Here is a 72,089-nt window from a genome sequence, read left to right as displayed (position 1 = left end):
CCTGGTAAGAGTCTGTGTTGTCCCAGTTCTCTACAGGCGTCTGTGTATCGAAGTCAAAAGTCCTCCTGGTTAGAGTCTCTGTTATCCGAGTTCTTCCATCTTGACTGCATCTTTCGGGAATGTAAACAAAGACGCGCCGGCTGTGTACTGTTGTTGCTGACTTCGTTCGAAAAATACGTCCGTTTCGCACCGACAACTTTCTTCTTTGCTTGCTCAGCTTCTTTCTCCATAATGCAATGAACATAATTGCAACAGATTCACGAACACAGATGTCCAGAATACTGTGGAATTATGAAATGAAAACAGAGCTTTTTTGTATTGTATTCAATGGGGAAGGCATACCTCTGTTCCCCGGGCTACGTCACGCGCATACGTCATCCTCAGAGGCGTTTCGAACCGGAAGTTTAGCGGCAAATTTAAAATGTCACTTTATAAGTTAACCCGGCCGTATTGGCATGTGTTATAATGTTAAGATTTCATCATTGATATATAAACTATCAGACTGCGTGGTCGGTAGTAGTGGGTTTCAGTAGGCCTTTAAGGTTTATTGGCGCTCTGTACTTCTCCCTACGTCCGTGTACACAGCGGCGTTTTAAAAAGTCATACATTTTACTTTTTGAAACCAATACCGATAATTTCCGATATTACATGTTTTAAAGCATTTATCGGCCGATAATATCGGACATCTCTAGTAACTAGTATATCACGCAAAAGCGCAGATTCCAACCATTGAAATACTTTGTATAGTTCCAGAGTTACGGTCACCTGAAAACATCACTGCACATCATAATGGCAGCTACAGTTTCCATCTTAAAGATCTAAATTAATTATTTGGGAATGTCCGGCGGGCCAGATTGAAAAGGTCAACGGGCCGCATGTGGCCTTAATTTGCCCACCTCTGCTGAAAGGGCTTAAAATTGCTAAGAGTTGTTTTTGACATTTCCCAATAACATGCTAAACTAATCTGAGTAGATCAGTAACAAATAAGAAGCAGTGCTGCTTTCGGGGTGGTTTCTCGTGAAATTGTGATTGTATAAAGTGCTGCATGCCATTGTAAAAATGTGTGGAGCATTGATACTAAATTGATTTTTTAAAAAAAGAGTTGTTTAAAGAAGACAAGACACTGACTTGGTTGGTGATTTTCTGATGCAGGCTCCTCCAGTACATTTCAGGTATTCCGCAGCTATTCAAGGCTTTGGCGTACAAGGCAACAAACGTGTTGAACTCTTCATCTTCGTCTCCGGTGGACAACACGCTCGCGTTTGTTGCCATCATGCACCCGGAAGTCTTGATTCCACTTTGCAATGTTGTCGTTTAAAATAGATTAGATAGCTACCTTAGCCGCGGCCAAACTCAATCTGCCGACACCTGGTGAGTAACCTTCGCCATGTGGTATCGGAGTGTAAAATATGGACGAACGCGTGTTCTAACAGTTAAAAAAAAAGAGCCTTCCAACAGTGTTGTACTTTATATGATATCAATAAAGCGGAGACGGTTGCTTGTAGTTGTTCGTCTTTAATTTGGTAACTTCCGCCCTGCCCCACATACCGCGCATGCGCGCAGCAATCGCTCACTGCCCATATTATTTTCAAAACATATAAACAGTGGTATGCATTAGGTAAACTTGTTTTAACCCAAAAACTCTCTCTGACTGAACCAATCAACATATATCATCATTCACATCATCACAGGTCACATATTCTCTACTTTTCTTCTTTTTCTTGCAGTTGTTCGTCTTTGATTTGGCAACTTCCGCCCTGCCCCACGTCCCGCGCATGCGCGCAGGAATCGCTCACTGCCCGTATATTACAAAACATATAAACAGTGGTATGCATTAAGTAAACTTGTTTTAACCCCAAAATTCTCTCTGACTGAATCAATTAACATATATCATCATTCACATGTCATATATTCCTTACTTTTCTTATTTGTATTTTTATTGTAGTTGTTCGTCTTTTAATTTGGAAACTTCCGCCCTGCCCCACATGCCGCGCATGCGCGCAGGCATCGCTCACTGCCCATACATTACAAACATATAAACAGTGGTATGCATCAGGTAAACTTGTTTTAACCCCAAAACTCTGTCTGACTGAATCAATTAACATATATCATCATTCACATGTCACATATACATTTCTTCTTTTTCTTTTTTTTCTTGTAGTTGTTCGTCTATAATTTGGAAACTTCCGCCCTGCCCCACATGCCGCGCATGCGCGCAGGAATCGCTCACTGCCCATATATTACAAAACATTTAAACAGTGGTATGCATTAGGTAAACTTGCTTTAACCCCAAAACTCTCTCTGACGGAATCAATTAACATATATCATCATTCACATGTCATACATTCTTTACTTTTCTTATTTGTATTTATTTATTTATATTAAAGTTATTCGTCTTTAATTTGGTTGATTGATTGATTGAAACTTTTATTAGTAGATTGCACAGTACAGTACATATTCTGTACAATTGACCACTAAATGGTAACACCCGAATAAGTTTTGGGACAGGGCGGAAGTTACCATAAATTGATTAACGTGGACCCCGACTTAAACAAGTTGAAACACTTATTCGGGTGTTACCATTTAGTGGTCAGTTGTACGGAATATGTACTGTACTGTACATTCTACTAATACAAGTCTCAATCAATCAATCCATCAATCACTTGTTTAAGTCGTGGTCCACGTTAATCAATTCATGGTAACTTCCGCCCTGTCCCACATGCCGCGCATGCGCGCAGGCATCGCTCACGGCCCATACATTACAAATAGGTCTTGTGTGATATATATTTTGACTTTGACAACCAAACAATTACACAAGGCGACTCGGTAAAGAATCTAGGTATTATCTTCGACCCAACTCTCTCGTTTGAGTCACACATTAAGAGTGTTACTAAAACGGCCTTCTTTCATCTCCGTAATATCGCTAAAATTCGTTCCATCTTGTCCACTAGCGACGCTGAGATCATTATTCATGCGTTCGTTACGTCTCGTCTCGATTACTGTAACGTATTATTTTCGGGTCTCCCTATGTCTAGCATTAAAAGATTACAGTTGGTACAAAATGCGGCTGCAAGGCTTTTGACAAAAACAAGAAAGTTTGATCATATTACGCCTATACTGGCTCACCTGCACTGGCTTCCTGTGCACTTAAGATGCGACTTTAAGGTTTTACTACTTACGTATAAAATACTACACGGTTTAGCTCCAGCCTATCTCGCCGATTGTATTGTACCATATGTCCCAGCAAGAAATCTGCGTTCAAAGAACTCCGGCTTATTAGTGATTCCCAGAGCCAAAAAAAAGTCTGCGGGCTATAGAGCGTTTTCGATTCGGGCTCCAGTACTCTGGAATGCCCTCCCGGTAACAGTTAGAGATACTACCTCAGTAGAAGCATTTAAGTCCCATCTTAAAACTCATTTGTATAATCTAGCCTTTAAATAGACCCCCCTTTTTTTTAGACCAGTTGATCTGCCGTTTCTTTTCTTCTCTCCTCTTCTCCCCTGTCCCTTGCGAGGGGGAGTTGCATATGTCCGGTGGCCATGGATGAAGTGCTGGCTGTCCAGAGTCGAGACCCCGGGTGGACCACTAGCCTGTGCATCGGTTGGGGACATCTCTGCGCTGCTGACCCGTCTCCGCTCGGGATGGTTTCCTGTTGGCCCCGCTGTGGACTGGACTCCCGCTGATGTGTTGGATCCACTGTGGACTGGACTTTCACAATGTTATGTCAGACCCACTCGACATCCATTGCTTTCGGTCTCCCCTAGAGGGGGGGGGGGGGTTACCCACATATGCGGTCCTCTCCAAGGTTTCTCATAGTCATTCACCGACGTCCCACTGGGGTGAGTTTTTCCTTGCCCGTATGTGGGCTCTGTACCGAGGATGTCGTTGTGGCTTGTACAGCCCTTTGAGACACTTGTGATTTAGGGCTATATAAATAAACATTGATTGATTGATTGATTGAGTGTGTATCACGTGTTAGTCGTTTAAAAAGAGAGGTACGGCTTCTTCTTCTGTTCTGTTTTATTTATCTTTTTGTGTGTGTTGTCTGATACGCTTTTATTTTTATGTGTTATTTTATTAAATACTTGATTAGTGGATGTGTTGAGTGACTGTATTGTACTGTTATTAAAAATAATTGTTTTGAAAAAAAAAATCATCTTCTTCGTCTTCTTTTTCTTCTTCGTTTTGACTTCCGGTGGACTGGACGCATCTTAGGCGTGTTGCTGCCCTCTACTGGTCTATTCGAGTTCCTTCATCACCTGAGAGCCTTTTGTATGGTCCGCTCTTTTGCATTGACTCAGTTGAATGATTTGTGAGAAATCCAAAGGGTTTTGGCCATCATTGAGATGTTCTAAGAGTTGTTTTGCGATCCATTTTTTAAGTACCTTTGAGAATACTGGCAGTACACCAATTGGCCTGTATTTATTTGTATCACCTGACTTATACACTGGGGTCCATCCATCCATCCATCCATCCATCTTCTTCCGCTTATTCGAGGTCGGGTCGCGGGGGCAGCAGCCTAAGCAGGGAAGCCCAGACTTCCCTCTCCCCAGCCACTTCGTCCAGCTCTTCCCGGGGGATCCAGAGGCGTTCCCAGGCCAGCCAGGAGACATAGTCTTCCCAACGTGTCCTGGGTCTTCCCTGTGGCCTCCTACCGGTCGGACGTGCCCTAAACACCTCCATAGGGAGGCGTTCGGGTGGCATCCTGACCAGATGCCCGAACCACCTCATCTGGCTCCTCTCCATGTGGAGGAGCAGCGGCTTTACTTTGAGCTCCCCCCGGATGGCAGAGCTTCTCACCCTATCTCTAAGGGAGAGCCCCGCCACCCGGCGGAGGAAACTCATTTCGGCCGCCTGTACCCGTAATCGTGTCCTTTCGGTCATAACCCAAAGCTCATGACCATAGGTGAGGATGGGAACGTAGATCGACCGGTAAATTGAGAGCTTTGCCTTCCGGCTCAGCTCATTCTTCACCACAACGGATCGATACAGCGTCCGCATTACTGAAGACGCCGCACCGATCCGCCTGTCGATCTCACGATCCACTCTTCCCTCACTCGTGAACAAGACTCAGAGGTACTTGAACTCCTCCACTTGGGGCAGAGTCTTCTCCGCAACCCAGAGATGGCACTCCACCTTTTTCCGGGCGAGAACCACGGACTCGGACTTGGAGGTGCTGATTCTCATCCCAGTCGCTTCACACTCAGCTGCGAACCGATCCAGTGAGAGCTGAAGATCCTGGCCAGATGAAGCCATCAGGACCACATCATCTGCAAAAAGCAGAGACCTAATCCTGCAGCCACCAAACCGGATCCCCTCAACGCCTTGACTGCGCCTAGAAATTCTGTCCATAAAAGTTATGAACAGAATCGGTGACAAAGGGCAGCCTTGGCGGAGTCCAACCCTCACTGGAAACGGGTCCGACTTACTGCCGGCAATGCTCTGACACTGATCACACAGGGAGCGGACCGCCACAATCAGACAGTCCGATACCTACACTGGGGTCACTATAGCCTTTGTCTAGTTGTCTGGGACGGTGCCGTTTTTCATTGACAAGTTGATGTATTTAGTCATTGGGCATACCAATGCTTCCTTATACTTTTTTAAGAAATCCGGCATCGATATTGTAGTGGTCCTTAGCTTTGGAATTCTTCAAGGTGTTTGTTAAGATTGTAAAAATATCAGTTTTATGGGTGAGAGTCTGTTGGGTATTACCGTAGTTATTGAATTATGAGTGAATGGATGGGATTTAAAACCAGCTGATTGTTAACTTTTAGTTCTGAGTTTTTTGTGTCTTGTTTCTTTGGCCGTATGGCGAGTTTAGAAATATTCGGCCAAATTAGTTTTCCATTCCCTTTTTTATCTTCCATAATTGTGATATAAGAATTTGCTCTGGCTTTTGGCATTTCTAGTGTTACTTTATTTCTCATACGTGTATACCTTTGCCGATCTGTCGTCAGACGTGATTGAAACATTTTTTAAGCAATTGTTCCCTTGATCTCATGACCTCGAAACAGCCTGAATTGAGCCATGGTAATTGTGATGTATGTTTCCTGTTGTTCACCGTCACAGAGAATGACTTTTTCAAGACATAATTTTGAACATATGTCAATGTCTTCACATTTTCCCAATGTTTTGATTGATTGATTGAAACTTTTATTAGTAGATTGCACAGTACAGTGCATATTCCCTACAATTGACCACTAAACGGTAACACCCGAATAAGTTTTTCAACTTGTTTAAGTCGGGGTCCACGTAAATCAATTCATGGTACAAATATTTACTATCAGCATAATACAGTCATCACACAAGTTAATCATCAGAGTATATACATTGAATTATTTACAATCCGGGGGGTAGAATGTGGAGGGGGTTGGGGCGGGTGGGTTAGGTTTGGTTGATATCAGCACTTCAGACAGTTGATCTGAAGTACCAGTCAACACCGTATTTTTCGGAATATAAGGCGCATTTAAATTCCTTTCATTTTCTCAAAAATCAACAGTGCGTCTTATAACCCGGTGCGCCTAATGTACGGAATAATTCTGGTTGTGCTTACCGACCTCGAAGCAATTTTATTTGGTACATGGTGTAATGATAAGTGTGACCAGTAGATGGCAGTCACACATAAGAGATACGTGTAGACTGCAATATGACGCCAGTAAATGTTCCATTGAAAATAAAGAACATTATACACTGCACTCAAAAATCTGTCAAAGTGTTTTAGTATGACTTCGAAGCCGCACCGCTTGATGGATTGTCGGCCCATTACAGCTACTGTAGTCAGAGATACAAGTATTACTATGGTGTGTGTATAAGGACCGCAAAATGGCACCCATTAGCAGACATAATATCTGGCATTTTGTTTCATAATATTATGCAAAACCAACTTTTCTTACCTTCTTTTAAGAAGGTATTTTATATGGCCCACAAACGCCTGAAAATAATATGCGTCAATAAACAACCTTATATCTTTTTTTCACATTTTGACGGAACAAATTGTATGTATTGCATGAAATTGCATACATTTTAAACTTTAACAGTATCCAATATTGCAACACATTTTTTGTCAAAATAAAAGTGACTTCTGTTGTTCAAGTTATCCATCGAGTTGTGCACTGTAAAAATACACTTCAAATACATTTTACGGTGAAATTAACAGTGGTCTTCACAGCATATTACTGGAAATTGAAAAGAAAAACATATATATTAGCGGTAGTACCGCTAATGGAAAAAAGTTACGGTAAAAATCTGGCTAATCAGATGGCAGAATTATGAAAGTCTTATTGTTTTTCCATTTACCGTAATACGTTGTTAAAAAAAACAACTGTATATTTCATAGTAAAATCCTGGTGAATGAGTTGCCATTTTTTCTTGTAAAATCTACAGATGTTTTTTTTTTTTTACTGTGTTTATAAACAAATATTTTCAATAATCAAATGGATAGTCTGTAATATTTGCTGTTTCAAGCTGTCATGATCCTTGGTCCGGATCATGTTTTTGTTATGTTCTGTTAGTTTTGAACTTCAATAGTTCCTTTTTTTTTGTGCACTCTTGTTTGTTTTGGTTGCTATGGTTGCGTATTAGTTTCTCCTGCCTCTCGTGTTCGGGACGCTCACCTGGCTCTAATCATGAGAATATATTTAAGCCTGCCTTTGCGAGTCAGTCGGCCTGGCATCATTGTTTGTGTCATGCAATGCCATAGTTTATGCTAAGTGCTTACCTCATGCCTTGCCAAGTAAGTCGTGTTTGTTTCATGCCACAGTTTCGTGTTTGTTCCACGCCATAGTTTATGCTGTTTGTTTCATGCCACAGTTTCGTGTTTGTTCCACGCCATAGTTTATGCTGTTTGTTTCATGCCACAGTTTCGTGTTTGTTCCACGGCATAGTTTATGCTGTTTGTTTACCTCATGCCCTGCCAAGATTTCTTGAGAAGATTAAAATATGTTCCTACCTGCAAGTCCTGTCCGGAGTGATCCGTTTGCATCCATGGGAAACAAACCTCGCAGCAAGCTGCGACCCCCCCGTCTTGACACAAGCGGCCCTTATGGCCTTCAATGAAAACCAGTTTGACATATTTAATCCTCTTGGCCCCCTTGGGAGCTTAGGGCGTCTACCATGGATCTCCACCTCACTCTCTTCTGTGCGATGGTCTTCGCTTCTTGCCAGGAGATCCCCATCTTGGTCAGTTCATCAAGAGTGGACCGCCTCCAGTTGAGTTTTGGTCTCCCTGGCTTCATCGGCATGCGACTGTGAATTGTTTTTGTTTGCGGATGACTCTGCCCTGCTGGTATCCGGCAAGGACAAGTCACGGGTGGAGAAAATCCTCAGTGCTGAGCTCTGTAGAACTTGCACCTGGCTCGCTGACAACAAGCTATCCATACACTTGGGTAAAACAGAATCCATCCTGTTTGGGTCCCACATCAACCTTAAGAAAGTCAATGACTTCACCATAAAAGTGGGTGACATTGTTGTCACCAGGAAAGATGAGGTCACCTACCTAGGTTCCATTCTAGAGGCTAACCTTTCCTGTGATAAAATGGCAACCAAGGTAATCAGAAAGGTTAACCAACGAGCAAGATTTCTCTACAGAATCTCCTCTCTGGTCAACAAAAGCACCTTGAGGATTCTGGTGGGAACTCTCGTTCAACCCTTTTTCGATTACGCATGCACCTCCTGGTACCCTAGCACCTCCAAAACCCTCAAATCTAAACTCCAAACATCTCAGAACAAGCTAGTCAGGTTACTTCTAGACCTCCACCCCAGATCCCACCTCACTCCTACCCACTTCTCTAAAGTGGGCTGGCTCAAGGTGGAGGACAGAGTTAAACAACTTGCACTGAGCCTAGTCTATAAAATCCACTACACCTCCCTGATACCAAAGTACATGTCAAACTACTTCCTTAACGTAAATGACCGCCATAACCACAACACCAGGGGGAGCTCCACTAACCACGTTAAACCCAGATTCCGAACTAACAAAGGTCTTAACTCATTCTCTTTCTATGCCACATCAATGTGGAATGCGCTCCCAACAGGTATAAAAGAAAGGGCATCTCTATCCTCCTTCAAAACCGCAATAAAAGTTCACTTCCAGGCAGCTACAACCCAAAACTAACACCTTCCCCGGATTGCTAACAATCAAATGTAAACAATCAAATGCAGATACTTTTTCTTATGCCTTCTGATCTCTCTCTCTCTCTCTCTCTCTCTCTCTCTCTCTCTCTCTCTCTCTCTCTCTCTCTCTCTCTCTCTCTCTCTCTCTATGTCCACTACTTGCTGTCCATATCCTACCCACCCCCCCACCCCCTCCACACCCCTGATTGTAAATAATGTAAATAATTCAATGTGATTATCTTGTGTGATGACTGTATTATGATGATAGTATATATGATAGTATATATCTGTATCATGAATCAATTTAAGTGGACCCCGACTTAAACAAGTTGAAAAACTTATTCGGGTGTTACCATTTAGTGGTCAATTGTACGGAATATGTACTTCACTGTGCAACCTACTAATAAAAGTCTCAATCAATCAATTTCTCTAAATGACGTTTTTCCTTAAAGCATTAGAGTCTTAAGCAGGTCTTTACACTACCCCGTCCTTTCTCTAAATGAATTTTCGCGCCCAGAGAAGTAGGCGGTAGAGATGCGCGGATAGGCAATTATTTCATCCGCAACAGCATCACGAAAGTCGTCATCCAACCGCCATCGACCCGAACCAACACTTTGTCAAAACCACAACCGCCCGCCACCCGGGCGGTATTTATCATTATTATAATATTGTAATAATCTCAGGAATGTAGGCTCAGAGACTTCTTCAGTTATCTTGCGTTTATTGTACAAGATGCATTTAAGGCACACAACAGCTCCAACATGCGTCTATATCCTTTCCCGGCAAAACTCGAACCAACACTTCCTGTCAACAACGTCACTTCCCTAACTTCCCCGGAAGTCCCTCCCCCCAGCCAAAGCCATTGGCTAACACCCCGTAGCCAGCCGCTACATCACCCCCCTTACAAAAAGTCCTCGCCCTCGAGGACTGACCTGTAAGGCAACATTTGGCAACACCATAGCAGCATGTAAAACAGAGCAACCCATTAGTGCAAACAAAACAGTGTAAACAACATAACCCTCACATCACACAAAAGCGGGTTCACAAACCCCCACCCCCCCCCCCCCCCCCCCACCCCACCCCCCTTCCCTTATTGTACTTCAGTCTAAGGACACCACAAAGTCTTGCAAGCGGTCCGGAGGGCTCTTCATCCGCCTCGGCCGCTCTCTTCCATTTCCCAGCAGTGGGACAGCTGGGTCGGGTGTGCCAGTCCTCGGGAGGGAGCTGTAGGGGGCGGGGGATGAGGGGAGTGGGGAAATTGGTTCCCCCTGGGGTGTAAGCGGGGTATTGGTAAAGGGCTGGGCGGGCAAGGGAGAGGTCACCTGTGTGTCCGAGGCAGGGGAAGGGGGACCACCCCGGTAGGGGGCGAGTCTGTCTCTGTGGAGGACCACCTTCCTTCCCCGGGGGGGCAGCTGGACACGATACACAACCTCTCCCAGCTTCTGGAGTATCTTACAGGGTCCTGTCCATTTGCTGTCCAGCTTGGGACTGCGGCCCTTCTTCCGAATCGGGTCGTAGACCCAGACCAACTCGCCTGGTGCGAAGTCCCTTCCTCGGGTCGTCACATCATAGTAGCGCTTTTGTTTGACGCCAGCTTCCTGCAGCTGCTCCCGAGCGAAACTGTGGGCTGAGTCCAGCCGGTCCTGTAATTTCCTGGCGTACTCTGGCCCTGCAGCGAAGGCCGGGGCATCCGGTGGGCGGCCAAAGGCCAGCTCTGCTGGTGTGCGCATCTCTCTCCCTAGCATGAGAAGCGCCGGTGTGCACCCCGTGGATTCTTGGACAGCAGAGCGACACGCCATCAGCACCAGTGGTAGGTGTTGGTCCCAGTCACGCTGGTGGCGGGAGGTGACAATGGCGAGCTGGTCTCCCAGGTTGCGATGTAACCGCTCCACTAACCCATCACTCTGAGGGTGCAATGGGGTAGTGCGGGTCTTGTGAATGCCCAGGCGCTCGCACAAGGCCGCGAACACCCGGGACTCAAAGTTTGTGCCTCGGTCACTGTGCAGAGACGCCATGACGCCAAACCGACCTATCATGCCCTCCACCAGGGCATCAGCAATGGTCTCTGCCTCCTGGTTGGGAATGGCGTATGCCTCTGGCCACTTGGTGAAATAGTCTATGGCGGAAAGGACAGCGGTTCCCCTTGTCAGACCGTGGGTACGGCCCTGTAATGTCAATCCCCACCCTGTCCATGGGGCACCCCACTGGGAACTGTTGGAGCGGTGCCTGTGAGCGCCCAGTGGGGCCTTTGCGGGCAATGCAAGGGTCACAGCGGCGGCAGAAGTCCTCCACATCTCTCTTCGGCCGACCCCAATAGAACCCCTGTCGCAGCCGCTTGAGTGTTTTGGCGACCCCGAAATGTCCAGACCCACCTCTCTCATGCACTGCCTTAAGCACTTCCCCTTGCAGTCCCTTTGGCACCACCACCTGCCACTGTTCTTCCCCCGTGGCCGCGGCCTTAAATGCCCGCTGCAACACGCCTTGGGACACCCGCAATGAGTCAAACATGGCCCACAGGCCCTTAGTAGCCTTAGAGAATGGTGCCACCGCCTCCCAAGGCGGGTGCTGCCGAGCCTTTACCCACTGCAAAACAGGATGAAGGTCTGTGTCCTCCTCCTGCGTGCTCCTCCAGTCAGCATTCGTCGCAGTCTGTAGTTCTCGGCAGACAACGTTATCAGCCTGACTGACGGCCGCACACTCAGCGCCCTCTGCCCGCCGCTCTTGTTCCCTGCGCTCGCAGTACCGAAATCCGTCTGCTGCACACGGCCGGCGCGAGAGCGCGTCCGCGTTGGAGTGGCGAGCACCTGGCCGATGTTCTATTTTAAAGTTGTATCCTTGCAGCTCTTCCACCCACCTGGCAACCTGCCCCTCCGTCTCCCGGAAATTCATTAGCCACTGGAGGGCAGAGTGGTCAGTCCTAATCACAAAGGGGAGGCCACACAGGTAATATTGAAGGTGTCTGATAGAGAGCACCACTGCCAGGAGTTCTCGGCGGGTGACACAATAGTTCCGTTCCGACTTGTTGAGTTTCTGGCTGAAGTATGCCACCACCCTTTCCCCTTCCTGCCACGGCTGTGCAAGTACACCCCCCACCCCCACTCTGCTGGCATCAGTGTCCAGTAAAAAGGGCAGGGCGAGGTCAGGTGGGGCGAGTACCGGGGCCTCACACAAGGCCCGTTTAAGCCCCCAGAATGCCTCCTGGCACCCTTCGGACCACACAAAGTCTGCCTTTTTTTAGCAATCGATATAGGGGCGCGGCGATTGTAGCAAAACCCCGCACGTGCCTCCGATAGTACGAGGCAAGCCCAATGAAGCTCTTCAGCTGTCCTTGGTTCCGAGGGGCGGGCCGATCTCTCACAGCCCGCACCTTCTCCCCCATGGCGCCAATGCCATCTGCCCCCAGCTCATGTCCCAAGAAAGTTACTTCCCGCCGCATGAAACTGCTTTTCTCGGGGTGCAGTTTAAGGCCCGCTGCTCGAATCCTCTCCAGGACTCTCCTCAGGGACCCCAGGGCTGTTTCGAAAGAACCAAGGTTCAAGGTTCAAGGTTCAACTTTATTGTCCCCGCGGGGAAATTTGTCTTGGGCACAGAGCATCATTGCTTTCTTAACATACACAAAAACAAAAACACAAGCACAGACACAACCACAACCAGACAACTAACATTTAAACATCAGAACATGAGGCTTGATAGACATAGGTGGCACTTTGATGTAGGCATAAAATCTACAGTATGGAGATAAAGATAAAGTACCAGTGTGCATTGCCCTAGAGCTCATGGATAAAGTGCTATGTGCTAAAGTGCTTAGTTCTAAAGTGCTACGTGCTAAAGTGCTATGTGCTAAAAAAGTGCTAACCTATGTATTAACATTCTATTGCACATTGTTGGTCAGCTTAATGGAGGCTGGGACAAATGATAATTTAAGGCGGTTAGATTTGCATAGTGGGACCCGGAGTCTTCTCCCTGATGGCAGGGTTCTATATTCAGGGAAGAGTGGGTGTTGTGAGTTGGAAATAATTTTCTTAGCTTTTTTCCTAACTGCCTGCTCATAGATGCTCTGTATAGGCTCATATTCTTTCCTCCCTACGATTTTCATTGCCGTTTTATGCATGCCGGCCAGTTTGCTTTTTAGCTTAACGGTTAGGTTGCCAAACCATGAGGTGATCCCGTATCTAATGATGCTCTCTACAATGGCACAGTAGAAAATCATCATAATGTGGCTGCTTACGCCGTACAATCTTAATCTTCGCAAAAAAAACGCCCATGTACCAAGATGTCGTCCAGGTACACCAGGCACTCCTGACGGGAAATACCAGCCAGCACTTTGTCCATAAGCCGGGCAAAAGTGGCGGGGGCATTACAGAGCCCAAAACTGAGGACTTTGAATTGCCACAAGCCCCGGCCAGTACAGAAGGCGGATTTAGGGCGAGATTCAGGAGAAAGGGGTACCTGATAATACCCGTTTTTTAAGGTCCAGAGTGGTGAACCACGAGGAGCCGGAAACTAGGTCCAGGGACTCATCAATACGGGGGCGGGTGTAAGAGTCTTTTGTGGTCACTTCGTTCAGCCATCTGTAATCCACACAGAAACGCCAATCCCCAGCCTTCTTCTTCGCGACCATGACCACAGGTGCCGCCCAGGGGCTCTCAGACGGCTCAATAAAGTCGGCCCGCAGCAGGTCATCTACGGCCTTGTCGCATACCTGCTGTCGAGCGAGGGGGATGCGGCGTGTGTGTCACTTGATGGGCCGCGCCAAGCCAGTGTCTATGACATGCTCTGCCAAGTGGGTTCTTCCCACTTCACTCTCGTTCATTGCAAAGCTGCCCTGGAATTCCACCAGCAGCTGTTTCAGCTGCTCCTGTTGCTGTTTCTCCAAGTCCCTGTACTCCTCTCTCCACACCCCTCCCCCTATGACCGGGGGTGCTGGCTGCGGGTGGGGGCCCGTGGGTAGGGATGCCCAGGGCTGGCATCCCCGGGTAATACACAGCTCTGTCTCCCCCCTCATTGGCTGAAGGGAGACAGGGCGAGGGCAGGGGTAGTAACTAGGTGAGGTGTGAGGCAACAAGAATGTAGAGGCATGCGGTGAAACGGGCAGGGGCCCGGGAACTAGAGTACCCATGGCAACTGTAGGGCCCCCCGGGAAGTTAAGAAGTTAAGTGTACCCCTCCCCATGTCTAGCAGGCACCCAGTGACTTGGAGAAAGTCCAGCCCTAAGATGCAGCAGTCTTGCACGTCTGCCACCCAAACTAGATGGCGAACTCGCTTTCCCCCACGCACAACCACAGGAACCCCTTCCCCACCATAGGAGCTAGCTGGCCCGTGACTGTGCGTAGCTGTACTGCTGTGGGCTCAAGTGGTGTACTGCTGGGCAGAACGTCTGGTCTTACCAGCATTACCGATGACCCTGTGTCCACCAGACCCACGGTAGGCACCCCCTGGACAGAGACAGCAACATGGCAGAAGCCCCCACCTTTGGGCCCCCCCCCCCCCCGTGTCCAGCCCACCGCCATAGGTGGCACACTGCTGTCATCTACTTCTGGGGGGGGGTGGAGCCCCTCCCCCCTGGCTGTGCCGTTGGGCTCCTCCGGGTGCCCGAAAGCGAGAAGAAGGAGTAGAAGGCGAGTCGTCGTCTGCTTCTGGGTTAGATGGAGCCCCTCCCCCCTGGCTGTGCTGCTGGGCTCCTCCGGGTGCCCAATAGCGAGAAGAAGATGTAGAAAGTGAGTCGTCGTCTGCTTCTGGGGGGGATGGAGCCCCTCCCCCCTGGCTGTGCTGATGTGCTCCTTCCCCTGCTTGACGAGCCTGGGCTGGCGAGTCAGGGTCCGCGGTGGACGTAGGGGCCCGCATACCCCTGACTATGCGGGCCCGGCGCCGTTTCCCGGCTCACGACGAGTGGCAGGGCACTCCCTGCGAAAGTGTCCAGGTTGGCCACATCCCCAGCAGACCTGCATGGGGCGCGGGCCACGTTGACTTTGCAGAGTCACCGACCTCAGCAGTTCGGTAATTTCTGTCGCCCAAGCCGGAGCCACGTCGCTAGACGGGTGTGACGATGCCGCCCTCACTGGATGGGGTATCATTTCCAGTTCCCCGGCTGCAGCTGCACTCCCCAGCATCTCCCTCTCCATGGCAGCTTCCAGTGCCTCCTGCAGGGACCTCGGGTGCTGAAGCTGCACTTGCACGCGCAGGTCAGGAGGAGTAATGGCTCCAACAAACAGGTCAGTTGCAAGCTCATTCCGTGCATCAGCAGGCAGGTGACCATATGCCCCCGGAGTGGCTCGCCAGGCTTCCTGCACCTCCCTCTCAGTTCAGTTTTTAAAAGCTCTGGCTGAGACCATCTCCCAAACCTCCTCTTGAGCGCCCCCACCAGGACTTCGTAGCACCGCTGCTGTTCAGGATCCAGCAGCAGGAGGCACGAAAGAGCCTCTCCCTCCAGACACAAAGCCAATTGCAATGCTTTGTCTCTTTCTTCCCACCTTCTAGCGTCCGCCAACAGTTCAAATTGAGCGTGGAACGCTTCCCAATCTGATCCACCGGCAAATTTTGGCGTCTTCACTGAGGCCGCAGACGGTGGGGGGGGCACGCGCCGTGCGGGGAAGGCGGCGGCGGCGGCGGCGGCGGCGACATCTTTACGTCCTCACGGGCCGACGAGCCGCTCGTGTGCGAGCAGGAGCGCGGCTGTTCGACGGTCACCCGCTCCAAAACAACGTCATCCCGCTCAACTTTAAACTTATGCTCACCGGAGCTAAACATGCTAAACGGCTTGCGGTCCTAGCTAACTCACAGACTGAAGCTAACTGGCTAATGCGCGGTACGCAGCGTGTCCTTACCGCGACAAAGTCTCTTCCGAAAACCGTCGGTTTCACTTCTGACACCAGTGTAATAATCTCAGGAATGTAGGCTCAGAGACTTCTTCAGTTATCTTGCATTTATTGTACAAGATGCATTTAAGGCACACAACAGCTCCAACATGCGTCTATCTCCTTTCCCGGCAAAACTCGAACCAACACTTCCTGTCAACAACGTCACTTCCCTAACTTCCCCGGAAGTCCCGCTCCCCAGCCAAAGCCATTGGCTAACACCCCGTAGCCAGCCGCTACATCATTATTGTCATTTCCATTAAGAAAGTGTTGACTATTGTTGCCCATGCCCTCAGATTAGGAGTGCGTTCCTCACACTTTGTGTGCGCAGTTGCAGCAAGCAGAACGATGCTTTTAAGAAGTTAAAAAAATGTTTTACAAAGACTAGGCCTATATTTTCGTTAGGTAAAAAAAAATGTTCTGAATTTATTTCAATGAATATTAACTTGTTAACATTAAAGTGCTCAAATAGGGACGAGGGCGGGGTGCACAGTGAAACAGTGAACAATTTCGCGACAAAGATGAACCTTTATGGATTGATCTGCAGCCATGACAAAATATCAGACAATCTCCATTGTCAACGACAGGCAGGAAAATAAAGATGAACACATAGCCTATGTTGTAGGCATAGGCTCATACGTTTTTAAGTTGAAATTAAACAAAAGAAAAAAAAGTGCCTATAAACCTTAGGCTGTCAATCACGCGCACAAACTTAAATTATACAACAACATATGTATGTCATCCCTATTTAAACAAAAATAAATTAAATAAATAATAATAATTGAATTATAATGAAAATAGACGGTCGCGACAAACAAAGCAGGCTAAATAGCCTTGTAGACAATCGGAGATGCGCTTCACTTGAAAGCGAGGCCAAATAATTAACACACAGTAGTATATCTCCAATAGAAAAAAAACACAATAAACAACGAAATTGCCTTAATTCCTTTGCATTGTAGTGCGCCCAAACAACACGTAACCATCACAATTATTCAGCTGACCGAACTCAATATAGGTTAGACATGGTCTTATTTGGTATAGCCTAGGTGTGACGGACTCAAGCCGCCTTGTGGGTTCCCTGGACCATCAAATAGAGACATATTCGCTTCGAGCAGGGATATGACTTTGTTTATTTTTCAATATCAAGTCTTTTGTGCTTTTCAGCACTTGCATCCCTCTGCTGCTTGTTCCGCCGTCTCTTCAGCTTTTCAGCCGGCCGCGTCTTCTGCGTCTTTTGCTCAGTCTCTTTCGCTCCTCCAGCACTCCGGGCTCTCCACCTCCTTCTCCCCCGTCGCTCTCGGCCGCTGTCTCTTTAAACCAGGGGTGTCAAACTCATTTTAGATCGGGGGCCACATGGAGAAAAATCTACACCCAAATGGGCCGGACTAGTAAAATCACGGCACGATAACTTAAAAATAAAGACAACTTCAGATTGTTTTCTTTGTTAGAAAATAGAACAAGCACATTCTGAAATTAGAGATGTCCGATAATATCGGCCGATAAATGCTTTAAAATGTAATATCGGAAATTATCGGTATCGGTTTCAAAAAGTTAAATTTATGACTTTTTAAAACGCCGGAGTGGTACACGGGCGTAGGGAGAAGTACAGAGCGCCAATAAGCCTTAAAGGCACTGCCTTGCGTGCCGGCCCAATCTCATAATATCTACGGCTTTCACACACACAAGTGAATGCAATACATACTTGGTCAACAGCCATACAGGTCACACTGAGGGTGGCGTATAAACAACTTTAACACTGTTACAAATATGCGCCACACTGTGAACCCACACCAAGCAAGAATGACAAATACATTTCGGGAGAACATCCGCACCGTAACACAACATAAACACAACAGAACAAATACCCAGAACCCCTTGCAGCACTAACTCTTCCGGGACGCTACAATATACACCCCCCCCGCCCCCCCACCTCAACCCCGCCCACCTCAACCTCCTCATGCTCTCTCAGGGAGAGCATGTCCCAAATTCCAAGCTGCTGTTTTGTGGCATAATAAAAAAAATAATGCACTTTGTGACTTCAATAATAAATATGGCAGTGCCATGTTGGCATTTTTTTCCATAACTTGAGATGATTTATTTTGGAAAACCTTGTTACATTGTTTAATGCATCCAGCGGGGCATCACAACAAAATTAGGCATAATAATGTGTTAATTCCACGACTATATATATCGGTATCGGTTGATATCGGAATCGATAATTAAGAGTTGGACAATATTGGAATATCGGATATCGGCAAAAAAGCCATTATCGGACATCTCTATCTGAAAATGTACAAATCATAATGTTGTTGGGGTTTTTTTACACTTACATGTTGCGGTTAATAGTATTCTATCTATTTGTCGTTATTTATATTTTCTGAATAAATTATGTGATAATGTTCATCAGTCAACTCATTGGTGTTAATTTTCAATCTATCAAGATAAAAAAATTATATCAAAATCAAATTACAGGATGTTATTTATGTAGTTTGCTCATTTTTCTCGACTGACATGTACTAACTGTACTAACATGTGGTTTATTTTGTACATATGAAGCATCATCTACAAAGATACAAAGAATTGCTATTGCGACAGCTGTTTCATTAAAAAATTTCAGGTTAATTTTATACTTAGCAAACTCATCCCGCGGGCCGGATAAAACCTGTTTGTGGGCCTGATCCGGCCCTCGGGCCGTACGTTTGACACCCCTGCTTTAAACACTGCGAGGGGATTAGGTAACTGTGACCAGGTGCGCGATCCCCGCACCTGGTTGCCGCGTCTCTCTCGCCGCTTGCTCGCCGTCCCCGCCTCTTCGCCGCCATCCCGGAGCGGGCCCCGGCGCAGCACGCCCCGCCGTTGGTCCTCCGGCTCCACCTCGCCACACTAGGTAACATAGACTAATCCGTTTAACATATCCAACCGTATGTCTACTTACTTTTTTTTTTTTTAGCACTTTGCAGGAATAAAATGGCATCTACAGTGCCAGGATTCATGCAGGCGAGAGCGCCTGGCCTCTAAAATGCGCGCTCTCTAAAATGCCCCTCATGCTGCGCTGAAGGAGCGCTCACTTGCGGCACTTGTTGCTGGGACACATAGGAAGGATTCTCTTTATACATTTAACTATGTACACTACCGTTCAAAAGTTTGGGGTCACCCAAACAATTTTGTGGAATAGCCTTCATTTCTAAGAACAAGAATAGACTGTCACGTTTCAGATGAAAGTTCTCTTTGTCTGGCCATTTTGAGCGTTTAATTGACCCCACAAATGTGATGCTCCAGAAACTCAATCTGCTCAAAGGAAGGTCAGTTTTGTAGCTTCTGTAACGAGCTAAACTGTTTTCAGATGTGTGAACATGATTGCACAAGGGTTTTCTAATCATCAATTAGCCTTCTGAGCCAATGAGCAAACACATTGTACCATTAGAACACTGGAGTGATAGTTGCTGGAAATGGGCCTCTATACACCTATGTAGATATTGCACCAAAAACCAGACATTTGCAGCTAGAATAGTCATTTACCACATTAGCAATGTATAGAGTGTATTTCTTTAAAGTTAAGACTAGTTTAAAGTTATCTTCATTGAAAAGTACAGTGCTTTTCCTTCAAAAATAAGGACATTTCAATCTGACCCCAAACTTTTGAATGGTAGTGTATATATATTTCCGAATTGGTTCAACCGCCATCCGCCCGAATCTATTTAAAATCTATTTTTTTCATCATTCACCCGCCCGACCCGTGGGTTAACCGCGGACACCGCGGCTGTGCCCGCAATCTGCGCATCTCTAGTAGGCGGGGTCTGATTTCGGAGGTGGGGGTTTGTTTCCGGGGGCGGATGTGAGAGTGTGTGAGTAAAGCAACAGCGCCACATGCGGTTCAAGTCGTTCCTATTTTAGACCCACACTTTATTGTTATATTCCTAATGCTAACTAACAATGAAGACGACAACTTTGTTTAGAAATATTTATTCATACCGATGTGGTGCAAGGACACATGGTGAAGCAAAATTAAAATTAAATTAAGTGGAAATTGATAGAGTATATGAAACTAAATTCTCGGGAATAATAATTGATTATAAATATATAAAGGGAAAAATATCTAAATGTATTGCTATTCTTTATAAAGTAAAACACATGCTGAATAAGAAATGTCTGCATATGTTATATTATTGTTTTATTTTTTTATATTTAACATATTGTGTCGAAGTTTGGGGAAATGTTTATAAAACAAACATAGACCCGATAATTAACTTTAAAAAATGGTCATTAGAATAATATATAAAGTGTGCTACTATGAACATATGAATCCATTATTTAATGTCTAGGGAGGCCCAACATGTCCAGAAAAATAATAAAAATCTAAAAATCCAAAAAAAATCCGGGGGCCGGATTTTCGACGCCGGTGTGCCGCGTTTGGCCTTGGGCCGTAGTTTGGAGACCAATTGTAAACATTTGCCATTGACGGCTAGTTTTTTCTGTGGAGTAAATAGAGAGTAGATCCAGCGGAAAATATGCATTATAAACAACGAAAAGGAGTTTGGAGGGGCAAGAACACCCTCTTTGGACTTTCGCAGCAGCACACATTAACGTAGCGGGCAGAAGGCATGCACAGCAAAAGTCATGAAAATGTTCAAAAATTACACGCGTAATAAACAGCACATTTACGGTATGAATAAATATTTTTAAACAAAGTTACCATCTTTATTGTTAGTTTTCACACACACACACACACACACACACACACACACACACACACACACACACACACACACACACACACACACACACACACACACACACACACACACACACACACACACACACACACACACACACACACACGCACACACACTTGTCCCTGGAAGAGGAGTGGGTGTTAATTTGGGGCATACTTGACAACCCTCCCGTTTTTAGCGGGAGAATCCCGGTATTCAGCGCCTCTCCCGACAACCTCCCGGCAGAGATTTTCTCCCGACAAACTCCAGGTATTCAGCCGGAGCTGGAGGCCACGCCCCCTCCAGCTCAATGCGGACCTGAGTGGGGACAGCCGTTCTCACGTCCGCTTTCCCAGCAGCTTGCCTGCCCAATGACGTCATAACATCTACGGCTTTTAGAGAGTAGAGTGCACAACAAGGAGAGAGAGTTCTTGGTTTCTTATGTGGGTTAGGCAGTTTCATTAACGTCCTCCCAGCGCGGTAACAACACACAACAACAGCAGTCACGTTTAGTCTACCGTAAAGCAGTTCGTCTGCCATAAACAGCAATGTTGTGACACTCTTAAACAGGACAATACTGCCACCTACTGGATAGCCTGCAGAACACTGAAATTCAAGTATGGCTTTTATTTATTTGTATAATAAAATTTAAAAAAATATATATAGCTAGAATTCACTGAAAGTCAAGTATTTCATATATATATATATATATATATATATATATATATATATATATATATATATATATATATATATATATATATATATGTATATATATTTATATATATATATTTATATATATTATATTTATATATGAAATACTTGATTTGGTGAATTGTAGCTGTAAATATACTCTCCTCTTAACCACGCCCTTAGCCACGCCCTGACCACGCCCCCCCCCCCCCCCACACACACACACACACACACACACACACACACACCTCCCGATATTGGAGGTCTCAAGGTTGGCAAGTATGATTTGGGGGGACCTAAGACTGAGAGAGTCATATTACACCCACACGCACTTTCACACAGGTTTTACAAATGGTTGGTATGCGATTTATTTGTTGTTGTTTAAACCTTTATACGTTTATGAGCGTCTAGAAGAGATAGACAGAGACAGGTTTAAGGTGGGAGTTTGATTTTGTTGACAAAAACCAGATGTTATTTTCTTTAGACACTAAAAGGTCTAAACAACCTCTTAAACTGGATTATATCAGTACATTTTTTAACTTTTTAATAATTTAAGGAAATGTTTATAAAACAAACGTATAATTAAACTTTTTTTAAAAAGGGTCATTAGAATAAAACACAAACTGTGCTACTATGAACATACCATTCCATTATTTATAAGTTCTAATGTGTTAAAATGTTCAGATATTTTGTTTTTAAAAACAATGAAAATGATGTTTGGAGTACAGAACAACAGCCTTCCAGCTTGTATTCTTAGGTTATTTTAATTAAGAGGAGAAAACTATAATTTACGGGGGATGTTGATTTTTGAAATAGGTAAAGTAAGAACGAATATAAAATACCAATGTATTTTAGTTTTAGGAGTTAAATGGTGGAACAAGCTCAGTGATGAGCTGAAGACATGTAGTTCTTTTTTAAGGTTTAAGAAAACATTGAAAGGTAAAAATGACGGAAAAGTGCTGGTAAAAAAAAAAACTAGTAATCAATGTTTTGAGGACTGTCACACCGTGGTGAGGGAAGTCCTGTTTTGGGGTTGTCTGGCACACTTCCTGTTTTATTTTGAAAATTCTAATCCTCCTCTCGTTTCAGGCCACTTGCCTTTCCTCCTGTGTCACTGGTCTGATGTCTCTCCTGATTGCCTGATTGTGCCCACCTGTGTCACCCTCCCTCATGTGTATTCTGTCATGTCTGTTCATGTTTTTGTTTTGGCCATGTGTTTGTTTTTTGGACTCTTTTTAGTTCCTGGTTGCACTTCCTTGTTTGGTTTGGTTTCCATGGTCACCCATTAGTTTTCACCTGTCTTGTCACGCACCTGTTTCACGTTTCGAGTCACGCACCTGTTTTCACTGATCATGTAACTATATAAGCTATTCTGTTTCTGTTGTTCGTCCTGGCGACATCACATTCATCTTCTCCACACATTTATGCTCTGCACCTGTTTACCATAGTTCTTGTTTCATCTCATGCCAAGTAAGTTTTTGTTTATTGTTCATAGTTTTGAGCCCACGTGCATGTCTTTTGTTTCATAGTCTAGTTTTGTACTTCCGCCTTTATGCGCGCCTTTTGTTTTGTCATAGTCAAGTTTTTACCTCCGCTGTGAGCGCTTTTTGTTTGTACCTTTTTTTTTTAGTTAAAATATTAAACATGTCCTCACCTGCACGCCACGTATGGTCGAATTCATTTGCACCACGGGAGAGCAAACCACGCCACAGACCAAGTCATGACAGATGTCGCCAGGCGCAGCTCCACGACGCCAAGACCCCTCAGTCCAAGACCAAGACCAAGACCAAGACCCCCCACGCCAAGAGCAAGACCAAGTCCAAGACCAAGTCCAAGACACACCACGCCAAGACCAAGACCAAGTCCAAGACACACCACGCCAAGACCAAGTCCAAGACCAATTCCAAGACACACCACACCAAGACCAAGTCCAAGACCAACCATGCCAAGACCAAGTCCAAGACCAACCATGCCAAGTCCATGTCCAAGACCAACCATGCCAAGACCATGTCCAAGTCCAAGACCACCCTCGCCAAGACCAGGACCCTCACCAAGACCAAGACCCAGACCCTCGCCATGACCCTCCAAGCAGCCAAGACCCTCCAAGCGGCCAAGACCAAGCTTCGCCGCCCGAAGTGCCACGCCAAGCTTCGCCGCCTGCTTAGTCTGCTGCACCCGCACCTGCGTCATCTGCGGCTTCAACGCCTGCAATGACGATGACGCACCTGCCTCCTCGCCTGCCACGGTTGTGGCCACTACCTGGTCGTCGCCAGGCCAAGTGGCCCCGAATCCACCGAGGCATAGTCATGTGGCGGCGGCGAGTGGAACGCCGCCACCACAGGCGAGGTGGGCGACCCGGGAAGGGCCACATGCGTGGCCGACGAAGAGGTGGGCGCACTTGGCGTGGCGGACGACCAGGTAGTTGTTATGTATCAGAGAAGGGAAGGAGGCGACAACCAGTGCAGGACTGCGGTTTACAAGGTTTATTTGAAACCTTTGATGAATACGTGGCGTGTGTATGCTACTCAAAGTGAGTGAGTGTTGACTATGTGTAAAATTAATAAAGTAAATGTTACCAAGGGTTGTTGTCTGTAAATGTTGGTTGTATCTTTCGTCGCTATCCAAGGGGGAAAGGCGAAGAGGCAGTTCGTGGGCAGGCAAGTGGTCGTGGGCAAGAGCAGGGCAGCGTGGTCTGGGTCCGAGCAGGGAGGTCGTAGATCGAGGAGGGCAGTCAGGAAACCGGATGGGTGTCGAGTGACAAGGCACAATCACGGAAGACAGGGGAGTCACTGTGGAAATACAAAAGGGCATGAACCAGGGGGAAACACGGAGAGAGAGCAAAACAAGGACGAGGAAATCACTGGGAAAGGAATGCCAGACGTGATGCTTACTGGAAGGTTAGCGACGTTCTGGCAAAGGTTCCTCGGGTCCGCTGGTCTTTATGTCGCTCCCCCTCGTCAAGTCCAGGTGCGCTGATCAGTGATTGCTTGCAGGCTTGTTGCTGTGTGGGCGTGTTGTGCTCAGTGCGAGCAGAGGCGTGTCTGAGTGTGCTGCCAGCAGAGGGGTTAGCAGAGTTGCCTGCAGCTCCAGGTGCAGAGGAAACGCGGGTTCGACTCCGCGTCATGACAGTACCCCCCCCCCCCCCCCCCCCTTATGCGAGGCCTCCGACGAGCGCCGGGGAGCATCAGGATTGGCACGGTAGAAATCCTCTAGAAGTGAGGGATCGGCAAGGTAGGAGGCTGGCACCCAAGATCTGTCTTCAGGTCCATATCCCTCCCAGTCGACCAGATAAATGAGCCCCCTACCTTGTCGACGGACCCTGAGGATCTCCTTAACCGTCCAAACCTGATCTCCATTGGACAAGAACCTAGAGGGTGGGGGGGCAGGGACAGGAGGGGACATAGCGCTCTCCGCTACCGGTTTAATCTGAGACACATGGACAACTGTATGTCGCTTGACCGAGGGTGGGAGAGCCAATTTAACAGATACAGGATTTATGATCGACATGATGGAGAATGGACCAACATAACGTGGAGCCAATTTCCTTGATGGTACCTGGAGACTGAGGTCCTTAGTGAGAAGCATCACTTGTTGTCCAGGTTTATAGGATGGGGCTGGAATGCGATGACGGTTTGCGTTGCGACACATCTTCTCGGATGCCCTTTCCAAAGCAGCACGAGCGGCTCTCCACACCCTCTGACACCGTTTAATATGAGCCCTTGTTGAGGGAACAGCGATTTCCAGTTCCTGCTGGGGGAACAAAGGGGGTTGATGACCCAATGAGCACTCAAATGGAGACATACCGGTAGCGGAGCTCTTCAAGGAGTTATAGGAAAACTCCACCCAAGGCAGAAACTTGCTCCAGGATGTGGGTTGATGACTGGCGACACAGCGGAGCATGGTCTCCAAGCTTTGATTCGCCCTCTCAGCCTGCCCGTTGCTTTGGGGATGGTATCCCGATGTGACGCTGACCGAGGCCCCGATTCCCTTGCAGAAGGCTCTCCATATTTGTGACGTAAACTGAGGGCCTCGGTCAGAGACGATATCCACCGGGATACCATGTTGCTTGACGACGTGTAGCGTGAGGAGATCAGAAGTCTCTGAGGCAGAAGGTAACTTGCGCAGCGGAATGAAGTGGGCTGCCTTGGAAAAACGGTCAACAATAGTTAAGATGGTGGTGTTACCTCTAGAGGCTGGAAATCCTGTGACGAAATCCAGGGCGATGTGTGACCAAGGACGGGCAGGAATGGAGAGAGGGCGAAGGAGACCAGCAGGAGGCCTGTGTGACGTCTTGCTACGGGCACAAGTAGGACAAGCAGCGATGAACTCATGAGTGTCCTTGGCCATGGATGGCCACCAAAAACGTCTTCGCAGCAGTGATAGAGTTCGTTGAAAACCTGGATGGCAAAAGAACAGGCTGGAGTGCCCCCAATCCAAGACTCTGGGTCGTAGCTCCCGATGGACAAATAGTTTGTTGGGTGGTCCACCTCCCGGTCCTGGATTGGAGCGCAGCGCAGATTTTACCAGGTCCTCCACCTTCCAGGTTACCATTCCCACAATGCGAGTGGGAGGAAGGATGGGTTCTGCTACTGATGGACAAGTGGACTCTCTTACGAATAATCGGGATAGAGCGTCAGCCTTAGTGTTCTTGGAACCTGGCCTGAAAGAGAGCACGTAATTGAAGCAGGAAAAAAACTGCTGCCACCTTGCCTGGCGATTGTTGATTCTTTTGGCAGCTCGGATGTGCAGAAGGTTGCTGTGGTCAGTCAGGATCTGGAACTGGTGTCTAGCCCCTTCCAGCCAGTGTCTCCATTCCACCAGGGCCTCGTGGACCGCCAATAATTCTCTATTCCCAGCATCGTAGTTTTGTTCAGCCTGAGTCAGGCGTCTAGAAAAGAAGGCAACAGGGTGAATCAATTTGTCATTATTGGATCTTTGAGAGAGAATAGCCCCAATCCCTGAGTCTGAGGCATCCACCTCCACCAAGAAGGCAGTGTCCAAGTCGGGGTGGACCAGAATGGGGGCAGAAACAAAACGCTCCTTTAATTCCTCGAAGGCCTTCCTAGCCAAAAGAGTCCATACAAAAGGCACGTTAGTTGACGTGAGAGAATGGAGCGGTGCCGCAACCCTACTGAAGTCCTGGATGAATCGTCGGTAGAAGCCGCCGAAGCCGAGGAACCTCCGAAGTTCCGTCCTCGTGGTTGGTTGCGGCCACTTCACCACGGCCTCCACCTTCTTCGGGTCGGGTCTTATGTGACCCCTTTCGACCACAAATCCCAGGAACTCCACTGAAGAGGAGTGGAAGCAGCATTTTTCTGCCTTAACAAAAAGGCAATTCTCCAAAAGACGTTGCAGGACACGTCGAACATGTTGCTGGTGATCAGAGAGGTTACGGGAGAAAATCAAAATATCGTCAAGGTACACAACCACGAATTGATCCACCATGTCCCGGAGGATGTCGTTAACAAGTGTTTGAAAAACTGCAGGTGCGTTAGTAAGTCCAAAAGGCATTACCCGGTACTCGTAATGCCCCATATGGGTGTTGAAGGCCGTTTTCCACTCGTCTCCCTCTCTGATTCGTACCAGGTGATAGGCGTTACGAAGATCCAGTTTGGGGAATATGGTTGCAGGTGCCAAGGGCTCAAAGGAAGAGTTGAGTAGCGGAAGGGGGTACTTGTTTTTGATGGTAATGTTGTTTAGATGACGTAATCAATGCAGGGTCGAAGGGACCCGTCCTTCTTGGCCACGAAAAAGAATCCCGCCGCCAGTGGAGACTTGGACGGGGTAATGATGCCCGAGGCAAGGCCCTCTGTAATATACTTCTTCATGGCTTCCTTCTCTGGAAGAGACAAATTGTAAAGGCGGCTAGACGGCAGGGTAGCGTTAGGAAGTAGTTCAATGGCACAGTCGTAGGGTCTATGAGGGGGTAGTCCCAGAGCACGTACCTTGCTGAAGACCTCGGCTAGGTCATGGTAGCAAGCAGGAACCATGGATAGATCGGCCTGGGGAGTCGGGGTAGTGGAGTGGTGGACCGGAGGAGACGCTGGCCCCAGACAGTTGGCCATGCAGGGTGTGCTCCAGGCTAGGATTCTGCCGGAAGTCCAGGAAATATGGGGATTGTGGTGACGAAGCCAAGATCTTCCAAGCACAAGTGGGGCTACTGGAGCTTCCAGCACCCATAGGCTGATGGTCCCCTTGTGGTTACCAGAAATGGTCATGGAAAGGGGCTCTGTGCGGTACTTGATGGGGCCCAATGGCCGTCCATCCAGGGCCTGTGCTGGCAGCGTCTTGTCCAGGGAGATCAGGGGAATGCCCATCTGCCGGGCGAACTTGTAGTCCAAAAGACTTTCATCAGCTCCAGAGTCCACAAATGCCTGTACTTGAATGCTCCTCTGGTCCCAGGCCAGAATAGCGGGTAGCAGTATGTCAGGATTTTTTTTCATTACGGGGAAATAAAGTATGGCTCACCAGGACTGCCATTGAGGAAGTTCTCTGGTCTCGTTTTGCTGCTCGCTCACAAAGTCTTAGGTCAAATTTGAGTGCCAGTTCGATGAGATCCTTGCAGGAAGTAGGTCTGTCTCTCAGTAGACCGTCCTTAATCTCTTCAGAGAGGCCGCGGCGGAATGCGCTTTGGAGCGCCCGGTCCCCCCAACCGCTGTCCGCCGCCAGAGTCCGGAATTCCAGGGTATAGGCTGCCACGGAACGGGATCCCTGCGAGATGGAGTGTAGACGTCCGGCCGCGTCCCCCCCCCCCATCCTTGGGGTGATCAAAAACAGCCCGAAATTCAGCACGAAAGGCAGAATAGTCGGAGTTGAGCCCAACGGTCCTGTCGACTGCAGCTGTAGCCCACTTGAGAGCCGGACCAGAAAGTAAGGAAAAAATAAATGCTATTCTGGCGCCGTCGGAGGAATAACGGGAGGGCTGGTGACGGAAAATGAGTTCACATTGTACCAAAAACCCTCTACAAAGTTCAAAGTCCCCTTCAAAGGTCTTAGGGCTGGCAATTCTGGGCTCACGTTCCAAAATGCTGCTTTCGGGTCCAAGGACTGGAGAAGCACGAGGAGGTACCACCGGTCCAGGACTGGCCCCGGGGCACATGTTGTCCAGCCTGGAATATAGTCTGGTGAAGGCTCTCTCTAGATGATCCTCAAGGGCAGTAAACCGAACCTGATGTTCGCTAACAACGGAGCTAAGGATAGCTAGGTCGGAAGATATGGCTATCTGGGCCTGGGGCTTGCCGCTGTCGCCTGGTTCCGACATGTTGTTGGCCAGAACGTACTGTTATGTATCAGAGAAGGGAAGGAGGCGACAACCAGGGCAGGACTGCGGTTTACAAGGTTTATTTGAAACCTTTGATGAATACGTGGCGTGTGTATGCTACTCAAAGTGAGTGAGTGTTGACTATGTGTAAAATTAATAATGTAAATGTTACCAAGGGTTGTTGTCTGTAAATGTTGGTCGTATCTTTCGTCGTTATCCAAGGGGGAAAGGCGAAGAGGCAGTTCGTGGGCAGGCAAGTGGTCGTGGGCAAGAGCAGGGCAGCGTGGTCTGGGTCCGAGCAGGGAGGTCGTAGATCGAGGAGGGCAGTCAGGAAACCGGATGGGTGTCGAGTGACAAGGCACAATCACGGAAGACAGGGGAGTCACTGTGGAAATACAAAAGGGCATGAACCAGGGGGAAACACGGAGAGAGAGCAAAACAAGGACGAGGAAATCACTGGGAAAGGAATGCCAGACGTGATGCTTACTGGAAGGTTAGCGACGTTCTGGCAAAGGTTCCTCGGGTCCGCTGGTCTTTATGTCGCTCCCCCTCGTCAAGTCCAGGTGCGCTGATCAGTGATTGCTTGCAGGCTTGTTGCTGTGTGGGCGTGTTGTGCTCAGTGCGAGCAGAGGCGTGTCTGAGTGTGCTGCCAGCAGAGGGGTTAGCAGAGTTGCCTGCAGCTCCAGGTGCAGAGGAAACGCGGGTTCGACTCCGCGTCATGACAGTAGTGGCCACAACCGTGGCAGGCGAGGAGGCAGGCGCGTCGTCGTCATTGCAGGCGTTGAAGACGCAGATGACGCAGGTGCGGGTGCAGCAGACGAAGCAGGCGGCGAAGGTTGGCGTGGCACTTCGGGCGGCGAAGCTTGGTCTTGGCCGCTTGGAGGGTCTTGGCTGCTTGGAGGGTCATGGCGAGGGTCTTGGCGAGGGTCTGGGTCTTGTTCTTGGCGAGGGTCCTGGTCTTGGCGAGGGTGGTCTTGGACTTGGACATGGTCTTGGCATGGTTGGTCTTGGACATGTATTGGTCTTGGACTTGGTCTTGGCGTGGTGTGTCTTGGACTTGGTCTTGGACTTGGTCTTGGCGTGGTGTGTCTTGGACTTGGTCTTGGTCTTGGTCTTGGCGTGGTGTGTCTTGGACTTGGTCTTGGACTTGGTCTTGGACTTGGTCTTGGTCTTGGCGTGGGGGGTCTTGGTCTTGGACTGAGGGGTCTTGGCGTCGTGGAGCTGCGCCTGGCGACATCTGTCATGACTTGGTCTGTGGCGTGGTTTGCTCTCCCGTGGTGCAAATGAATTGGACCATACGTGGCGTGCAGGTGAGGACATGTTTAATATTTTAACTCAAAAAAAGGTACAAACAAAAAGCGCTCACAGCGGAGGTAAAAACTTGACTATGACAAAACAAAAGGCGCGCACAAAGGCGGAAGTAGTGATGGGTCCGGCAACACAGATGCATCGGCGCATGCGTCGAGCTCATAGAACGATACCCTGTGTCGGTGCGCGTATCGCTTTTAGAAAGTCACGTGACCGAACACGAGCTGTTTTGGTCACGTGACCGCTCATGAGCTGTTCTGGTCACGTGACCGCTCATGAACTGTATCGCACTGACGCCTGCGCGTCAAACTGTTTATTAGGAAGCGGCGCAATGCGTGTTGTTGACAAACACCGTTAGGGCCGCTTGTTGTCACTGTCACTCAAAGTTGCATTTCAAAATTACACAGAATAAATGTGTTTATTTTGTTTAGAATTCAGATGGGTTTGATTTGGTGCGCGGCATATGTTGGCTGTGCGGCGCACGGTGTGCGCGGAGGACGCTTGAGCACTGCGCAATTGCGCAGGCGCGCACCTTAGAGGGAATGTTGCTCACAGGGCACAGAGGAGGCGTCAGTGCGATACAGTTCGCGTATCGGTCACGTGACCAAAGCAGCTCATGATCGGTCACGTGACTTTCTAAAAGCGGTACGCGCACCGACACAGGGTTTCGCTCTATGAGCTCGACGCATGCGCCGATGCATCTGTGTTGCCGGACCCATCACTACTGTTACTAGAGAAGGTACAGGTATGACGGCGTGGCGAAGTTGGTAGCGTGGCCGTGCCAGCAATCGGTTACTGGGGTTCAATCCCCACCTTCTACTATCCTAGTCATGATACATGTTCACATTATTTGACTGTATCTAAAAAAGATAAAAATATATTTTTATTTAAATGAAGATATTAAATAATCCTAAATGAAATACAATGACTTGGTTTATATTATTGTATATACTAGGTCATAAAATCAATGTCAGTTGAGTCGGTCCATAGGTTGCCTGTAGGGATTTTTAATGTCCAGCAGATGTCAGTATTTAGTGACACAGTATCGACACAGTATCAATACAGTTTTGCAATGTGTCGAAACGCTTCATGAGGCCTCATCAACCCATCACTAGGCGGAAGTACAAAACTAGACTATGAAACAAAAGACATGCATGTGGGCACAAAACTATGAACAATAAACAAAAACTTACTTGGCATGAGATGAAACAAGAACTATGGTAAACAGGTGCAGAGCATAAATGTGTGGAGAAGATGAATGTGATGTCGCCAGGACGAACAACAGAAACAGAAAAGCTTATATAGTGACATGATCAGTGAAAACAGGTGCGTGACTCGAAACGTGAAACAGGTGCGTGACAAGACAGGTGAAAACTAATGGGTGACCATGGAAACCAAACCAAACAAGGAAGTGCAACCAGGAACTAAAAAGAGTCCAAAAAACAAACACATGGCCAAAACAAAAACATGAACAGACATGACAGAGACGGTCAAAATAGAGACAATAAATACAAACAAAACATCACTAATGACAGCTTCAGGAATTTATCAGAAATACAAAACACATTAACGTCTTACAAACAACACGCGTTTTTGCCTCTAACAATAAACGTTTTAAAACCTTTACAAATTAAAACATTAAAAGAAAAAAACATATTTTAAAACTCATATAATAGTCGAACAATATTTATGTTTGTTTTGCTAAAGAAAGTATACTATATAGGTGTGTTGCTAATGTTTTATACCTGTGTCTATTTTAAACAACACTTTGTTAAAATATTTTAAGTTGTTAGCTATTTTGAGCACATTTGACAATTGTTGATAACCACGATATTTTGGTTACAATAACTGCGATATGACTTTATATTTTAACATTTTTTAATTTACATAAACTTGTTGTAACATGTTTGTTTTGTGTTTTAACATTAGGAAAAGTTTGTATTGTTTATTATTGTTGTTTGGCACAGTTTATTTTTAACACGCTAAACGTTTTATTGAAGTACATTACAGATTAACACTCAGACATGTCCGAGAAGGAGTATGAAGAAGCGGAGCTAATTTACTGTTTTTGACCAAATTGCAAGATTTTGGGTTTTTTTTTTTTTTCTCTCTTTGAGACAGACCCATGATGAGTGACAGGGGCTACATTCCATTATCCTGTGTAGTAATCCGCAAGACCTGCAAATGGCTGGTATGCGATTTATTTGTTGTTGTTTAAAACTTTATAGTTTATTAGCGTCTAAAAGAGACAGTCAGAGACAGATTTAAGGTGGGAGATTTTGTTGACAACCCTAACCCTAACCCTTTCAACATTTATGTCAACAAAGATTTGCTTCAGCCTGCGACACATAGTCATTTTGATAGAAGGCTATTATAGTTAATATAGTCACTTACGTCATGTGTTGCCTTCATTAAAACACTTATATACGGCTTTTAATTTTTTGTGACTCCAGATTAGTTTTTTGTACTTTTGGTCCATTATGGCTCTTTCAATGTTTTTGGGTTGCCGACCCCTGGTGTAATGAGAGGATGAATAGAAATAGGAAGGAAGAAGACATTATTACTAGGACATAGCTAAATAGTTCATTGAAATTGATAAGGAAACATGATACAGGATTGTTGTCATCAGATAGAAAGTGTAGGACATGTTTTAATACATTATGGGAAACACAATAGAGAGAGGCAAATACTGGGAAATAATTTAGGAGAAGGTTAGGTTAGATCAGGCCCGTGAACAGGTTTTATCCGGCCCGCGGGATGAGTTTGCTCTGTATAGAAATGAGCGGAAATTTTTGAATGAAATAAACTGCTGTTCTAAATGTGTCCACTACATGTCGCTGTAGCAATTCTTTATATCTTTGTAAATTATGCTACATCTGTAAAAAAATAATAAAATTAACCACATGATGTTAGTGCACCAGTCGAGGAAAATGAGCAAACTACATAAATAACATACTGTAATTTGATTTTGATATTATTTTTTTTATCTTGATAGATTGAAGATGAACACCAATGAGTTGACTGATGAACATTATCACATAATTTATTCAGAAAGTATATATAACGACAAATAAAGATAGGATAGTATTAAGCGCAACATGTAAGGGTAAAAAACAACAACATTAAGATTTCTACATTTTCATAATGTGCTTGTTCTATTTCTAAACAAAAAAATAACAATCGGACGTTGTCTTTATTTTTAAGTTATCGTGCCGTGATTTTACCACTCTGGCCCACTTGGGAGTAAATTTTTCTCCACGTGGCCCCCGATCTAAAATTTTGACGCCCCCGGGTTAGATATTTAGGATTGCACTCAGAACACGTAGGATGCAAAGCATTATAAACATGTTTTAAAAAGACCGTGGTTAAATTAAAGAATATAGGGTAGGGTTCCATTTCTATGAAAGTAGAATTGTCTCTCATCAACTTATATACATCAATATGATATTAATACATATGCATATATTAATAAATATACAAATACAAATACAAATGTGATATACAAATAAATAAATAATTTGTATAAATAAACGCGTATTTGTAAATATATTTTTGAGATTTGAAAATACATACAAATACAATTTTTAAATATAAAAATGTGACATTCAAATAAATCAAGAATTTGTATAAATAAATGTGCATGTGTAAATATATTTTTGAGATTTCAATATAAATATGCTTGATTTTGTATTTGTATTTGTATTAAATTTGCATATGTGGATCGCTTTTTTGCTTTTGTGTTGATGAGACATTCCTACCACAAACCAGATGCACAAATAAATGTGACCTACACACTCCCCTGAACAACCAGCAGAGGGCACTGCAGCCAGAGCGGTCTCGGTCACAGACATGGTCATACACTGGCCAGCCAATTAGAGGCACACTAGGGAGAATCATCAAGGGCCGTAAGACTCTTGAACGCAAAATAATAATCCCCTCAATTCCACCCAAAAATGGATTAACTCGCAGGAATATAAAGACAATATAACATACATCCATAAACGTGGATGTATATGCAAAAGTGCAATACATTTATCTTTACAGTAATCTATTTATTTATATCTGCACCTTATTGCTTTTTTATCCTACACTACCATGAGCTAATGCAATGAAATTTTGTTCTTATCTGCACTGTAAAGTTCAAATTTTAATGACAATAAAAAGGGAGTCTAAGTCTAAGTCTAAGTCTAATCATATGATGATTGATATATGATGATGATTTGACACACATTGCACTGATAAAAGATCAGTATCTACATCGGGACAAGGTCATTAAATGGCATTCATACAATAAAATAAGCAGCTAGCACGGTCTTTCAGATTAACTGGATAAATTAGCATGAGCTAATACAACGCTAACGTTAGCAAAGCTCAGGCCCGTTGTGCGTTCTCTCTGTAAATACGTGGATTGTTTTTGTGCAGAGAACTCCGGGCATTTTGCATATAATGCTCTGTGACCCAGACCGCTCTGGCTGCAGTGCCCTCTGCTGGTTCTTCAGGGGAGTGTGTAGGTCACAGTGTCCTGGGTATGACATTAAAGTGCATCCAGCAGTGGAGGCTCCTCTATGGGGTCTTGGGGCACTAGGAGGTTAACCCCTTTACTACTGTTACCCCAGGTGGCCCTTGGCAAAGGCCTAGTACCTGACTGCCCCCTAGCCAGGGATACGGTGAAGACCTCAACGGCGGAGCAGGCGGAAGACGGTAGATTTAAGAACTACCACAACGGCTGCGATGGCGGAAGAAGGCTGCAGCAGAGAAGGGTCCCCAGTCGTATTGGACTTCATGCCACTGGACCCTGACCCGATTCTATTAAGGATTGTGTGGTGACCGTCTGTGCACCAGTCTCCCCACGTAAAACAAAGTCACGCACAGGCATCCTCCATTAAGGGATACACCCCTACCAGGAAGATTGTCATACTCGTTTGAGTGACCGCCGATGATGGTGTAGGCCTACTTGCCAACCCTCCCGATTTTCACGGGAGACTCCCGAATTTCAGTGCCCCTCCCAAAAATCTCTCGGGGCAACCATTCTCCCGAATTTCTCCCGATTTCCACCTGGACAACAGTATTGGGGGCGTGCCTTAAAGGCACTGCCTTTAGCGTCCTCTACAACCTGTCGTCACGTTCACTTTTCCTCCATACAAAAAGCGTGCCGGCCCAGTCACATAATATATGCGGCTTTTACACACACGGAAGTGAATGCATTGCATACTTGATCAACAGCCATACAGGTCACACTGAGGGTGGATATATAAACAACTTTAACACTGTTACAAATATGTGCCACACTGTGAACCCACACCAAACAAGAATGACAAACATATTTTGGGAGAACATCCGCACCGTAACACAACATAAACACAACAGAACAAATACCCAGAATCCCTTCTAACTCTAACTCTTCCGAGACACTACAATATACACCCCCGCTACCACCAAAACCCGCCCCCCTCAACCCCACCCACCTCAACTCCCCCCATCTCCCGAATTCGGAGGTCTCAAGGTTGGCAAGTACGGGTGTAGGTCACATTTATTTGTACATCTGGTTTGTGGGAGGAATGTCTCATCGACACAAAAGCAAAAAAAGCGATCCACATATGCAAATTCAATATCAATCAATCAATCAATCAATGTTTATTTATATAGCCCTAAATCACAAGTGTCTCAAAGGGCTGTACAAGCCACAACGACATCCTCGGTACAGAGCCCACATACAAATACAAATACAAAATCAAGCATATTTATATTCAAATCTCAAAAATATATTTACAAACACACGTTTATTTATACAAATTCTTGATTTATGTGTATGTCAAATTTTTATAATTATACATTTTATTTGTATATGTTTTTAAATCTCAAAAATATATTTACAAATACACGTTTATTAATACAAATTATTTATTTATTTGTAAATCACATTTGTATTTGTGTATTTATTAATATATGCATATGTATTAATATCATATTGTTATATATAAGTTGATGTGAGACAATTCTACTTCGATACATTTCGGTCCACACTTCATATTAAAGGGTGAAGGTAATACACACCACAAGGTAGCGCCATTAAACCAGAGAAGAAGAAGAAGGAGAATGTGCAGGCCAGCACGTGACGTCATCTAAACCGATATAAAAAAAAATTTTGCAAATGAAGGAAGTTACGTAGCCTACGCATGCGTGGACGGAGCTTGTCTTCCGGTACCGATGGCGAAACAACTTTACCCTCGTTAAAGACGCGAAGGGAAATACTGCTTAACTTCCTTTTTTACAAGCACAGCGACACACACGTTATCTATTTGCTTTTTATAATTCATCAGGGAACGTAATTAAAGAGCTTTCCAAGCTTCCTGACTAAAATAAGTAAAGTTTGAGTACATTTTGTGTCCAAGGGCCAGATGGTAAGTGATTTTTTGAAACGTCTACGTTGTTTAGTCTATTAACTTGCTGTTATTTCAGTCTGTACACTGTGAAAAACACGTGTATTCTATTCATATAAAACACACAATACGTTTTCAAACTGTCACATCGACTCAAGGATACAACTCAACATAATAATACAACTCAAATTTGGAATTAAAAAATGACGGCATAGCGTAGTTTGCAGCACATAGCCGCTACCGGAAGTGTGTATGATTTGTGTATAACTCAACTTAGTTAGTTTTGCAACATTTTGCACTTCTGCAACACACAAGTGATAATTTAAATTTCAAACAAAAACTTGGCAATTTTTTCTCTCTCTTGCATTTAAGCAAGAACGTTGGTCAGATATCTGCAATCAATGTAGACATAACATGATATTAATGCAGGGGTCTCCAACTCGTTTTTTAATTGAGATAATTTTTCGAATTTGCCTATGCATTTTATTATTAAAAATATGTTTTCACGTACACTGTAAAAAAAAAAAAAAAAAATCTGTATATTTCACATTTAAGTTCTGGTCACTATTTAAAAACAAACAAAAATTATACATCACAGCAGGGCTGAGCAATATGGACAAAAATAGTACATCTCGGTTAGTGTTGTCCCGATACCGGTACCAAAATTATTTTGATAGTTTTCTGTACTTTTCTAAATAAAGGGGACCACAAAAAATTGCATAATTGCCTTTATTTTAACAAAACAAATCTTAGAGTACATTAAACATATGTTTCTTATTGCAAGTTTGTCCTCAAATAAAATAGTGAACATACAAGAGAACTTGTCTTTTAGTAGTAAGTAAGCAAACAAAGACTCCTAATTTAGTCTGCTGACGTATGCAGTAACATATTGTGTCATTTATCATTCTATTATGTTGTCAAAATTATTAAAGACAAGTGGTAGAACATGTATTATTAATCTACTTGTTTGTTTACTGTTAATATCTGCTTATTTTCTCTTTTAACATGTTCTATATACACTTGTGATAAAATGTAATAATCACTTATTCTTCTGTTGTTTGATACTTTACATTAGTTTTGGATGATACCACACATTTCAATCTAATACCAAGTAGTTACAGGATCATACATTGGTCATATTCAAAGTCCTCATGTGTCCAGGGACATATTTCCTGAGTTTATAAACACAATATGATTTTTTTTTAAAGAAAGAAGATGTTGTGATGCCAAAAAATATCGACGTAATCATAGTAGTATCGACTAGATACGCTATTTTACTTGGTATCATTACAGTGGATGTCAGGTGTAGATCCACCAACGGCGTTTGTTTACATTTTGACGCCGGTGAGCTATTGTATCCTCCTACGGTGTGTAGTGAAACATGTTTAGCTATTCCTCGTCCTGCAGGGATGATACTTGTAAGAAAATTACTTTATTACCTCCATATTATTCAGGACAACCTAAAATTATCAGCCTGGAGGTTGGGTCTTGGGCGCAGTTGGGTGTTCCAACAGGACAATGACCCCAAACACACGTCAAAAGTGGTAAAGGAATGGCTAAATCAGGCTAGAATTAAGGTTTTAGAATGACCTTCCCAAAGTCCTGACTTAAACTGGTGGACAATGCTGAAGAAACAAGTCCATGCCAGAAAACCAACACATTTAGCTGAACTGCACCAATTTTGTCAAGAGGAGTGGTCAAAAATTCAACCAGAAGCTTGTGGATGGCTACCAAAAGCGCCTTATTGCAGTGCAACTTGCCAAGGGACATGTAAGCAAATATTAACATTGCTGTATGTATACTTTTGACCCCAGCATATTTGCTCACATTTTCAGTAGACCCATAATAATTTCATAAAAGAACCAAACTTCATGAAGGTTTTTTGTGACCAACAAGTATGTGCTCCAATCACTCTATCACAAAAAAATAAGAGTTGTAGAAATTATTGGAAATTCAAGACAGCCATGACCTTTACAAGTGTACAACTTTTGATCACGACTGTGTATACATACACAAATACTGTAAAGTGTAATGAAAAAAATAACACCAAGGATATGCATATACTGTATGTATACAAACATACACATTAGAAATGTCCGATAATGGCTTTTTTGCCGACATTCCGATATTGTCCAACTCTTAATTACAGATTCCGATATCAACAGATGCCGATATATACAGTCGTGGAATTAACACATTATTATGCCTAATTTTGTTGTGATGCCCCGCTGGATGCATTAAAAAATGTAACAAGGTTTTCCAAAATAAATCAACTCAAGTTATGGGAAAAAATTGCCAACATGGCACTGCCATATTTATTATTGAAGTCACAAAGTGGGGGGTAGGGGGTGGCGGGGGGTGTATATTGTAGCGCCTGGGAAGAGTTAGTGCTGCAAGGGGTTCTGAGTATTTGTTCTATTGTGTTTATGTTGTGTTACGGTGCGGATGTTCTCCCGAAATGTGTTTGTCATTCTTGTTTGGTGTGGGTTCACAGTGTGGCGCATATTTGTAACACCCTCAGTGTGACCTGTATGGCTGTTGACCAAGTATGCGTGGCATTCACTCGTGTGTGTGAAAAGCCGTAGATATTATGTGATTGGGCCGGCACGCCTGAAATGAGTGCCATATTTTGGTGAACTTTGCATCGGAGCCCCGAAGACAGTGCCTTATCTTTCCCAACCTCATGAAGGACAGAGCATCTCTTATCCACGTTGAGTGAGAGGAGGGGCTGGGATACATACACTGTGATAGAGTAGGTTACTCTGGATGCAGAATGCTGGTCTGATATCTTCTTAGGACAAGGAGAGAGTAGGGCACAGCGAGGCTTTCAGTCACTCTTTAATGATGAAGTTGAACAAGTGTGGTATAGGTGTGTGTGTGTGTGGTCTAAAAGAAACACATACAAAGAATGATTAGGATACATATAGGCAATATAATATGCAATAATATAACAGGATATGTATAATGTTATATATAATATAATATACTCTACAATGCGTTATAAAACAAATATACAAACAAATGTACATGGACTATTAAAGCAGTCCATTAGAGATGAATGGAGAATAAGCACTGTTGATTTAGACCAGCGGTGTCAAACTCAAATACAGAGTGGGCCAAAATTTAAAACTGAACAAAGCCGCGGGCCAAGGTTGAACAAATTAACCTTTTAATAGGGACCCAAACAAGTTTTGCATTGAATCTTGAACAAGCAAGGCTTATATAACTTTATAGTGACATTCAAAATCGAGTTTCAAATAATAATAATAATAATAAAATATCAATGGCATATCAAATACAATTTAAATACAAATGTAATGCCTCTTTTCTATTTGCAGCCTTCTGAGGTAAATATCAACATTAACTTTTTCCACAGGCTAATACATTTGAAAATAAAATAATGAATAAACCAACCATTCAGGACTTTAAACTGCTCAGTTTGCAACACACTGATCTAATCTGATGTGCCCAAGCCAGATACTTGGCATCTTTTCCTGGATGCTAGTTCATTAATGTCGGGGCTCAGCCTTTGAGCTGAGGCAACCTTCATTATCGAATGAAGGTGTTCATCAGTCATTATATCTCGTAGTCCACCCGGACCACAGTCTTGGGGGCGTGCCTTAAAGGCCTACTGAAACCCACTACTACTGACCACGCAGTCTGATAGTTTATATATCAATGATGAAATCTTAACATTATAACACATGCCAATACGGCCGGGTTAACTTATAAAGTGACATTTTAAATTTGCCGCTAAACTTCCGGTTCGAAACGCCTCTGAGGATGACGTATGCGCGTGACGTAGACCGGCGAACACGGGTATGCCTTCCACATTGAAGCCAATACGAAAAAGCTCTGTTTTCATTTCATAATTCCACAGTATTCTGGACATCTGTGTTCGTGAATCTGTTGCAATCATGTTCATTGCATTATGGAGAAGGAAGCTGAGCAAGCAAAGAAGAAAGTTGTCGGTGCGAAATGGACGTATTTTTCGAACGTAGTCAGCAACAACAGTACACAGCCGGCGCTTCTTTGTTTACATTCCCGAAAGATGCAGTCAAGATGGAAGAACTCGGATAACAGAGACTCTAACCAGGAGGACTTTTGACTTCGATACACAGACGCCTGTAGAGAACTGGGACAACACAGACTCTTACCAGGATTACATTGATTTGGATGACAAAGACGCAGACGTGCTACTGTGAGTATGCAGCTTTGGCTTCTAAACATTTGATCGCTTGACCGTATGTGCGCAACTTTTTTTTGCGTATGTACGTAACTTTTTTAAAATATATAAGCTTTATGAACCTTGGGTTAGGTGAACGGTCTTTTGGGCTGAGTGATTGTGTGTGTTGATCAGGTGTTTGAATTGTATTGGCGTGTTCTATGGAGCTAGGAGCCAGCAGAGGAGCTAGGAGCTAGCGTAACAAACACGCAGGTGTTTTTATGCAGGATTAATTTGTGGCATATTAAATATAAGCCTGGTTGTGTTGTGGCTAATAGAGTATATATATGTCTTGTGTTTATTTACTGTTGTAGTCATTCCCAGCTGAATATCAGGTACCGTGAGTATGCAGCCTTGGCTGCTAAACATTTGATAGCTTGACCGTACGTGCGCGTCACGTACGTAACTTTTTAAAAATATATAAGCTTTATGAACCTTGGGTTAGGTGAACGGTCTTTTGGGCTGAGTGATTGTGTGTGTTGATCAGGTGTTTGAATTGTATTGGCGTGTTCTATGGAGCTAGGAGCTAGCAGAAGAGCTAGGAGCTAGCGTAACAAACACGCAGGTGTTTTTATGCAGGATTAATTTGTGGCATATTAAATATAAGCCTGGTTGTGTTGTGGCTAATAGAGTATATATATGTCTTGTGTTTATTTACTGTTGTAGTCATTCCCAGCTGAATATCAGGTCACCCCCGGCTCTCACAGCATCTTCCCTATCTGAATAGCTTCAACTCCCCACTAGTCCTTCACTTGCACTTTACTCATCCACAAATCTTTCATCCTCGCTCAAATTAATGGGGAAATTGTCGCTTTCTCGGTCCGAATCTCTCTCACTTCACGCGGCCATCATTGTAAACAATAGGGAACTTTGCATATATGTTCAACTGACTACGTCACGCTACTTCCGGTAGGGTTAAGCCTTTTTTTTATCAGATACCAAAAGTTGCAATCTTTATCGTCGTTGTTCTATACTAAATCCTTTCAGCAAAAATATGGCAATATCGCGAAATGATCAAGTATGACACATAGAATAGATCTGCTATCCCCGTTTAAATAAAAAAAATTCATTTCAGTAGGTCTTTAAAGGCACTGCCTTTAACGTCCTCTACGAGCTGTCGTCACATCCGCTTTTTTTATCCATTCTAACAACCTGCCGGCCCAGTCACAAGATACGTGCGGCTTCTGTACGCACACACACGTGAATGCAACGCACACTTGATCAACAGCGATACAGGTTACACTGAGGGTACATGTATAAACAACTTTAACACTGTTAGAAATATGCGCCACACTGTGAACCCACACCAAACAAGAATGACAAACACATTTTGGGAGAACATCCGCACCGTAACACAACATAAACACAACAGAACAAATACCCAGAACCCTTTGCAGCACTAACTCTTCCGGGACGCTACAAAATACACCTCCCACTACCACCAACCCCCCCCCCACACACACACACACACGCCTTCTGGGTATTTGTTCTGTTGTGTTTGTTGTGTTATGGTGCGGATGTTCTCCCGAAATGTGTTTGTCATTCTTGTTTGGTGTGGATTCACCGTGTGGCGTATATTTCTAACAGTGTTAAAGTTGTTTATATGGCCACCCTCAGTGTAACCTGTATGGCTGTTGACCAAGTATGAGTTGCATTCACTTGTGTGTGTGAAAAGCCGTAGATATTATGTAGGGGTGTAACGGTACACAAAAATTTCGGTTCGGTACGTACCTCGGTTTAGAGGTCACGGTTCGGTTCATTTTCGGTACAGTAAGAAAAAAACAAAATATAAATTTTTTGGCTATTTATTTACCAAATGTGTAAACAATGGCTTTATCCTTTTAACATTGGGAACACTATACTAATTCTGCCCATGTTAATCAACATTGAACTGCCTCAAGTTGTTGCTCAGATTAAATAAAATGACAAAACTTTTCTTCTACATATAAAAAGTGCAACATTAAACAGTTTCAAGTCAACTCATCATGCTTAATTTATTACAGCATTTGGGAAGCCTGTAGTTGATTTTTATTATGTAAATGTTATATTTTTATCAACATGTGATAGCAGGGACCCTGCCATTCAAAACTAGGCTGCTCCCTTACTAATGATTAATGTAACTATAGCTGAAAAAATAGTACAATAGCAATAGGAGAGACTACACACACACACACACACCGCAAAATGAGCTAGCGTTACGCTAAAAGCTAGTTAGCCTTCACCTCAAGCCAGGACTGCGAGTGAGCTGAGCTGCAGTTTAAGTTTCTAGAAGGTCAACGGGCTCATAGTGATGTTACTAGTATTTGACTGGGAGGTGTTTATTTTAATTTGGGGAGAGTACGCTGCCTGATGCTCACCTGCTAAACACCTATCTGCTCGACGTTGAAGCACTGACAACATGCGCTCTGAATATGCGCTGCTGATTGGCTGTTACCGCTTTGAATACGCACTGCTGTTATCGCTTTTTGTGTAACCAATCAGATGGTTGTGTGGGTGGGACAATGCTGGGTGCTGAGACAGAGGCAGAGGAAGCAAAGCAGCTTGTTAAGACTTTAGCTTAGAAACTCGTTCGGTACCCCCCCCGTACCGAAACGGTTCAATACAAAACACGTACCGTTACATCCCTAATATTATGTGATTGGGCCGGCACGCAAAGGCAGTGCCTTTAAGGCATGCCCCCAATATTGTTGTCTGGGTGGAAATCGGGAGACATTCGGGAGAATGGTTGCCCTGGGAGATTTTCGGGAGGGGCACTGAAATTCGGGAGTCTCCCGGGAAAATCGGGAGGGTTGGCAAGTATGACTGGGAGACGCAACTGCTCTGTACTTCTCCCTACGTCCGTGCACCACTCCGTACAGTGGCGTTTTAAACAGTCATAAATTTTACTTTTTGAAACCGATACCGATAACTTCCGATATTACATATTAAAGCTATATCGGCCGATAATATCGGACATCTCTAGTAATAATACAATTAAATTAGTGTGCGCCGCTACTATACCTTGGAACGTATAATGTTTAGCAAGTAAACTGATAATTTTAAGTTGATCAATGGGGTGCGCATAAACAGCAGCAGCAGCGTCCAGGCTCAAGGAATCAACATGTTCCTGAAATGAGTGCCATATTTCGGTGAACTTTGCATTGGAGCCCTGAAGACAGTGCCTTATCTTTCCCAACCTCATGAAGGACAGAGCATCTCTTATCCACGTTGAGTGAGAGGAGGGGCTGGGATACATACACTGTGATAGAGTAGGTTACTCTGGATGCAGAATGCTGGTCTGATATCTTCTTAGGACAAGGACTCCGGTCAGAGAGTAGGGCACAGAGAAGCTTTCAGGCACTCTTTAATGGTGAAGTTGAACAAGTGTGGTATAGGTGTGTGTGTGTGTGTGTGTGTGTGGTCTAAAGGGAACACATACAAAGAATGATTAGGATACAATTAGGCAATAATACAACAGGATATGGATAATGTTATATATAATATAATATACTCTACAAGGTGTTATGAAACAAATATACAAACAAATGTACATGGGCTATTAAAGGCCTACTGAAATGATTTTTTTTTATTTAAACGGGAATAGCAGATCCATTCTATGTGTCATACTTGATCATTTCGCGATATTGCCATATTTTTGCTGAAAGGATTTAGTAGAGAAAATCGACGATAAAGTTCGCAACTTTTGCTCGCTGATAAAAAAAAGCCTTGCCTGTACCGGAAGTAGCGTGACGTCACAGGAGCTAGTATTCCTCACAATTCCCCGTTGTTTACAATGGAGCGAGAGAGATTCGGAGCGACAAAGCGACGATTACCCCATTAATTTGAGCGAGGATGAAAGATTCGTAGATGAGGAACGTTACAGTGAAGGACTAGAGAGGCAGTGATGGACGTATCTTTTTTCGCTCTGACCGTAACTTAGGTACAAGCTGGCTCATTGGATTCCACACTCTCTCCTTTTTCTATTGTGGATCACGGATTTGTATTTCAAACCACCTCGGATACTATATCCTCTTGAAAATGAGAGTCGAGCACGCAAAATGGACATTTAAAGTGACTTTTATCTCCACTACAATACATCGGTGACACACTTAGCTACTGAGGTAACGTGATAGCATCGTTCTCAAATGAAGATAGAAACAAAAGAAATAAACCTGACTGGAAGGATAGACAGAAGATCAACAATACTATTAAACCATGTACATGTAACTACACGGTTAAAAATTCTCAGCCTGGTAAGGCTTAACAATGCTGTTGCTAACGACGCTAAGGCTAATTTAGCAACCGGACCTCACGGAACTATGATAAAAACATTAGCGCTCCACCTACGCCAGCCAGCCCTCATCTTCCCATCAACAGCCGTGCTCACCTGCGTTCCAGCGATCGACGGCGCGACGAAGGACTTCATCCGTGGGTTTGGCGGCAAGCATCGGCTAGGTGTAGTTAGTAGTCCTTGTTGTGTTGCTGTAAGTATTGTACTTAGCCGCTAATACACCGATCGATCCCCCACCTACAACGTTCTTCTTTGCAGCCTCCATTGTTCATTAAAGGCCTACTGAAACCCACTACTACCGACCACGCAGTCTGATAGTTTATATATCAATGATGAAATCTTAACATTATAACACATGCCAATACGGCCGGGTTAACTTATAAAGTGACATTTTAAATTTGCCGCTAAACTTCCGGTTCGAAACGCCTCTGAGGATGACGTATGCGCGTGACGTAGACCGGCGAACACGGGTATGCCTTCCACATTGAAGCCAATACGAAAAAGCTCTGTTTTCATTTCATAATTCCACAGTATTCTGGACATCTGTGTTCGTGAATCTGTTGCAATCATGTTCATTGCATTATGGAGAAGGAAGCTGAGCAAGCAAAGAAGAAAGTTGTCGGTGCGAAATGGACGTATTTTTCGAACGTAGTCAGCAACAACAGTACACAGCCGGCGCTTCTTTGTTTACATTCCCGGAAGATGCAGTCAAGATGGAAGAACTCGGATAACAGAGACTCTAACCAGGAGGACTTTTGACTTCGATACACAGACGCCTGTAGAGAACTGGGACAACACAGACTCTTACCAGGATTACTTTGATTTGGATGACAAAGACGCAGACGTGCTACTGTGAGTATGCAGCTTTGGCTTCTAAACATTTGATCGCTTGACCGTATGTGCGCAACTTTTTTTTGCGTATGTACGTAACTTTTTAAAAATATATAAGCTTTATGAACCTTGGGTTAGGTGAACGGTCTTTTGGGCTGAGTGATTGTGTGTGTTGATCAGGTGTTTGAATTGTATTGGCGTGTTCTATGGAGCTAGGAGCTAGCAGAGGAGCTAGGAGCTAGCATAACAAACACGCAGGTGTTTTTATGCAGGATTAATTTGTGGCATATTAAATATAAGCCTGGTTGTGTTGTGGCTAATAGAGTATATATATGTCTTGTGTTTATTTACTGTTGTAGTCATTCCCAGCTGAATATCAGGTCATCCCCGGCTCTCACAGCATCTTCCCTATCTGAATAGCTTCAACTCCCCACTAGTCCTTCACTTGCACTTTACTCATCCACAAATCTTTCATCCTCGCTCAAATTAATGGGGAAATTGTCGCTTTCTCGGTCCAAATCTCTCTCACTTCATGCGGCCATCATTGTAAACAATAGGGAACTTTGCGTATATGTTCAACTGACTACGTCACGCTACTCCCGGTAGGGGCAAGCCTTTTTTTTATCAGATACCAAAAGTTGCAATCTTTATCGTCGTTGTTCTATACTAAATCCTTTCAGCATAAATATGGCAATATCGCGAAATGATCAAGTATGACACATAGAATAGATCTGCTATCCCCGTTTAAATAAAAAAAATTCATTTCAGTAGGCCTTTAAACAAATTGCAAAAGACAACACAGATGTCCAGAATACTGTGGAATTTTGTCGAAGAAAACAAGAGGTTTTTGTATCGGGTCGATGGGGTCCAAACACTTCCGTGGATTTTGTGACGTCACGCGCATAAATCATATCCAAATGAGTTTTTCAACCGGAAGTGTGGCGGGAATTTTAAAATTGCACTTTATAAGTTAACCCGGCCGTATTGGCATGTGTTGCAATGTAAGGCTACATCTAACACATTATAGGCATTTTAGCATTAATAACCGTGCTATATTCGACGTATATACTTACATTTTAGTCAGGAACGCACACAATGCTGTTTACACAATCACCCAAGAGCCCATATTACGCAGAAACGCTACAAACAGGAAATTATGTCTCAGACTAGATCGCCAAATTAAGAGCACATGAAATCTAACATCTCAAAACTGCGTCATAATAAGATAAGACTTAAATACTTTCTGACATACACATTTAGCTGTACAAATCTGCTGTACAGTATGTGTGTTTGGGTGCCTTTTTTCAGGAACACTTAATACAAAAAGTCACAATGTCCGATGGAATTCTAAAAAAAAGTTATGACAGACCACTTAAAAAAACGGAATGGAATTTTACAGTTTTTTTTACTGAATGGGACACCCAAAATGTACATTAAATTAAAGAAAGTGAGATTTGCAATATTAACTATGAGCAATAAAACACTGAATATTAACAACATATGAACGTCGCTCCTCTTTTACTTCTCAGACCAGCTCCTCGATAGTTGTGTATCTTTTACAATCAAGCAAATCGCAACAAAAATTTAAAAACCATAATAAACACATACAATATGATATATTATCACTTTTATTCAGACATTTGTTGTACAAATTTGCTTCCGCATCTGTTCCTGACACATGCGTTTTGGGCTGGCTGCTCCTAAAACAAACCCTGCCCACTCTGCTTTGTTCCTGTTCTGAGCTGCTGTGACGTAGATTAACGTAATAACTCGTACAACATCCAAAAGCGCAGATTTCAACCATTGAAAAACTTTTCTGTAGTTCAAGACTTGCAGTAATTTAAAAACAGCACTGCATGCACATCATTTCCTGGCAGTAAACCTGAAAAAAAAAATCCTCCGATTTCTGTTTCATTTTTATTCTTTGCACTATTTTGTTACACTTTATTAAGCATTGCTTATGTAGTCCTTATTTTTGCAGCTTAATTTAAAGAGACTATTGTGAAGTAGAGATGTCCGATAATATCGGACTGACGATATTATCGGCCGATAAATGCTTTAAAATGTGATATCGGAAAATATCGGTATCGGTTTCAAAAAGTAAAATGTATGACTTTTTAAAACGCCGCTGTACGGAGTGGTACACGGACGTAGAGAGAAGTATAGAGCGCCAATAAACCTTAAAGGCACTGCCTTTGCGTGCCGGCCCAATCACATAATATCTACGGCTTTTCACACACACAAGTGATTGCAAAGCATACTTGGTCAATAGCCATACAGGTCACACTGAGGGTGTAGGGACGTAGGGAGAAGTACAGAGCGCCAATAAACCTTAAAGGCACTGCCTTTGCGTGCCGGCCCAATCACATAATATCTCCGGCTTTTCACACACACAAGTGAAATGCAAAGCATACTTGGTTAACAGCCATACAGGTCACACTGAGGGTGGCCGTATAAACAACTCTAACACTGTTACAAATATGCGCCACACTGTGAACCCACACCAAACAAGAATGACAAACACATTTCGGGAGAGCATCCGCACCGTAACACAACATAAACACAACAGAACAAATACCCAGAACCCCTTGCAGCACTAACTCTTCCGGGACGCTACAATATACGAAGAGAAAGAGAGAAGTGGACTAGTGCAACTCCACGGGCAGGGGACAAAATATAGGGGAAAGATCAATGATGATTGGTTGGTTTACTTCTCCAGATTCTCTGAACCCTTTGATGATATTACGGACCGTAGATGGTGAAATCCCTAAATTCCTTGCAATAGCTGGTTGAGAAAGGTTTTTCTTAAACTGTTCAACAATTTGCTCACGCATTTGTTGACAAAGTGGTGACCCTCGCCCCATTCTTGTTTGTGAATGACTGAGCATTTCATGGAAATCTACTTTTTTACCCAATCATGGCACCCACCTGTTCCCAATTTGCCTGCACACCTGTGGGATGTTCCAAATAAGTATTTGATGAGCATTCCTCAACTTTATCAGTATTTATTGCCACCTTTCCCAACTTCTTTGTCACGTGTTTCTGGCATCAAATTCTAAAGTTAATGATTTTTTTTTTTTTTAAATGTTTATCAGTCTGAACATCAAATATGTTGTCTTTGTAGCATATTCAACTGAATATGGGTTGAAAATTATTTGCAAATCATTGTATTCCGTTTATATTTACATCTAACACAATTTCCCAACTCATATGGAAACGGGGTTTGTACTTTTTCATCCATATTGCCCAGCCTTAGGACTGTAACGATGCAAAGTATGGCTGTATATATTACGGCCGTTCTATATGCAGCCGTATATAGTCGATACTGCAATGAATACATCAATAATTATATATATACTTGCAGTGTGTATATCAGGGGTCTCAGACACGCGGCCCGAGACGTTATTTTGCGGCCCCCACCTTAATATGAAAGTTTAATGTTAGTGCGGCCCGCAAGTTTTAAATGAATGGCGCTTGACAGCGTTGTGTGCGGCGCTGAAGGTATATGGCTCTCGACAATATTGAGGGCATGCCGTGATGGCACTGCCTTTAGTGTCCTCTAGAACCTGTCATCGTGCCGTCTTTTTCTCTATACAAACAGCGTGCCGGCCCAGTCACATGTTATTTGCATCTTCTGCAGGCACACACAAGTGACTGCAAGACTTACTTGAGCAACAGCCATACAGGTCACACTGAGGGTGGCCGTATAAACAACTTTAACACTGTTACATATATGCGCCACACTGTGAACCCACACCAAACAAGGATGACAAACACATTTTGGGAGAACTTCCGCACCCTAACACAACATAAACACAACAGAACAAATACCCAGAATCCTTTGCAGCCTTAATTCTTCAGGGCTACAAAAACACCCCCGCTACCCCCAACCCCGCCTCCCCCCCACATGTCTTATTTGCACAGAGAAAGTTGCGGTGCACAAGGAATACAATTTGAAACGTCATTATACAACTAGACATGCTGAGGAGTATGCAAAATACCAGGGAGATGAGAGAGTGAACTGGGTTGCAAATTTTAAAACCAGTTTACTGAGGTTACAAGATTTCTTCAAGAAAGCAACCGAAAAGAGCGATGCAGCAGTCAAAGCTAGCTACATGGTGAATGACATGGTTGCTAGGGCGGGAAAGCCATTCAGAGAAGGTGAATTCACTAATAAGTGCATGTTAGATTTTTTTAAAGAAATCTTTTTTTGCGGCCCAGCCTCACCCAGTTTCTGCATCCAGTGGCCCCCAGGTAAATTGAGTTTGAGACCCCTGGTGTATATTGTACATATTACATATTGTTATGAAGGTGTCTGTTACTACATCATATATACTCACAGTGTTTATATTGTACATATTACATATTGTTATGAAGGTGTCTGTTACTACATTATATATACTTGCAGTGTGTATATAAAACATTACATATTGTTATGAAGGTGTCTGTTACTACATGATATGTACACTTTTGGTGTGTCTATAAAACATATTACGTATTGTTATAATAATAATAATAATAATAATACCTGGGATTTATATAGCGCTTTTCTAAGTACCCAAAGTCGCTTTACATGTTAAAAACCCATCATTCATTCACACCTGGTGGTGGTAAGCTACTTTCGTAGCCACAGCTGCCCTGGGGTAGACTGACGGACATATTACATATTGTTATGAACGTGTCTGTTACTACATTATATATACTTGCAGTGTGTATATTGTACATATTACATATTGTTATGAAGGTGTCTGTTACTACATTATATATATATACTTCCAGTGTATATATTGTACATATTACATATTGTTATGAAGGTGTCTGTTACTACATTATATATATACTTGTAATGTGTATTTTGTACATATTATATTATTTTTATGAAGGTGTCTGTTAGTACATTATATATATTTGCAGTGTGTATATAAAACATTACATATTGTTATGAAGGTGTCTGTTACTACATGATGTATGTACACTTTTGGTGTGTCTATAAAACATATTACATATTGTTATGAAGGTTTCTTACTACATTATTTATACACTTGCCGTGTGTTTATTGTACATATCACATATTGTTATGAAGGTGTCTGTTACTACATCATATATACTCGCAGTTTGTATATTGTACATGTTACATATTGTTATGAAAGTGTCTGTTACTACATTATATATACTTGCAGTGTGTATATAAAACATTGCATATTGTTATGAAGGTGTCTGTTACTACATGATATATATATACTTGCAGTGTGTATATAAAACATTGCATATTGTTATGAAGGTGTCTGTTACTACATGATATATATATATACTTGCAGTGTGTATATAAAACATTACATATTGTTATGAAGGTGTCTGTTACTACATGATATATATAATTGCAGTGTATATTGTACATATTACGTATTGTTATGAATGTGTCTAACTTCATTATGTATATATTTAACGTTTTGTTAATGTTGATAGTGGGTTTTCAAACTGTTTTTATAGGTCTTTCAAGGCTACAATAGTGAGTCCCATTAGCCGCATCTTTCAAGCGTTTTTTTTTTTTTTAAATCAATTTTGAAAACCTAAAAAACAGACTTGTGTTCTTGTCTTTCATAATGATTGTGAACAATAGGCAAACTTCCAAAAAAAGGTGCAGTTCCCCTTTAAAAACCTGAAAGTGCATTTACTTTTGATATACACTTCTGTGTGGTTCATCCAAAAAGGAAACTATCGCATCCACTATGGTTTGTTACAACACACTTCAGCTAATGTTCTTTCTTTCCCCCGTTTTTTTTACAGAATTAACTGAAGTCGTACAGAAGACTCCTTTCTAGCAATGCGTCCTGGATTTATAGGCACTAAAGAAAAGGCCTGTCCTGCGTTCCAACAATCGACTGCCATTGCTCCGCTCTCCTCACCTCGGAACAGTCATGTTACAAGTGATTCAGCGGGTCACTCGGAGGACGAATTACTCAACACCGCGGAAGCAAATCAGTCTGAGCGACACTGTGAAGGCAGTCATCTAGCCAACCTTCAACGGGAGCAGACTGGAAGCCAAGCAAACACAGCAATTCCACTGGTCCAGAGATCTCACCGACGACCAGTGACATCAGAGACGGTCAATGAAAATTGCAAATCACTTTTAGATTCTCCCATTTCATCAAAGAAGACAAATGCTAACTACCACCCAACGCAGCAGCCATTGCATATTTCACCGAGGGCTTTGGATTTTGGACAAATGAGAGCGCAAAATCTCGACTTTGCCCCTTCAACTGCTGGTGGGAAACCGATGTGTTCGCCCACATTAAAATGTGGACATTCGCCAAGACGAGGACAAAAGCCACCAACAGATGAACAAATACAATCCGTGATTGAAGAAAGGCTTGCATACTTTATAACTCTAAACAACAGTGATCATGGATCTGCAGCCACTCCCAAAGGTACAACAGTCACACAACAAATATAGCCAACATTCATCTGGATTGTAAACACTTTCAGCAGTTGTGTAGCGGGTGCAGGCCATATAAGTGAAGTGAAGTGAATTATATTTATATAGCGCTTTTCTCTAGTGACTTAAAGCGCTTTACATAGTGAAACCCTTTATCGAAGTTACATTTTTAAACCACTGTGGGTGACACTGGGAGCAAGTGGATGAAGTGTCTTGCCCAAGGACACAACAGCTGTGACGAGGATGGCAGAAGCAGGGATCGAACCTAGAACCTAGCCGCTCTACCAACCGAGCAACACTGCCCCAAAATAGCATGCAATAATTTGAATACCGTATTTACCGGACCATAGGTCTATTCAGGTGTACTGGAGAGGAGGCTACGCCGGATAGTCAAACCTCGGATCCAGGAGGAACAGTGTGGTTTTCGTCCTGGTCGTGGAACGGTAGACCAGCTCTATACTCTCGGCAGGGTCCTTGAGGGTGCATGGGAGTTTGCCCAACCAGTCTACATGTGCTTTGTGGACTTGGAGAAGGCATTCGACCGTGTCCCCCGGGAAGTCCTGTGGGGAGTGCTCAGAGAGTATGGGGTATCGGACTGTCTGATTGTGGCGGTCCGCTCCCTGTATGATCAGTGTCAGAGCTTGGTCCGCATTGCCGGCAGTAAGTCGGACCCGTTTCCGGTGAGGGTTGGACTCCGCCAAGGCTGCCCTTTGTCACCGATTCTGTTCGTAACTTTTATGGACAGAATTTCTAGGCGCAGACAGGGCGTTGAGGGGATCCGGTTTGGTGGCTGCAGTATTAGGTCTCTGCTTTTTGCAGATGATGTGGTCCTGATGGCTTCAACTGGCCAGGATCTTCAGCTCTCACTGGACCGGTTCGCAGCCGAGTGTGAAGCAACTGGGATGAGAATCAGCACCTCCAAGTCCGAGTCCATGGTTCTCGGGTGGAGTGCCATCTCCAGGTTGGGGAGGAGATCTTGCCCCAAGTGGAGGAGTTCAAGTACCTAGGAGTCTTGTTCACGAGTGAGGGAAGAGTAGATCGTGAGATCGACAGGCGGATCGGTGCGGCGTCTTCAGTAATGCGGACGCTGTATCGATCCGTTGTGGTGAAGAAGGAGCTGAGCCGGAAGGCAAAGCTCTCAATTTACCGGTCGATCTACGTTCCCATCCTCACCTATGGTCATGAGCTTTGGGTTATGACCGAAAGGACAAGATCACGGGTACAAGCGGCCGAAATGAGTTTCCTCCGCCGGGTATCTGTCTTAGAGATAGAGTGAGAAGCTCTGTCATCCGGGAGGAGCTCATAGTAAAGCTGCTGCTCCTCCACATTGAGAGGAGCCAGATGAGGTGTTTCAGGCATCTGCTCAGGATGCCACCCGAATGCCTCTTTAGGGAGGTGTTTAGGGCACGTCCGACCGGCAGGAGGCCACTGGGAAGACCCAGGACACGTTGGGAAGACTATGTCTCCCGGCTGGCCTGGGAACGCCTCGGGATCCCCCGGGAGGAGCTGGACGAAGCGGCTGGGTAGACGGAAGTCTGGGCTTCTCTGCTTAGGCTGCTGCCCCCGCGACCCGACCTTGGATAAGCGGAAGAAAATGGATGGATGGATGGATGCATTAAAAGAGTCATATTGTAATTCGTTTTTTCTAAATGTAAAACACTTCCTTGTGGTCTACATAACATGTAATGGTGTTTTTTTGGTCAAAATGTTGCATAGATTATGTTTTACAGACCATCTCCAAGCTGCTTTCTGACAGTCGCCTCCGGATGCGCCGTTTTGTGGGCGGTCTTATTTACGTGGCTCCCCTTCGACAGCGTCTTCTCCCAGTCTTTGTTGTAGCGGTGTAGCGTGCAAGGACGGGGGTGGGAGAAGTGTCAAAAGATGGAGCTAACTGTTTTAATGACATTCAGACTTTACTTAAGTCAATAACGGAGCAGCATCTCCTCATCCGGAAACAACAACGCCGGAAATGTGCCCCGTGAAAAAACGTCCGACGGGAACTCTCTAATAACTAAAGTTCCTTGGGTGAATAATGTAAACTCACTACACCGGTATGTTTTAGCGCTTTCATGTTGAGTCTACTGACAGATATAAGTAAGAACTCTACACTACTTTATATTACAAATGGCAACAGCGGAGGATGAATGTCCCATACCACGAAGATAGAGAGAAAAAAAAGAAGCTTATCGACTACGGGACTACAAAGGCGGACGCGCGCTCTCTCTCTTATGTTTGACTGCCATCTACTGTTCACACTTATCATTACACCATGTACTAAATAAAATTGCTTCGAGGTCGGTAGGCAAAACCAGAATTATTCCGTACATTACAAATACGGTAGTTCTTTTTTCATCCATCTAACGGTTGCAGTTTCACACATACTGTATAAAGATACAAGCTCTAATGGAAACTCGGGCTGCATGATTAATCAAATCAAATGATTTGAATATAATGATGTTTAAAAAGGATATGTTCCTCTCCATCGGTTTCCATTTCTATCATGTCTCGTTCCTCAGTGCTATACCGTAGGATCCTTCTTCCTGCGAGAGCATAGACATATGGCGCTACACACACACACTCTGTGTGTTTCCCATTTATATATTCATTTGTTGACACAAACTAAATTTGCCCCATCACAAATGCAAATGTGGCTCTTCCGGTTTGCCTTCATAAACAAATGATATTGAAACTGGTGGTATGCAGCATAACTCCGCTTCACAACACATATCACAGTATTAAGGCCACGGTACGATATTGTGGTATATCTCCAAAAAAAATCCCGAAAAATGTTATAGTGAATTTTGAAAGTATTTTGCAATAATATATGGCAAACAAGGTACAGATCGTAAACAGCCCTAAACAACTTTACATCTACAGTTACTCTTCCTCATACAATGATATTTGCATCCTTTAGATCAGGCCTGGGCAAATATTTTGCCTCTGGATTTTTAGGAACACTAATACAAAACCTCACATTGTCTGATTGAATGCTAAAAACGTTATGACAGACGGCCTTAAAAAAACGTAATGGAATTTTATTTTATTTTTACTGAATGAGACACCCAGAATGTACATGAAAATAAAGACTGTGATTTACAATATTAACTATGAACGATAAAACCCTGAATATTGACAAACATATGAACGTCACACCCCGTCTCCGTCGAGATATTTTACAATCAAGCGAAACGCAACAAAAATGCAACAAACACAGCAAAATATGAACGCAAAGGGTAAAAAAAAAAAACCACCTGCGATCTGATATATCACAAACTTTGTTGTAAAAATCCGCTTCCGCGTCTGTTCCTGACACCCGCATTTCAGGCCGGCCGCTAGGGATGATGTTTGATAAGGAATTATCGAGTTCGAGCCTATTATCGAATCCTCTTATCGAACCGATTCCTTATCGATTCTCTTATCGAGTCCAGATAGGTTGTTGTATATGGAAAAAAAACACACAATATTTGGTTTAACAAAAGCTCACTTTTATTATATAATAAAAAAATAAAATCTAATAAATAAATCAATATTGACTGTTACCCACCTAAAAAAAATAAAATAAAATAAATAAATATTGACTGTTGTTACCCAAAGTATATTAAGTGGGATTTTTCAGAGAAACAAATATATACAGTAACACAAAAACAACCTGTCTCTGTGATCACTATAGCTGTATAAATAATAATATAGTGTTAAATAAAATCAGTCCCTTGGGCACAAAACTTAAAATAATACAGCTCTCCAAAAAGTGCACTTCTGCTGCTATTTGACATAACTGTTTGTTATGATGCTTGGACATTTTTGCAATTTATTTCTTTATTGAAAGAAAATTCTATGAAGAGAAAAGTTCTTTGCAAATGTGGTTACAATGCTAAAAAATGAAAAGTTAAAGCTAAAAAAAGAGCTAGAGAATATAACAACTACACTACCCAGCATGCAACGGGAGTTACGAGCATGCGCGGTAGCCCCGAAAAGTGTTTCATGTTGCCACGCTGTGAAAGTAAACGTCAAGAACTCAGCCAACACGCGTCGTCTGCATTATTTATAATTAGACAGACAACACATCTACAGTGTGATTTTGTTTTGTTTACAAGGAAAGAAAAACAAAAGTTAAAAAAGGGAGATATGTTGTATATATATGTATGTGCTGCGGTTGTTTTAAGAACGTTGCGACAGCTGCCGTAAAGGAGGTGCGTTGCTAGCCTGGTTGCTATGTTTCCGGTTGGTCGTAAAAGTGTTCGTCATGTGTTTTACCCTGCTAAAATCTCTCAGTAAAGTTATTCGATGGATTATAGCTTTTGTTTTGAACTTTATTACACCTTGGAGCGCTTTTTCCCGTCCATTGTTTTCCTGCTTTCCCTATCTGCGCCTAATGACTGAGCTATGTGACGTCATTTCTTGTGATGTCCCGCGGAGCATTTCTGGTCGGGACGGGATTCGAATAAAGAATCAACTCTTTTCCTTTACTATAGCGGTCTCGATAACGGGTACCGCTTCTCAAAAAGGGATTCGAGTCTGAGGACTCGGTTCTTTTCTTATCAAACAACCGGGAAAACCGGTTTCGAGTATCATCCCTACCGGCCGCTCTGGAAACACTCTGTGGAAACGCTCCCCACCCACACTGCTTGGTGCCTCGTCTGAGCTGCTGTGACTTAGATTACAATAGTAACTAATTAGATTACCATAGTAACTAGTATATCATGCAAAAGTGCAGATTCCAACCATTGAAATACTTTGTAATAGAGATGTCCGATAATATCGGCCGATAAATGCTTAAAAATGTAATATCGTAAATTATCTGTATCTGTTTCAAAAAGTAAAATTAATGACTTTTTAAAACGCCGCTGTACGGAGTGGTACATATCCCAGTCAGCAGCCCCTCCCCTCTCCCCTCTCCCACACACAACACAGGAGTTGACGACTGCAGCATGAGAGGTTTACAGGCGACACCTGATGACCTCATCAAACCGCCGTGAGCGCAGCATAACAACAACAAGAGTGTGTTGTTGCCGGTGCTGTAGCCGTGGCTAACAAGCCACGTCTATTGTTTGGGATTATTTTAAAGTGTGTCTGACGGATAAAAAACTGGCAATTTGCAATGACTGCAAAAAGTTGGTTATGCGAGGAGGAACCAAGACGTCTTCCTTTAAGGGGGTAGCGGGGGGTGTATATTGTAGCGTCCCGGAAGAGTTAGTGCTGCAAGGGGTTCTGGGTATTTGTTCTGTTGTGTTTATGTTGTGTTACGGTGCGGATGTTCTCCCGAAATGTGTTTGTCATTCTTGTTTGGTGTGGGTTCACAGTGTGGCGCATATTTGTAACAGTGTTAAAGTTGTTTATACGGTCACCCTCAGTGGGACCTGGCACTTTTTTCCATAACTTGAGTTGAAGTTGTTCTCTTATTTTGGAAAACCTTGTTACATTGTTTAATGCATCCAGCAGGGCATCACAACAAAATTAGGCATAATAATGTGTTAACTCCACGACTATATATCGGTATCGGTTGAAATCGGAATCGGTAATTAAGAGTTGGACAATATCGGAATATCGAATATCGGCAAAAAAGCCATTACCGGACATCTCTACTTCGTATAGTTCAAGACTTACGGTCATTTGAAAACATCACTGCACATCATAATGGCAGCTACAGTTTCCATCTTAAAGATCTAATAATATTTTGGGAATGTCCGGCGGGCCAGATTGAAAAGCTTAACGGGCCGCATGTTGACCCCGGGCCTTAATTTGCTTAGGTCTGGTCTATAGGAACTGCTTGGGGTCATTTTGACTCCACTTATGGAAGAGAATTCCTTAATAATAATGAAAAAATAAATACAAATGCAAATGGCCTCATGTCACAAACATGTGTCATGAGGAATACTTGGAATATGAAGATATTACAACTCTTTGTTTTAAAGATTTGGAACCCAGTTATTGCGAAAATGCATTGATTTGAATTGGGGTCATTTTTGCCTTGACACAAAACCTTTTTGGGTGTGATGTTACACTTGGCTTAGCTGCACCGATACATAAATACGACAAGGAAGCCGCTCATCTTTAACCCTTGTTTGGTGTTCGGGTCTGTGGGACCCGTTTTCATTTTTTATTAAAATAAAAATGATACAATTAAGTTTTCCAAACAGACTCACTGAATTTGGCTCATTTTCTGTGAAGAACATATATTAGAATACATATTTAATGACCACACACCATACACCCCCCCGCCCTCCCCCCACACACATGTCTATTACATATAAAAGATGTACGGGTCCACTGGACCCGGGGCTAATAGAAGTGTGGAAATTGTGTAGGTACACAGAACATCAGAGGGTCAAATGTGTGAGAAAATGAGAGCAGACAGTGTTGACAAACAATGTTGCAACCTTGTGTGGGAACCGCAGGTGCAGAAACATAAAAGAACAATCCCTGTGGGATGCGGAAACTGGCAGAGAAATTTTCTGTGCAACGTTCATATTGTTGTTACTCAGCCATCGTTTGTGGGTCTGATGGACCCGTTGCATTTTGTGGCTTTTAATGCCTCACAATCAAACACTTTTATGTTAAAATACTGAACAGATGTTTACCTTATCCCAATAAACATCTGTTCAGTATTTTAACATAAAAGTGTTTGATTGTGAGGCATTAAAAGCCACAAAATGCAACGGGTCCATCAGACCCACAAACTGGCTGAGTAACAACAATATGAACATTACACAAGGGTTAAACCCAGCGTGGACCAGCTGAAGGAGCTTAGTGGAGTTTCCTAACTGGAAGAAAGCAAAAATGATTTGGAAAGGAGGGGTTGGTTCCCCCGGCACAGTTCGACCCGTCTTTCATCCTGACCTAAGTGACATTGAAGCGTCCGTAGTTACAAGCGCCCAAAACACTTATCCCAGAGTCAGAAAAAGATACGATGGATAACAACTGTCCCTTTATGCCCACAGAATGTCAGGAAGTGATGATGAAAGTCACCGCGACCTCCACCAAGCATCAAGAGCAGCCAATTGTGACAAAGCGCCGCCCTTGTTTCAAGGTCAGCAATGGCTCACTACGAAATCAAAATAAGTCGTTTGGCTCCAATATGAGCAATAAACAAGAACGTTGCCAGGATGCTCATGCCAAGCCAGTCAAATTTGCTGAAAGTGAGGGTGAGAGGACATCCACTGTACAAAGTATAAAGGAAGCACAATACGAAGACATTTCCGATGATGATGGAGCCACAAAGTATGTTGCAAAAACGCCCCAGTACGAAGACATTAGTGATGATGAAACATTTGAGATGCCATCACCGACTGAATCCAGAATGTCACCAATACAAAGTGACACCTACCCACAGCAGGGCCAGACTGATGCTTATTGTGTTATTCCTCTACACCTTTTGTCCCTGAAATATGAAGCCCCAAAAGACCAGTGTGATGTTGATGAAGGTGCAACAAAAGAGACTAGGGAGCAAGGTCAACCAGCGCCAGCTTCGATACCATCATCAGTCCCCTCGCCTTCAGGTTTAGAGGTCTACGACTCGTCAGAAACGTACCAACAGGTCAACGCGATGCAATTTGCCGAGCATTTCGCAGTGCTTGAGGACGAAATGGATGAGAAGAAAGAAACCTTTCAGAAGGAGTGTCTTTCATCCGCTGATCTTGACAGCAGTGAAACTGAAGACAGTTGTGATTACTCCTCTGGATCAGAGCACAACTATATGACCGTGTCGAAGCATCTGCTGAAAAGATCAGCACCGTCGTGTTCTAAGGTTGTCCATTCTGAGCACAAAACTACGGTGGAACATCGACAAACATCTGCGGGTTTTAAGGAGCATAAACACAAAGCCAACGAACTAACCGACAACGTGATAACAAATAAGATCCTTATCGTCGATTCATCAGATGATGAAAATGATGTGCAACTGATTGACACCACAGATTCTCTGCATGTCCAAATCCGTACCAGCAGATCTATCACACCAGGATGTGGCATCAGCCTGGACTGTAATGGGAAAAAACATCCCAGGAACAAAAGATTCTCCTCTGGGTCACTGGACATCACGGACGACATTTTGGTTCCACAGAAAAAAGCATCAATTGAAAACGTCCTGTGACAGTACATGACTTGTGTGTGTACACATGTCACATGAACAGTTCTGTGTAGATTAGTCGCAATATATTCAACTTGCAGGCAGTATTTTTTTTGATAAATGTGTCTTGAACAATAAAAGTCACTCCAAAATGTTCCTCTCTAAGTCAGTGTTTAACCATGGGTCCAAGCTTCGGACCATTGTTGGGCTGTGAGTGTCCCCTACAGGTCTGCCAGAAATATTTTTCACAGCTGTGGTCCATATGGTCTACAGTGGTACTGAGTTGAAATACACTTCCCCACCACCTGTGGCAGTTATCCGTCAGTCTGTTGACCGAACGGTGCATGACAGTGGTCAGGAGCAAAAATCATGGAGAAGTTTCTTAATGATGATTATTAATCTCAGGTTGACAGGAGCCTCTCACAGCAGTCAGAGCCGAGGGGAGACCCACAACCCCCCACACCCAGACTGCAAATGAAATGTGCCTGTCCAAAGCTGCCGCTTGGTTTACAGAACAAGATGAAAATGTTTCTTCAGTGTGGCTCTCAAAAGACATGTACCCTGAAGGAAATGGTTAGTGTATGCTCTGACAGGACGCTCCATGACCTGCTAAGAACTATTCCCCTTGAGAAGCAACGGAACTGGTCCAAATCCCTACCACAAGTCACATTGGCCTACAACACTACCGTTCTTAAGTCCACCGGTGAGTTTGCACATTTCCTTACCTTTATTTCCCCATCAACTTCCTCCTCAGCCAGGTTTCAGACGCCAGCAAGGGCAGAGTGGAAGACCGGGTCCAGAAGCATTGGAGGAGAGGACAGGTAGCCTTTGATAGGGCACGGCGGCGGCTAAAAAGAAGCAGCGGCCCCCCAGAAAAAGCGGCATGATTCTTTAGTAAACTTGACTTGTCTACAAGAGCAACAGTTTGGTTACCTCCAGGACCACAGCAGGTAGGGACACTCAAGGTTTCAGGAAGCGTGGAGGCCAGAAATCCAGCCCCTAGATCTGGTGGAGCCAGTCTACTCTGGCACACTCGGAGGGTAAGGACTGTTCATCGTTGCATGTTAAAGCCTCTGCCCTCGCAGCCAAAACTGCCAGTCTCTAGAGATTTGGTATAAGACAGAAGAAAATACGTTTTTATGTGGTCACCAGGCCAGCCTTTGGAGAGGCAACCGCTTCCACTGTGCCGTCACAAGCAGGTACCTAATAATCCGCCCGTCTGAGCCCCGGCAGGCCTCAGGAGGACAACAACCTTGGCAACTGGTTAGCGCCATCTCCTTGCCATGGCATCTCATAGGTCCGGTGGAGCTGCTCCCTTCTGGGTCAGTGGTGCCAGTAGCATGGTGAGTGCTTATTTTAGCCCCTGGGACAAGCTATTTTATCACCGGGGCTGCGATGACAAACTGGGGGGAAATTGTAGTGGACAGCAGGGGGCTCCCTTCCTAAATAATTAGGTAAATGGCTTCCTGCCTTGTGGCGGAAGTGGCCCCTTAAAACATCCCTGTGCCTGACGATCAGTCTGGACTACGGCTGGCTGGTGACAGAGGTTTAAAGTTGAGTTTATTTTGTAGCTTTTATAAACCCTAGTTTAGCTCAGCACCAGTAATGTATTGCGGTCCATGGGTCTTTTAAACTTAAGACATACACTATATTGCCCAAAGTATTTGGCCACCCATCCAAATGATCAGAATCAAGTGTCCTAATCACTTGGCCCGGCCACAGGTGTATAAAATCAAGCACTCAGGCATGGAGACTGTTTCTACAAACATTTGTGAAAGATTGGGCCGCTCTCAGTGATTTCCAGCGTGGAACTGTCATAGGATGTGCAACTGTGCAAAATATCCAGTCGTGAAATTTCCACGCTTTTAAATATTCCAAAGTCACCTGTCGGCTTTAATTTAAGAAAATGGAAGAGTTTGGGAACAACAGCAACTCAGCCACCAAGTGGTAGGCCACGTAAACTGACAGAGAGGGGTCAGCCGATGCTGAAGCGCATAGTGCAAAGACTTTCTGCACAGTCAGTTGCTACAGAGCTCCACAATTCATGTGACCTTCCAATTAGCCCACGTACAGTACGCAGAGAGCTTCATGGAATGGGTTTCCATGGCTGTGCAGCTACATCTAAGCCATACATCAAGTCCAATGCAAAGCGTTGGATGCAGTGGTGTAAAGCATGTCGCCACTGGACTCTAGAGCAGTGGAGACTCCTTCTCTGGACTGATGAAGCACGCTTTTCCATCTGGCAATCTGATGGACCAGTCTGGGTTTGGAGGTTGCCAGGAGAACGGTACAATTCGGAGTGTGACATTTGGTGGAGCAGGAATTATGGTGTTGGGTGGTTTTTCAGGAGTTGGGCTTGGCCCCTTAGTTCCAGTGAAAGGAACTTTGAATGCTCCAGGGTACCAAAACATTTTGGACAATTCCATGCTCCCAACCTTGTGGGAACAGTTTGGAGCGGGCCCCTTCCTCTTCCAACATGACTGTACACCAGTGCACAAAGCAAGGTCCATGAAGACATGGATGACAGAGTCTGGTGTGGATGAACTTGACTGGCCTGCACAGAGTCCTGACCTGAACCCGATAGAGCACCTTTGGGATGAATTAGAACGGAGACTGAGAGCCAGGCCTTCTCCACCAACATCAGTGTGTGACCTCACCTATGCGCTTTTGGAAGAATGGTCGAAAATTCCTAGAAACACACTCCGCAACCTTGTGGACAGCCTTCACAGAAAAGTTGAAGCTGTAATAGCTGCAAAAGGTGGACCGACATCATATTGAACCCTATGGGTTAGGAATGGGATGGCACTTAAAGTTCATATGTGAGTCAAGGCAGGTGGCCAAATACTTTTGGCAATATAGTGTAGTTTCCCTGCGGTGTGTTTGGGAGGGAGAGTTGGCCCTTTTTAGACGAGGGCTGCAACGATTAGTCGACATTAAAACTTGACCCCAACAAGTATATTTGTCGACCACAGTCGTGACGTCCTTAACTATGGTCAATTTGCAATGTCGTCAAAAGGTCACAATAAGAAACGCCAAACCAATAGCACACAAACACACTGAGACAAACAGCTACCAACATCATAAGATTAAAGAGAGTCTAATAAATAGCCAACATTTTAAGAATCAAAGATATAATCCTCCACATTGAGTTTTTTAGATGAGGTGGTTCGGGCATCTGGTCAGGATGCCACCCTGACGCCTCCCTAGGGAGGTGTTTCGGGCACGTCCGACCGGTAGGAGGCCACGGGGAAGACCCAGGACACGTTGGGAAGACTATGTCTGGGAACGCCTCGGGATCACCCAGGAGGAGCTGGACGAAGTGGCTGGGGAGAGGGAAGTCTGGGCTTCCCTGCTTAGGCTGCTGCCCCCGTGACCCGACCTCGGATAAGCAGAAGAAGATGGATGGAGTTTATTAGAGTGCTAAAACTGCCAAAAGTTAATAATCAATATACCAGTTTGCAGCTTTTTTAAACACCACAAAATGAAGTTAGATTTTGTGTTTTGTTGTTTTAATTGCTATTCAAACAGTTTTTTAAATAATTGTTTTTTTGTTTTGCACTTTTCCTTTTTTTTTTTTTTAAATGGACATTTTAATATTTGTAACAACTGAATGAGCAGCACAGTTCGAGTATCAATACATATTTGTGAATTAATTAGTCATCTTTGCTGTATGTAAGTGTAGCAGACTTTGAATGGTCTCTTTGACAAAAAACTTCCGCCACTTGTGAGGTTGTGCAAATTTATTTTTCCTAAAAATAAAAAAGTGGCAAGGAGGACAAAAACACCCGTCATTTCACGCACACACAGCAGCAGCAGCAGTTCTACTCTCTGCTTCACGAGTGGTCACGTTCTTTTATATATATATATATATATATATATATATATATATATATATATATATATATATATATATATATATACAAAAGTTTGGGGTCACCCAAACAATTTTGTGGAATAGCCTTCATTTCTAAGAACAAGAATAGACTGTCGAGTTTCAGATGAAAGTTCTCTTTTTCTGGCCATTTTGAGCGTTTAATTGACCCCACAAATGTGATGCTCCAGAAACTCAATCTGCTCAAAGGAAGGTCAGTTTTGTAGCTTCTGTAACGAGCTAAACTGTTTTCAGATGTGTGAACATGATTGCACAAGGGTTTTTTAATCATCAATTAGCCTTCTGAGCCAATGAGCAAACACATTGTACCATTAGAACACTGGAGTGATAGTTGCTGGAAATGGGCCTCTATACACCTATGTAGATATTGCACCAAAAACCAGACATTTGCAGCTAGAATAGTCATTTACCACATTAGCAATGTATAGAGTGTATTTCTTTAAAGTTAGGACTAGTTTAAAGTTTTCTTCATTGAAAAGTACAGTGCTTTTCCTTCAAAAATAAGGACATTTCAATGTGACCCCAAACTTTTGAACGGTAGTGTGTGTGTGTGTGTGTGTATGTATATATATATATATATATATATATATATATATATATATATATATATATATATATATATATATATATATAACCAGACTCAGTCATCCATGTCTTCATGGACCTTTTGGGAGCATGGAATTGTCCAAAATGTTTTGGTATCCTGGAGCATACAAAGTTCCTTTCACTGGAACTAAGGGGCCAAGCCCAACTCCTGAAAAACAACCCCACACCATAATTCCTCCTCCACCAAATTTCACACTCGGCACAACGCAGTCCGAAATGTAGGGTTCTCCTGGCAACCTCCAAACCCATTCCATGAAGCTCTCTGCGTACTGTACGTGGGCTAATTGGAAGGTCACATGAAGTTTGGAGCTCTGTAGCAACTGACTGTGCAGAAAGTATTTGCACTATGCGCTTCAGCATCCGCTGACCCCTCTCTGTCAGTTTACGTGGCCTACCACTTGGTGGCTGAGTTGCTGTTGTTCCCAAACTCTTCCATTTTCTTATAATAAAGCCAACAGTTGACTTTGGAATTATTAGGAGCGAGGAAATTTCACGACTGGATTTGTTGCACAGGTGGCATCTTATGACAGTTCCACGCTGGAAATCACTGAGAGCGGCTCATTCGTTCACAAATGTTTGTAGAAACAGTCTCCATGCTTAAGTGCTTGATTTTATACACCGGGCCAAGTGATTAGGACACCTGATTCTGATCATTTGGATGGGTAGCCAAATACTTTTGATAATATACTGTATTTTCTGGCATAATATACGTGTTTTTTTTTTGTTTTACATGGATTTGAGTCTACTCTGTAGTGTTTGTTCCCATTAAATTGGTGTGTTTTTATAATCTATCAGAAGATGAAATAAATAATAAACCAAATTACAGGATGAGAATCAGAACCCCAAATTCCGAGTCCATGGTTCTCGCCTGGAAAAGGGTGGAGTGCCATCTCCGGTTTGGGGAGGAGATCTTGCCTCAAGTGGAGGAGTTCAAGTCTTGTTCACGAGTGAGGGAAGAGTGGATCGTGAGATCGACAGGCGGATCGGTGCGGCGTCTTCAGTAATGCGGACGCTGTATCGATCCGTTGTGGTGAAGAAGGAGCTGAGCCGGAAGGCAAAGCTCTCAATTTACCGGTCGATCTACGTTCCCATCCTCACCTATGGTCATGAGCTTTGGGTTATGACCGAAAGGACAACATCACGGGTAAGAGCGGCCCAAATGAGTTTCCTCCGCCGGGTGGCGGGTCTCTCCCTTAGAGATAGGATGAGAAGCTCTGCCATCCGGGGGGAGCTCAAAGTAAAGCTGCTGCTCTTCCACATGGAGAGGAGCCAGATGAGGTGGTTCGGGCATCTGGTCAGGATGCGACCTGAACGCCTCCCTAGGGAGGTGTTTAGGGCACGTCCGACCGGTAGGAGGCTACGGGGAAGACCCAGGACACGTTGGGAAGACTATGTCTCCCGGCTGGCCTGGGAACGCCTCGGGATCCCCCGGGAGGAGCTGGACGAAGTGACTGGGGAGAGGGAAGTCTGGGCTTCCCTGCTTAGGCTGCTGCCCCCGCGACCCGACCTCGGATAAGTGGAAGAAGATGGATGGATGTTATTCATGTCAGTTCCATAAAATAGGCAGGCTGATCAACACATATACAATAAAGAAACGTGTGAGTACAAATACAACACGTCATGTACGGATGATCAAAAGCATTTATTCGGGTAGGAAAGTCACATGTCACACCAACAACAATTTTGACCGTCAAAGCATGATCGTAATAATCCACATTTTGTATCATTGACATCGCTAATAACACGGAAGTGTCTGAACAAGGCACAGAGCTCCGCCTCCGTGCGCGCTCCCGTGCCAGGGGATACATAATATTTCGGGCATAGAGAATTTCGCACTACACCAGACGGAACCAAATAAATATGTACCGTGTTTTTCGGACTATTAGTCGCAGTTTTTTTTCATAGTTTGGCCGGGGGTGCGTCTTACACTCAGGAGCGACTTGTGTGTGAAATGATCAACACATTACCGTAAAATATCAAATATTATTTAGCTCATTCACGTAAGAGACTAGACGTATAAGATTTCAAGGGATTTAGCGATTAGGAGTGACAGATTGTTTGGTAAACGTATAGCATGTTCTATATGTTTGAATTATTATTTGAATGACTCTTACCATAATATGTTACGTTAACATACCAGGCACGTTCTCAGTTGGTTATTTATGCCTCATATAACGTATACTTATTCAGCCTGTTGTTCACTATTCTTTATTTATTTTAAATTGCCTTTCAAATGTCTATTCTTGGTGTTGGGTTTTATCAAATACATTTCCCCAAAAAATGTGACTTACACTCCAGTGCGACTTATATATGTTTTTTCCCTTCTTTATTATGCATTTTCTGCAGGTGCGACTTATACTCCCAAAAATACGGTACATACTTTTTTTCCTCGCCAAAACCAAACAAGCAGGCTTTGAGAAGGTTCACACACAAACAACAACATACAATTTTGAAAAGCGCTTTTTCACTCAGCGACATAAGCACATGCCTAAAATAACTGAAGATGGACAAACGAATCGACTATCAAAATAATTATTAGTTGCTGTCCTTTTTTACGCTTGGGATTTTGTTGTTTGGTGTCTGTGGGTCGCACTTTCTGTTTTGGTTGGGGTGTGGCTACCCCCTCTCAAGCCATTCTTGTTTGGTTGTGTTCTAATTATCTTTTTTTTAGATTTTGTTCGATTCTGGACCCGAAGCTACAAGGTTTTGATTAAATTTGTACATTAAGTATGGGCTATTTTAACTTGCAGTTTAGTCATAGAAATAAATCAATTTTAACCTGGTTTTAATATTAATTGCTTATTTTAAAAGCACTGTCTCTGTCTGTGTTTACAAACTTATCCGTGTGTCCTTTGGTTGTATTATTGCCTTTGTTATATTCAAGTTTAGTCCCTCAGCTCACATAAATATTAGGGATGTCCGATAATGGCTTTTTGCCGATATCGTCCAACTCTTTAATTACCGATATCAACCGATATCAACCGATACCGATATATACAGTTGTGGAATTAACACATTATTTTGCCTAATTTGGACAACCAGGTATGGTGAAGATAAGGTCCTTTTTAGAAAAATTTATAAAATAAAATAAGATAAATTAAAAATATTTTCTTGAATAAAAAAAGAAAGTAAAACAATATAAAAACAGTTACATAGAAACTAGTAATTAATGAGAATTAGTAAAATTAACTGTTAAAGGTTAGTACTATTAGTGGACCAGCAGCACGCAAAATCATGTGTGCTTACGGACTGTATCCCTTGCAGACTATATTGATATATAATGTAGGAACCAGAAATATTAATAACAGAAAGAAACAACTAGGCATGTCCGATAATGGCCTTTTGCCGATATCCCGATATTGACCAAACCCTTAATTACCGATATCAACCGATACCGATATATACAGTTGTGGAATTAACACATTATTATGCCTAATTTGGACAACCAGGTATGGTGACGACAAGGTCCTTTTTTTAAAAATAAAATAAATAAATTAAAAACATTTTCTTGAATAAAAAAGAAAGTAAAACAATATAAAAACAGTTACATAAAAACTAGTAATTAATGAAAATTAGTAAAATTAACTGTTAAAGGTTAGTACTATTAGTGGACCAGCAGCATGCACAATCATGTGTGCTTACGGACTGTATCCCTTGCAGACTGTATTGATATATAATGTAGGAACCAGAATATTAATAACAGAAAGAAACAACCCTTTTGTGTGAATGGGGGAGGGGGGTTTTTTGGGTTGGTTTGTATGTTGATTTAATAATAAAAAATAAAAAAAACGATACCGATAATTAAAAAAAACGATACCGATATCGGACATCTCGAATAAATATCTAAGCCTATTAATTACCATTTGCTTGTTTTCTCCCATTGTTTTTAGAAAGCACAGTGTAATGTTAGAAATTCCTCCTCCCCTTCGATATATTTGGGAAGTACCCGAGCTCACTTCATTTGGAGGGCTCTGCGACCCTCACACTTGGCCCCTCCCCCTTACATGACGAAAACACCACTTGATTGACATGAACGCGCAAAACTAAGTGTTTCGGGCTAAGACAAGGGGTAAGGGGAAGTATTATATCCAATAAGACAGACTCGACCGTGTGCTCACACGACTGTTTATTTTCGTTTACGACGCTGGTCCAACTCCTAAACACACCAGCACACAGCATGGACTGTACGCTACATTCAGGATGTCAACAACAACAACAACAATAATAGCAAGGCTTTACACGAAAACAGCAAACAAAACACACAACCAAACCTAACCGCGTAGCCGGGTAGACTGCCGGCCCACCCGCCGAGCCTTGTTGATTATTCTGCCAAATGGCAAGCTAAGCCATTGCGCAATTAAACCTGTTTTTAAATCTGTAATATAGTCGTCAAAAGAGAGGCCTTTGGTGGGCCCTGACAGGGCTCAGGCTGCACACCTGGGCCAGGTGGCTTAGACAACTGCATCAGGGCAACCCCAGTTTACTGGGACCTGTAGCAGCTCACTTCAATCTGAAAAATCTACCATGATTGCCGCCCTTCTTGGATGCATCAGTATGACGACTGGTCCGCAGTTTCCATCATCAGCGACTGCAAGTCCCTAGTCCAAGCTGTCAGCAACCCCAACACCACAGACCCCTCCATAATATCAATCCAATCCTCTCTATCGGCTTTCCCATCTTCAAACCGGATAGAACTCATCTGGGTTCCAGGCCAATCCTCTCTATCGGCTTTCCCATCTTCAAACCGGATACAACTCATCTGGGTTCCAGGCCATTGCAACCTAGCAGGCAACGACCTTGTCGATGAACAAGCCGAGTTCGGCTCCTCCCTCCCCCAAGATGACAACCAACTCAATCGAGCAATCATCTGTAGAAGATGCCTCCTTCCCCCCTCCAACCATCCCCGTCTCATCTCCCTAACATCCCACAAACCCAACCCTCAGGAGGAGTCCTTGTTGTCGAAGAAAGACCTAACCAACCTCATCCGTTTCCGATCACCACCCCTGCTCTCCGAAGGTGGCTTCGTCTGACGGGAAAGTGTGAAGACGAATCTGCCAAACACCTCTGACAGAACAGTATCATCGTCAACTTGGCAACTCCTTTGGTGAACTTCAAAGCCTCCCAAAAGCGAGTTTAGCTCTTCTGAGGGTCATCCTCAGGCGACTCAGGTGAGAAACAAACAAACAAACAAACCTACCTCAGCCATCACTGCCTGATCTGAAGTGGACGGCGGCAATAGTCGTCCCAAGCGGCTGGCGTGCCAATGTGAGCCATCAGCCAGGCGAAAGGTGGTTGGGTCCCAGTTGTGTGGACCAAAATGAGAGCGGTTTGTGGGACCGGTTGGACCAATGGATCAGGACCCAGTCCAGCACAGCATGGTGCTTCTGGTAAAACCGCTGCTTCATGTACTCTGTCGCCCGTAGCCAGTATCGCCACTGGATTATTTCCCTTTGGAGGGCGCAGGCGGTTAGGAAGAAGCTGCAGCTCATGGCCGAGCATCAGGAGGGCTGGAGAACTGCTTGTTGTAGTATGTGTTGTTTCTGCCTTGGTTTAGAGCAGTCCTTCTCAAATAATGGGGCGGGCCTCTCTAGGGGGGCACGTATGACCTTGGGGAACATGCTTTTTTTGCCTTACCAGAATATAATGAAACTTATGTGTGGGAGATGAGGAAAGACCGGTGTGTTTTAAAAAGCTTACAATGTTACACAGAGGTATAGTTATAACAATTTCATAGACAAGTTATACTATTTATAGTCACGGTGAAGGGGGTGGGTGGGTGGGGCGCAAAATATTTTCCTCTTCTTAGGGGGGGCGTAACAGAAGATATTTGAGAAGCACTGGTTTAGAGCGAGATGTAAATGTTTTTTTAATAAATCAGTGCAACGTCCCAATCCCATCGTTCATGTTAATGAGCCAGTCAATAAATATAGTGATTGTTATACCATATCTTTTCATTCAAATTGATAATGACATTAAACAATGCGGCAGCACGGTGGAAGAGGGGTTAGTGCGTCTGCCTCACAATACGAAGGTCCTGAGTAGTCCTGGGTTCAATCCCGGGCTCTGGATCTTTCTGTGTGGAGTTTGCATGTTCTCCCCGTGACTGCGTGGGTTCCCTCCGGGTACTCCGGCTTCCTCCCACCTCCAGAGACATGCACCTGGGGATAGGTTGATTGGCAACACTAAATTGGCCCTAGTGTGTGAATGTGAGTGTGAATGTTGTCTGTCTATCTGTGTTCGCCCTGCGATGAGGTGGCGACTTGTCTAGGGTGTACCCCGCCTTCCGCCCGAATGTAGCTGAGATAGGCTCCAGCGCCCCCCGCGACCCCAAAGGGAATAAGCGGTAGAAAATGGATGGATGGATGGATTAAACAATGCAGAAAAAAATTGACATCAAGCCCTTTTTTTAAAACAAGAACTGGTCGGAATGTAACCACTTTATGGAGTTATTTTTCAAACAATGCTTAAAAAGCGTTAATGGATCACCACCACTTCTGCAGTCTTGCATTGGTCTAAATGCTGCATTTGGGTGTGCAAGCATATCTTCAAGAAGTAACTCATGCCAGCAGAGGTGACCATGTCCTATTGCGTTCGGGAGAATGCTTCGGCAGAGGAACGCGGCTGATTCATCCGGAAAGTCAGTTTTGACCCCACGGACCCCTTTTTTGGAGATACATCCAACTACTTGTGCTTGATGTAAGTGGCATACTCCAAGATTGATCAAGACTGACAAATGTCAGGTAAATAGGGAAGGACTAGTTTCAACTCATCAGATTAATGCTGGCTTTCTTAGCCATTTTCGGACCTTTTGACCAACCTCTATGGTTTAGAAATGTTTTGCTCTCTGAGATGCTTCATCCTACTTGGAATCAAATATGTGCCCAGGAACATGTTCGAGGCCACAACCAGGGCCCAGTATGTATATTGTCCTCGTCAAAACAAAAAAAGACAATTGTTTATCATCCCGATAAAATAACGGCACAATTTATACTTTCAATTTTTTTTTTTTACTTAATTAGCTCATCAACTACCGTATTTTCCGAGTATAAGTTGCACCGGAGTATAAGCCGCACCTGCCGAAAATGCATAATAAAGAAGGAAAAAAACATATATAAGTCGCACTGGAGTATAAGTCGCATTTTTTGGGGAAATTTATTTGATAAAACCCAACACCAAGAATAGACATTTGAAAGGCAATTTAAAATAAATAAAGAATAGTGAACAACAGGCTGAATAAGTGTACGTTATATGAGGCATAAATAACCAACTGAGAACGTAACATATTATGGTAAGAGTCATTCAAATAACTACCGTATTTTTCGGACTATAAGTCGCAGTTTTTTACATAGTTTGGCCGGGCTCCAGTGCGATTTATATATGTTTTTTTCCTTCTTTATTATGCATTTTCGGCAGGTGCGACTTATACTCCGAAAAATACGGTA

General features: G+C 43.9%; 2 protein-coding genes across 3 annotated transcripts in view; one reads left to right on the top strand and one right to left on the bottom strand.

Annotated features, from left to right (window-relative positions):
* The window catches only part of ttll12 (tubulin tyrosine ligase-like family, member 12), an 81,812-nt gene extending 80,270 nt beyond the window's left edge, over nt 1–1,542 (bottom strand). For both annotated transcript variants that reach the window (XM_062067051.1, XM_062067053.1), the window contains exon 1: nt 1,129–1,542. In XM_062067051.1, coding sequence (XP_061923035.1) covers nt 1,129–1,275 — 147 coding nt within the window. In that variant the 5' untranslated portion in view covers nt 1,276–1,542. The remainder of the gene's footprint in view (nt 1–1,128) is intronic.
* A 34,575-nt stretch (nt 1,543–36,117) lies between these two features.
* On the top strand, nt 36,118–60,303 carry LOC133662876 (uncharacterized). The gene is made up of 3 exons (XM_062067050.1): nt 36,118–36,343; nt 51,436–52,076; nt 59,023–60,303. Exons 2-3 carry the CDS (start codon nt 51,473–51,475, stop codon nt 60,171–60,173), a joined length of 1,755 nt encoding a protein of 584 aa, XP_061923034.1. The 5' UTR covers nt 36,118–36,343; nt 51,436–51,472; the 3' UTR covers nt 60,174–60,303.
* Nucleotides 60,304–72,089: the final 11,786 nt, after the last annotated feature.

The sequence above is a fragment of the Entelurus aequoreus genome, linkage group LG12 (genome assembly GCF_033978785.1).
Source record: "Entelurus aequoreus isolate RoL-2023_Sb linkage group LG12, RoL_Eaeq_v1.1, whole genome shotgun sequence".
Classification (NCBI taxonomy): Eukaryota; Metazoa; Chordata; class Actinopteri; order Syngnathiformes; family Syngnathidae; genus Entelurus; species Entelurus aequoreus.
Note: the sequence above shows the minus strand (reverse complement) of the source record. Positions and strands in the feature narration are given on the sequence as shown.

Coding starts and splice junctions, on each gene's coding strand:
- LOC133662876 (XM_062067050.1), top strand. CDS start 51,473: ATGCGTCCTGGATTTATAGGCACTAAAGAAAAGGCCTGTCCTGCGTTC. Junction 52,077..59,022: donor ATCTGCAGCCACTCCCAAAG/GTACAACAGTCA, acceptor TTATGCCCACAG/AATGTCAGGAAGTGATGATG.